This window comes from Juglans regia, chromosome 4 (assembly GCF_001411555.2).
Source record: "Juglans regia cultivar Chandler chromosome 4, Walnut 2.0, whole genome shotgun sequence".
Classification (NCBI taxonomy): domain Eukaryota; kingdom Viridiplantae; phylum Streptophyta; class Magnoliopsida; order Fagales; family Juglandaceae; genus Juglans; species Juglans regia.
The window spans coordinates 4855622-4927710 of NC_049904.1; the positions used below are offsets into that span (position 1 = coordinate 4855622).

General features: G+C 36.3%; 5 protein-coding genes across 5 annotated transcripts; 1 reads left to right on the forward strand and 4 right to left on the reverse strand.

Annotated features, from left to right (window-relative positions):
• Positions 1–12515: 12515 nt before the first annotated feature.
• On the reverse strand, positions 12516–14111 carry LOC108988434 (spermidine hydroxycinnamoyl transferase-like). Its single transcript, XM_018961698.2, has one exon. It carries the CDS (start codon positions 14085–14087, stop codon positions 12780–12782), a length of 1308 nt encoding a protein of 435 aa, XP_018817243.1. The 5' UTR covers positions 14088–14111; the 3' UTR covers positions 12516–12779.
• A 7160-nt stretch (positions 14112–21271) lies between these two features.
• LOC108988425 (protein FAR1-RELATED SEQUENCE 5-like) lies at positions 21272–21946 on the reverse strand. Its single transcript, XM_018961688.1, has one exon. It carries the CDS (start codon positions 21944–21946, stop codon positions 21272–21274), a length of 675 nt encoding a protein of 224 aa, XP_018817233.1.
• A 69-nt stretch (positions 21947–22015) lies between these two features.
• LOC108988424 (leucine-rich repeat extensin-like protein 2) lies at positions 22016–23553 on the reverse strand. The gene is made up of 7 exons (XM_035689129.1): positions 23494–23553; positions 23324–23416; positions 22823–22912; positions 22651–22740; positions 22481–22570; positions 22312–22401; positions 22016–22225 (listed from the first exon to the last, which is right to left on the reverse strand). Exons 1-7 carry the CDS (start codon positions 23551–23553, stop codon positions 22016–22018), a joined length of 723 nt encoding a protein of 240 aa, XP_035545022.1.
• A 26466-nt stretch (positions 23554–50019) lies between these two features.
• LOC108999386 lies at positions 50020–50727 on the reverse strand. Its single transcript, XM_018976274.1, has one exon. It carries the CDS (start codon positions 50725–50727, stop codon positions 50020–50022), a length of 708 nt encoding a protein of 235 aa, XP_018831819.1.
• A 1729-nt stretch (positions 50728–52456) lies between these two features.
• Positions 52457–53919, forward strand: LOC108998703. Its single transcript, XM_018975359.1, has 3 exons — positions 52457–52951; positions 53039–53555; positions 53882–53919. Exons 1-3 carry the CDS (start codon positions 52457–52459, stop codon positions 53917–53919), a joined length of 1050 nt encoding a protein of 349 aa, XP_018830904.1.
• Positions 53920–72089: the final 18170 nt, after the last annotated feature.

A 72089-nucleotide genomic window follows, 5' to 3' on the forward strand; every position in this document is an offset into this window, starting at 1 on the left:
ATTTCTTATTTTAATTTATTTATTTTCATTTAATTGGTATTCATTAATTTGATTTCAAATTTAATACTTATAGTGATACATGAGACGGCGTCTATAGCTACCTCCGATGCATTATGACTTTGTATTGGACCCACCATTGCCATGGTTTGCATAATTTCTCCCCTAATTGTTTTTTGCATTTAAAATTTCTTTTTAATTCTAATTTTTTTATTTTTAACTTATTAATATTTCAGGTTTTATAACTTATTAACTTTTATGATCTTGATTTTCAGTCTTACAGCAATCGACACAACTCAGTGAACTCACTGTTACGGCTCCACCCCAAAATCAATTTTGTTAATTTACAATTAATTGTAATGTTGCTACAATAGTTAATTGTACAATTTGTAATATTTATTTTTTTTAGAGGAGTTTGTAATAGTGTAATAGTTTATTAGTTCTCTTAATTTGTATAATTGTAAACTATTTATTTTAGCCTAGTGCCTTACTGCCTTAGTGGTGATTATTACTTAATTAGTTAATAGTTGAAACTTAATATCTACTTAATAGTTCAATCTATGATTATATATATATATATATTTATTATTTGTTTTCTACTTATAAAAAAAAATATTTGTTTTCTGTTTTTAAATTTATATATTTTTAATCTAAATAATGGGCTCAAAGTGGCCCAAAAACGAATTTTGGGCCCAAAGTGGCCCAAAAACTGATTCTAGGCCATTTAGGGCCCAGAAAAATATAAGAGTTAAGAGTTTACTTCAACCTAAAGCTCAGACCTTGAGTGTGTGTGTGATATAGCCAATTTAACTCCAAACCACCTGCAAACTCAAATAAAAGTAGAACAACTAATATCAGAAGAATTCTCTCAAAACTTAACCCCATAAGTCCAATTTTCAAAAATCATCTCCACTAATGTAGTCAAACACCAAAATCAGGGATCAAAAAATGTTTAATCAAGGTTGTAATGACAAACCACAGGGTGAGGGCTACGAAAGAAATGAATATGGAAAATAAAAACAAACTAGAAAAATACTTGGTGGAAAGAATAATGAAAGAGATATCCACATGATTCAAACCATAACTCTTTTTCGACTATATACTCATACTTGTGATATTATTGTTGTTGTAATCGATGAAATAGTACCAACCAAGTACACCTTTAACAAAATCTGAAGTGATCCGCACTCCACTTATTGAATTTTCTCTTCTTTTCTTTTTCTGCCATAATGGATAAATCACCTTTGAATAAAAGACAAACCCAGTAATAATACTTTTCTTTTTCTTTTTCGACCTCCCACCTTTTTCGTTCAACCACCTCAATTCTTGTAGCCTTTTCAAATCTTCAACCACTTCAACCCTTTTTTTTTTCACACTTGGATCGTATAGAGCATAATTTCCTTTGAACTAACTTTCTCTTTAAATGTAAATTTCCACCAAAGTATTTTTTCAAATTGTAAAAGGTAAATTATGATTTTTTAGGCTTAGAGCGAGAATGATTTATGTAGTTAAAAGAACAAATAAAGGCTTATGTAAAATAACGCTCAAGGGGGTTGACTATAGAAATACACCATGCAATAATGGCATGATAAACAGGACGGCTGTGAAAGCTTTTTGGTTATACAAAAAAATTGTCTAGATCAATTCTCTAATATTTTGTATCAACTAGGATTTTGCCTCAAGGATCCATCAACGGATTCTAGAGCAAAGTAAGATTAAATCTTGATATAAAAGAAATTTTTGAAAATTTTTCTCAATTCTATCCTCAATCACAAATTTCAGAGTCAGAGAGAATTCAATCATACTCAAATACATGCTTGGTAAGAGAATCCAACAACTGAAGACTTATAAAATACAAAAAATTTAAAAAATAAATAGCAAACAAGAAGACCAAATGACTATAGGAGTTTACACCCCCCCAAACTTAAACAAAACAATGTCATCATTGTAATGCAAAAGTGAAAAAGATTGAAGAAATGAAAGGAACTTCCCTGGTTTCATGGTGAATCAGCCGTAGTTTATAATTTTCAGCTCTTTATTCATGCTAAATAAACCTGCATCAAAATCCAAATTATTAAAAAAATAAAAAATAATAAAAATAATAAAAATAAAAGAATAAAAAAAGTTATATGGGCTGCCTCCCATAAGCGCTTGTTTTAAAGTCTATAGCCAGACTTTTCAATCTTCATCAACAGGGATCTCCAAGAGGAATAAGTGCACAGTTCCTCTCCACTTCATTGGTAAGTGATGTATCCTGCTGCAAAACTCGTTCTAGGTGATCAGCTGGTGCATCTTCTTGAAAGGCTTCTTCTACACATTGCTTAATGACACCTATCCTAAAACAAGTGCTTGGCTCTTCTGGAATTCTCATAGCTTAGTAGATGTTGAACATAACATCTTCTTTGTTCACTCTTAATGTTAATTCACCCTTTTGGACATCAATTAAAGCCCTTCCGGTAGCCAAGAATGGTTGGCCAAGAATTAGTGAGACTTCTTCATCTTCCTCCATATCTAACACTACAAAATCTGCAAGAAAAATAAATTTATCCACCTTTACCAATACATCTTCTATGATTCCATGTGGATACTTGATGGATCGACCTGCTAGTTGCAAAGAAATAGTTGTTTTTTTTATCTCTCAAAGTCCCAATTTCCAGCAAAACATTTGAACAATTGTGGTATTTGAATTACAATTTTTGTAATATTAGTATTTTGTTTTTAATTAAATTATGTATTGTATGATTAATACCATTTGAACATCAATTATCTTTATTAAATCCATTCAAACTAAAACACACCCATTCGAATACAAAATAAAGAGTTTGAACCACGACTATAATATACAGTCCATACGTCTGTTCAAACAATAAAATAATTGTTCGAACGAACGAGTTTCAAAAATAAATATTCAGTTCGAACGTAAATTATGTATGTTCAAACGAAAGTCATTTTTATAAATTTATTGATTCGAACGTATAAAATTCATTCGAATACTACAACCATTCGAACGGAATCAAATATGGTCATCTGTTCGAATGAATATATTTTAAATTCGAACAGTCCTTGTCGGTTCAAACATATATTTATCCATTCGAATGTATTTCTGAAACGAAAAATTATCATCTTAAAAAAAAATACCCGTTCGAACCTGGTTCTACCCAATTTTATTTTTTGAGACTAAATTCTTTTTTCATCTCCAAAAATCTTTTGAGACGGTCTTTTAGAGACAAAATAGAGATGAAAATTTTTCGTCTCCAAAAATATTTTAGGACGAAATTGGGGTTTTCTGAGACAATTTTTTGTTTCAAAAAACAAGATCTCTTGTAGTGTAAGGAAAAGATTGGGCTAGCTTGTTTTCACATCTTATTTCATCTTATTTTATCTAATCATTACAGTTTTCTCAGATTTCAACATAAAATAAAATAAAAATTTAATTTTTTCAAATTTTAAAATAATAATAATATTTAAAAAATATATTCTAAAAAAAGGATTGCATTAGATGAAAATTAAATAAAATATTGTTAGAATATTTTTTTAATATTATTATTATTTTAAGATTTGAAAAAATTGATTTTTTTTTTTATATTTGGTGTGGAAATTTAAAATATTTATAATAATGAGATGAGATGGATTGAGAGTCTCAATCCAAACGACTCCTTATTCTAAGGAAATTATGTTGGCATCTACTGGTGGATGTCTTTGGCATGTGCTCGTCGATGTTGTCTTCATGCGGAGATTGTAAGGCGATAATTGACGAACACAGCTGGCTAGCATTTTTTATTTAATCAAGCATGCTTAGTATTATAAAATAAAGCTTGAAATACAGAATAAAAGATTCAAAAAAAATATTCTCTCTCTTGTAGGGAGTTTTTCTCTCCTTTAGAGTAAGGTCCTTAGGCTGGTGAGGCTGGTCTGGAGAGGAGATTATGGAGGAGGAGCTATCCAGGCAATGGGAAAGAATGTCTCTTACTGAAAAGGAAAGGGAGGGGGTAGTCTTAACAGCTCCTGTGGGTGCAAGGGGAATGCAGAAGGAACATTTTTGCTTATTAGCTTTGATCGTAGCTGATAAAATGATTAACAAGGAAGCTTTCAAGAGTACAATTTCAAAAGTTTGGAGGTGTGAGAGCTGGATCCAATTTTTAGAAGTTGGATTCAATAAGTTCCTTGTTGAGTTCAATAAAGAGCATGACTTGTTGAGGGTGATCAATGGCAGACCATGGTCCTTTGATAGATGGCTTCTGTGTCTCCATTCTTTTGATGAATCTATGTCAATCACTAAGGTGGCATTCACCAGGGAGGAGTTTTGGATTCAAGCTTATGGGCTGCCTTTTGGTTGCATGACTCAAGAATTTGGATTTCAGATTGGTAGTATTGTTGGAAAGGTGATCAAAGTCCAGACTGATGAGAGAGGTATTGGCTGGGGGAAATACCTGAGGATAAGAGTTGAGGTTGACATAACTAAGGCTCTCCTACGAGGTATGTTCTTCACTGTTGAGGGTAAAAATTCCTGGGTGTATTTTAAGTATGAGAGACTACCTTCATTTTGTTTCAAATGTGGAGTCATTAAATACCATTAGAACTCATGCCCCTAGCCTCAAAAGGGAATAGCCAGCAGCAGTATGGGGCTTGGCTGAGAGCCCCTACAGTGAGAGATAATGAATTTCAGTATAAAAAATATGGAGATGGGGATGACCAAGCTGCTAAACCTGAGTCTCAACAATGGAGGGGAGGAGGCAAGGACAGGGATGAAGACAAAAGAAGTAACTCAGAAAATCAGGAATGGAAACAGTCTGCTACTAAGGTTTCTAACATGGAAAAGGCAACTGTCTTGGCTCAGAGGCAAGAACCCAATGAGGTGACAGAGTCAAAGGTTGAGCTTAATTTGGAAAGGGCTGAAAAGGAACCAAAATGTGATAAAGTATTTACCACGTCTAAAAGGACCTCGACTGCTATGCAAGGAGTGGTGGAGAATGGCCTGTTACAGAAAGATATCCCTGTTGTCCAGAAAGTGCAGGACCATGATCCTAATCTCAGGTCAGTAAAGGAGCAAAATTCAAATGACCTATTGGCTCAGGCCCATTCTCTGGATCAGTTCTTAACTGACCAGGTTATTGCATTAGAACAGGCCAAAACAAGGGCCAACTGGAAAAGAAGGGCCAGTATCAAGAGTTTTAATACTCTCTCTTTGGGCCAAGGGGAGAATAGGAGTACTGCAGGCTTGTCAAACAAAAGTAAAAGGGCTGCAAGTCCTTTACCCATCAATGGTGACTGGCCTTCAGTTAAAAAAGTAAAACAGTTCTCTGGTCCAAAGCAGATAAGGTGGTGGCTGTGTCACAGCCCCACCAAGCCCAATGAGCTGCCTAAGCTGGAACTGTCGGGGGCTTGGGAACCCCAAGATAGTTCATGATCTGCATCAAATGGTGCAAACAAAGCTCCCATCCATTGTTTTCTTAATGGAAACAAAGTGTAAAAGAGACAAAATTGAAGCTGTCAAACACAGGCTGAGGTTCGAAAACAGTTTTTCAATTGATTGTAAAGGATTGAGTGGAGGAATTGCTTTCCTTTGGAGGGATGATAATGAGGCAGTAGTAGCCTCTTATACTCAAAACCACATTTCACTACTGGTCAAGGGGTTCAAGGAGGGTGTGGAATGGCACCTAACTAGGTTCTATGGCAATCCTGTAACCGCAAAGAGGAAGGACAGTCGGCAGTTACTTAAAGCAATCAAACCAGAATCTTCAGTGGGATGGATGTGTGTAGGGGACTTCAAAGAGATCCTTAGCTTTGGAGAAAAATGGGGTGGAGCCCTGAGGCCCTACAACTAAATTGAGGCCTTTAATGCAACTGTTGAGGCATGTGGACTAGCTGATATGGGTTATATTGGAAATAAATACACATGGTCTAACGGTAGGTATGGAGGGGCTTTCACTAAAGAAAGACTTGATAGAGCTTTATGCAATGCTTTATGGGCTGATTCTTTTCCTAACTCGAGAGTGTTGACCCTACCAGCCTTGAGTTCAGATCACTGCCCTCTTCTAGTTTCTTTTGATATCAAGGACTTTCACATGTTCAAGAATTCTAAACCTTTTAGGTTTGAAGCAAGTTGGTCCTTAAGAGAGGAGTGCTACAAACAAGTAGAAGAAGCTTGGAAACAACCTAGTATGTCAGATAACAAATTGAGCTATGTAACTGAGGGACTCCTTAATTGCAAACACAAGTTACTGCAATGGAGCAAGGTTTTTACTGGTACTTCTAAGCAATCACTGCAGACTCAGTTATCTCAGTTATCTAAGCTCCAACAAAGCAACAAAGGACACCTTAATGACTCTATCAAGCAAGTACAAAAGTCAGTTAACTGTTTACTAGAAGAAGACAACCTCAGATAGAATCAAAGAGCAAAACAAAGGTGGCTAAATGAGGGTACAAAATTTTTTCACCAATGTGCTACACAAAGAAGAAAGACAAACTGCATTAAAAGATTGCTAGATGGAAATGGATAGGAGGTGTCTACTCTAGAGGGCATTAGTGTTATGTTCCAAGATTATTTTAAAGACTTATTCACTTCATCAGAGCCTGGGAACATTACTAAATGTTTAGAGTCATTGGCCTCTCGAGTCACAGCTGCTCAAAATGATTTGCTATCCAGACCATTCACTAAGCAGGAGGTAGAAGATGCCCTTTTTGAAATGAATGCCCTGAGCTCCCAGGACCAGATGGCTTCCCTGCTGCTTTTTATCAAAAATACTGGCCTATCATTGGCCCACAGGTGAGTGATGCAGCCTTATTTATTTTAAATTCAAAAGGCAACCTTGTTTCCATCAACAACACCTTCTTAACCTTAGTTCCTAAGAAAAAGAATCCCCCTCATGTGACTGAGTTTAGACCCATCTCTCTTTGTAATGTTTTGTATAAGATTATTTCCAAAGCAGTAGCCAACAGGCTAAAGAGAATTCTGCCAACACCTTCTTACTCAGTCTGCCTTTGTTCCAAATCGACTTATCACTGACAATATAATAGTGGCATTCGAGGCTTTGCATACTATGTCTTGTAAAATGATAGGAAAGGAGGGCTATATAGCACTAAAACATGACATGAGCAAGGCCTACGATAGAATTGAATGGAGCTTCCTCAGAGCAGTAATGTACAAGTTGGGATTCTATAAACAGTGGGTTGAGTTGGTTATGAAGTGTATTGAGTCAGTCTCTTACTCAATTTTAGGGAATGGCTCCCCTCAAGAAGCTTTTCATCCATCTAGAGGGATAAGAAAAGGTGATCCTCTCTCACCTTTTCTTTTCATTTTATGTGCTGAAGCTCTTAGTAACCTGGTTAGTCAGGCTGAAGAGAAGAATATGATCCATGGTGTTCCAGTTGCTAAAGGCCAGATGAGGATTTCTCACCTATTTTTTGTTGATGATAGCCTTCCTTTCTGTGAGGCTAATGCTATGGAGTGGTGTAGATTGGTTGACTTGTTAAGGCTGTATGAAACAGCCTCTGGCTAAAGGTTAAACCTTGAGAAAACTTCCATCATTTTCAGTAAGAACACGACTAAGGTAACTTAGCAATATATCCTTTCCATTGCTAGGATGAGGATTGCTAACTTTGAGGCTCCAAATTTGTTTCCAGGCTTCTCTGAAGGAACCACTGCTCAAGGCTTGATCCTTTGTTGCCAGCTCCCTTGACATTGCCATGTGGTATGAACTTCTAACTGAGAAGCTGCCATCTTTGGAGCCTTGCCAAAGGATTTTGTCCCTGCTGTTTAGGAAACTAGTGGGGGTTTACAGAATAATTTCAGCTTCTCTTGGATCAAAAACCCGCTGCACTAGAGTTGAATTCCATTGCTTGGAGAGGGGGTCTATAAGTTCTGAGACTCTGGCATTTTGGTCTAGAATTTTGACACTGCTGAGGACCTTGCTAGGAGTTGGATAAGCCAACTATTTATCCTTCCAAATAAAGGTGTCACTTCCAATGCCTATTCTCCAGTATGCTCCTGCTTCCACAAGGGATCTAGTTGCAAGGAAACTTCTCCAGATAAAAGAGGGTTTAGGTCCCATTTTTGCCTATTGAAATGTTGAGTTTTTTAAGTACTTTGCTTTCAAGACCTGTGCTGCAAGGGACTCAAGATGTTGGATTAGCCTCCAGCATTGCTTTGAGAGCATTGCTAAGTTGAAGAACTCAAGATCCCTGAACCCTATTCCCCCTTCAGATTTAGACCTCCCCATCCATTTCCAAGGGACCCAATGAATTTTATGTTCTTCGTCTTGTTGCCCCCACCAAAACTTTTGAATAACACTGTTGATATCTTTAAGGAGGGAGAGTGGCAGTTTAAATACACTCATAGTGTAAATAGGGAGGGCTTGGAGAATAGTTTTGATAAAAACTTCCTTCCCTGCTTGAGAGCCTGCCTTGAGGCCCTTCCCACCCAATCCAACCTTTTCAAAAAAAGAGTGGTAAAGAGCCCTCTCTACCCAATCTGTAGCAGGGATGCAGAAAGTGTCAGTCATGCTATTTGGAACTGTGAGGCTGCAAGAGATGTGTGGAGCCAGTGCTCTAAATGCCTACAGAAATGCTCAACCACCAATCTCCACATGTTACAACTTTTTGAAGCATTAACCAAGTCTATGGAGAGCCAGGTTCTGCAAGAATTTGCTGTGGTAGCCAGGAAAATATGGTGGAGAAGAAACCAGTTTATCTTTAATGAAAAACTCACACATCCTAACGAGTTGGTTAAGGAAGCTAGAGGATTACTCAACATGCTAGCCGAGGAGGTTGATCACAGAGTTTTTAGTCCCAACAAAGGTTGCATATCAGCTGAAGTATGGCAGGCCCCTCCCTCAAACTGGGTTAAGATAAACTAGGATAGTGCTGTTGACAATGTCCAGGGCCTAGTTGGAGTTGGAGTGGTAGCAAGGGACAATGCAGGCCAAGTCTTAGCCACTATGAGATCCAGAAAACCTCTATTTCCTGACCCTCTTCTTGCTGAAGCTCTTGGTGCACTAGAAGCAGTTCAATTTGGTTTGGACATAGGTCTATCTCAAGTGATTATCGAAGGGGACTCTTTGCAAGTTGTAACTGCACTCAAAAGTGATAAGGAAAGCTGGAATTCTGCTAGTATGTTTGTTAATGAGGCTAAACAGTTGACTAAGTATTTTGCTAAGTGGGATATTTCTCATGTAATGAGAAATGGTAATTCAATAGCTCACTTGTTAGCAAAAGATGCTCTCTCCATTTCTGATTTTATTGTAACAATGGAGGAAACTCCCTCATCTATTTCTCCTTTGATTTAAATGAAATGGTTTTGAGTTCTAAAAAAAAAGCCTAAAATACAATATAGATTCAAGGTGTATCCTTTCTATTATCGATAAAAAAAAAAAAATGTACCTAGAAGTATATAAGGCCATGCAACCAAAAACTAGATTGAGCATCGATTTTAAGATTGATGAATTTTAACTATTTTCCACTCCTTGTGATATTGAAGGATTTGCAGGATATCTTCAATGATAGGAGTGATTTGCCAATTTGGAGAGGAATTTGTGCTTTTAATGGCTGTTATGACTGTTTGATCATTGCCCTCTAGCACTGCTAGATTTTGTTGGAGTTGACATGACATTTTGGAAGAGAAGAGGGCTGCTGAAGCTTTGGCTATCATGGAATTTTTGATGCTTTGAACTCCAAGATTTTCCCGTTGTGGTCCCTACATATCGTTGAGATTGTTGAGAAAGAATCTCTTACTGATGCGTCAAAGGAGAAACTTCTTTGATTTTGAGGTGTGATGGTTTCCAAACTTCCATTTGTAGGTTGACCCTTTTTCTTTTGTTACCGTTTCATCCATCACAAAAGCTACGATTTTAGTGCATGAAATATGTCCTCACATAATAACGTCTTATAAGAATCCATGTAGTCTGTTTGCAAGCTGAGTGCAATGATGAGAGATCCATAGATGACATGATGAATAGTTTTCTATCATCATTTAACATTTCAAAACCAATGCATATTGACTTTCCCCACCCATAATCTCCACTATAAAATGTTAAATTGATTCAGCTTCCAGATAAACATTGGAACTCCCTAAGAAATTTGGAGTTTATTATATGTATCAAGATTCAAGAGGTTATTATTAACACCCTAGCGAAAAAGCACCACTCAATATCATGCAACATATATAACTTTTTTTTTCATTGAAAACATAACATACTAGCTATAACATGTCTTTGTTGGAGACGAGAAGGAGTCTCATCGAGATGACAAGAAACAATGCTGTGAAGAGGGTCCATAGAATTAGCGATCTACTTAAATGAAAGTGAAGTCTAAGAAGATAAGTAAAAATGAAATTTCAATCATATTGTTGCTTGTTGTCTTGTAGAAAACTTTCTTATTTCAATAACAAAAATTTGCTAAAATAATTATATAGAGTTTTACTACACAACTTCCACCACACTTCACACTTCACATCTTTATAAATTTTTTAATATTTTTTTTGAGTTTATTTTTTTAAAATTATTTCAAATTTTATATTTATTATTCATATAATAAATATTTAATAAAATAAAAAAATATAAAAAAAATATAAAATATAAAATATGAAGAAGTTGTAAAGATTTATTTAATTATATAATCGTTTAAATTTTAATCACTAAAAATATGTTAATTAATAATTAATTTGATTCTTACATTATTATTACAAGACGGTTGGAGATTAAACGTGAATAAAAAGACCATTAGAGATTAAAAGTGAATAAAAAATATATTTGATGAATGAACAGTACTCATTTAAATTTGAAAAAATATGTATTTATTGTAACTTAAAGTTTCACACTTATCTTTTTAGCTAATCCAACGCAACTCTCTATTTTATATTTGATTACCAATGCTCCAAGTGGATAAATGACTGTTTACCTCAACTCTGCACAGATTCTCGTTCAATAAATATTTCACAATCTTCATTTTGGAATTCCAAATTGCACAGATTTTCTGGGTTGACTTCTCAGAATCTTATGTGCTGTTGCCTTGGACTTTGTTTTTGATGTTAAATTAAGCTCACACATTTATGGCTGTGTTATCATGCACGGGTTTGATGCAAGGTCGTTCGGGAATTACAGCAATCGAGAAACGGCGTGAAGGTATTAACGGAGGATGGTTGCGTCTACGAAGCCAATTACGTGGTTTTGTCCGCCAGCATTGGTGTTCTCCAATTATTTTTCGCTAGTCCCAAGAATGATTGACTATACCCTGTATTTTAAAAAGAAAGAAAAAGAACGAGAAATGACCTCTAGAACGTGCATATATTATTTTGAAAAATGATTTGCCTATACAAATTTTTATAAAAAAATGAATCTCACTTTAAAAAAAAATATAAAAAAAATTATTTTTTATTAATAAAACTCATTATTTTATAAAAGGTTTATATGAATCTTATCTATTTGAAGATTGTATCTAGCATTACATCAAACTTAGAAACATTGGACTCAATAAGAAATTTGGTATTTCATTATATCCACCAATGTGGAAGCTGTCTCTCCAAAGACTCACATTCTCCTTACTAGCTATAAAATCAGGAATAGACCCTATATGTTTATCCGTCATATGCTCGATGGCTTCCCTTAGATTCCCTGCACCAAAGTTTAATGGCTTGGCCAAAAGGTCGTCATGGACACGTTTCAATGTCACAGTATGAAGAACTATGATCCCCAACTATCTTCAAGGGAGAGGTGGCTTCGAGTGGCTGTGAAACTCAAGCACTATGTCAACTCTTGTTAGTTGAGAGTTATCGTCTGCTCACACCTAATTGCCTATAAATCTCCATAAATGGCTGGCAATTGCTTCGTATTGTGAATATAGACAGGTTGACACCATTTCCACGTCCTGATAAGGAATCTCGTTCGCTTTTTTAGTTGCTCGGCTTGTTTTCAAGTGATTTTCAATCGCTTAAATTTAAGCATATTATTTATTGATCGTGTATATATATAATATATACATACGTATTTGAATTTAAAATATGTAAAGTGTGTAGTGTAGAATGTCGTTCATTTTTTTAGTTGCTCGACTCCTTATTTTTAAAAAGAGGATTGCTATTCATCATCCCACACCACACACTTTATATATTTTAAAATAATTTTTATTATTTATTATTTATTATTTTTAATTTTATTTTATTCTTGTTAAACTAATTGAGTTGTTCTACTTATTATCTATACACCACATATTTGTTATAAAAAAAAAAATATGTATGATGTGTGGTGTGTGAGAATAATAAATACAAATATTATTTTAAACAAAAAATCTTTGATTTTTTTGGCATATAATATACTTTGTGGCCGTGATGTTTACGAAATTATTGGGTCATGGTAGGTGGAGGCAGACTGCTGGGTGTACTTCAAATTTGCAAGGCTTTTTTTTATAATTATTTTCTAAATATTTTATTCTTATTATGATTATTCAACATTAATGGCAAATTTTGCAATAGTTTCCAAATAAATCAACTACTATGGCCAAGTCCTAAAAGTACAATGAGACTCCAACAATGATAATACCCCAAATGTTATTTATATCCATCACTTTCTCAACTGATCACAAGCTCAAGGAAATAAATTAAACAAGGAACCAAAGATCAACATAATAGCAAGCAACGTACAGCTTCCCTTGCACATTTTCTACAGATAAACGATGCTATTATTTAACTGAGTGCTTGTAATTAAGTTTCTGGATTTTTACAGCCCATTACCACGGCATGTCCTCATAGAAGAGCTTCTTAAGAGAATCCATGTATTCTGTTTGCAAACGAAGTGCTATGAGGAGAGATCCATCAGCAGTTGGACTTGACATGATGAACGACACTTGCCATCATCATTTAATAATCCTGGACCGACGTATATTGGCTTTCCCCATCCATAATCCATACCATAAAATGGCAAATTAATCCAACTTCCGACAGAAACGTTGGGATTTCCTAAGAAATTAGGTGTTTTCGTGTATGCACGAATATGGAAGTTACTCCTCATAGCACTCACATCCTCTTTGCTAGTTATAAAATCAAGAGCTGACCTTATATACTCATCTGTCATACGCTCGATGGCTTCCCTTATATTTCCAGCAGCATAACTATGTGGCTTGGACAATAGGTCGCCATGGACACATTTCGATGTGACGGTCGTAAGAACTGCGTTTCCAAAGTATCCTAGGGGGAGAGACGGCTTCAAGCGGCTACGATAATCAAGCCCTAAGTAAAGTCTTGTAGGTTGAGAGTTATCACTTGCTCGTGCCTTGCATATACACCTCCATAAGTGGCTAGCGACTGCTTCATATCGAGAATAAGGTCGTGTCACCACCATTTCCATGTCTTGATGTGGGATCTCGTTGGCTTTTTTTCTTAGTCCCTCGACTTGCTCTTTGCTGACTTTCAATATGGTGGCACAAGTTTCTTTCATCTTCTCCTCTTTGGCATCAGTGTGTCCTAATAGGAGTGGTGGTTTTGTGAACTCTATATGCTCAAAGCGTAGAGGCAGAAGTGGTTCGGATGATCGTAATATGGTGCGATCATGGAAAGGCATCTCATTCTCCTCCAATTCATCCCCTCGTGCCAACTTGGTCCATGCATTGAAGAATTTAGCAGCAGACCATCCATCAACCATTGTGTGGGACATGGCTGTTCCAACACAGAGACCACCGCAGCTAAACCTTGTGACTTGCACCAGCATCAAGGGCCAATCCTCAATCGGACTACCATAATCAACCTTAGGGACCAAATCTTCGACTGCCTTTGTTGGTGCAAAGTCGCCAAGTTCATCAAGTTTTGCTTCTGAATAAGCTTCCGATAGCTGCGCTCCCTTGGCATTACAATGGAGTTCCAGTCGGCCACCATGAATCCAGCTTAGTCGACCAGCTAGTGGGTAGTAGGGAACCAATGCACGGCTCAGGGAGTCTTTCAGAGTCTCGAGTGTTGTTGGTTTTTCATTGTTGTCGCCGGTGGTTTTGTAGATACAGATGAGAGGTGCATGAGTCCATTGCATTATTTGGTCGTTCTCTGATAACTGTAATACGCCTCCCGGTGTAGGCTTGCTCGGAAAGATGGTGGAAGTAGACTTGAGGGTCACCATTATTTTGTGAAAATATTCGGTGTATGTTTTTCTGCGATTTTCTTACTACAAGTAGGCTACAAATTGGTGATATGATATATATAGGCTAATCAATGCTTTGGATAATGAACACTCATTAGAGAGATGGAGGAGAGAAATATATTCACAGTTAGTTTTAAGAGAAATGATACTTGCAGTCGTGAGTATGCAAGCACCGTGCAGTCGTTTTGAAAAGAGTGAATAAATATGGGACCCACATGAAAAGAAATTAATTTTTTAATAGTGGACCCCACTCTTTTTCAAAGCGATTGTACGGCGTTTGCACATTTCACGACTGTATGTAGCATTACTCTAGTTTTAATTAGTTTTTTTTTTTACCCTTTTTCTTACATGTATTTTTTAATATATTTAAATATCTTTTTTTAAAAAAATACTTTCTTAATACCACAAGATTGAGGCTTCAACCACTCAGGCCAATCTCTTGGGGCTACACCCCCTGGCGAAGTCAATGACTTACCTAATTTCGTGTATGAGAAATTACTACGGGTACGAGATTAGAGTTTATTATGTAAAGATGAGTTTGAAGGGTCCTGCCTTGGAAAGGTTTTCCATAAAAAATTTTAAAATAAAAAATTTAAGCAGTAACACTTAACGGCGCGTTTGATCGGTGAGAACAGTAGCATTTTTCTATTGAAATTTGGTTGAAATATTGTCTCAATATTAGACAGAGAGGTGTTGTTTTTTATTTTAAATTTTTTTATTTTAATAAGTATAATTGATATATATTTTTTTAATATCCAAACCTAAAACTTTAAACTAATCCTCTTTACATGTACTTTGGGTTATTTAAGCTATTTCTTATATAATCATTACAATTTTTTTTAAATTTTCACACAAAATATAGTAAGCAATTCATCTTTTTCAAATTTAAAAAAAAATTATATTAAAAAATTATATTTTAAAAATATTTCATTCAACTTTTAACTTTTATCTCATGATCTCATCTGTGTAACCAAACGAGACCTAAGGTCTGGTTTGGGTAATGAGTTAATCTCAACTCATCTTACATCTCCTCATATAATTATTACAACTTTCTTAAATTTTCAAATAAAATGTAATACATAATTCAATTTTTTCAAATTTCAAAATAAAAATAATATTAAAAAATAATATTTTAATAATATTTTATTCAAATTTCAACTTTAATCTAATCTCAACGGATTATCCAAACCATTCCTAAATAATACAAGGTCGTGAGTTTTAAGGCCTCTTTAGATACTTTAGGATCATTTGTATTAAGATGTTTCAACAGTTGTATAAAAGTGTTTGAATCTCATTATGAAATATGTTTGCATTTAGAATTGAGATGAAATTATTTTAATTTTTTATGGAATTTGAAAAAACATTGGTGGATCCTATCAATTATTAAACTGTGTTTTTAATAATTGATTAATATTTATAAATATATTTTCTAGTAAAAATTATTAATTATTAATCGAAAAAAATCCCCAAACTTATTAAAATGGAAAAGTTTAAGTTTTTATTTTAAAACTTTTAATTAAATTTTTAAAAATGACTAATCATTAATATAAAATATACAATTCGTATTAGCAATTGTAGATTTGATAAATTGAGTACTTTAAAATTTATTTAATTAAAAATTTTAAATTATAAAAATAGTGAATAAAAAATATAACATTTCAATTTGTTTTAATTTAAAAAGCTCAATCAATACGCAGGAGATGGGAAAAGTGGTTCGAAAATATCTAATAAAATTGTCAATTAATCTACTCTAAGGTCGGTCTATCTCCCACTCCACACACCTGGTGATATGGCAGACCCGGTCTGTTATAAACCGGTCCAAAGAGACCTAAATCTACTCGACTCGAAAGGTCTAGGTCTCCCCCCCCCTCAAATAGAATCCCCAGCCTTAGTCCCCGGCTCCCCTAGTCTCAGAATCCCTCAATATCCCCCCATCTTTGTGCCCTAACTCTCCAAAATCTCTCTCCCCATCGTCCCATCTCTCCCTCGAAATCTCCGTGCGCTAACTCCCGAAATTGTGAGAAATCATGATTCGTATTCACTTTTCCGTTCACGTGCGGATCAACAACAACTGCACCAGGTAAGTTTCCATTATTCATTTCTTGGCTAGCTGTTACCTTCTTCAAATTTCTTGCATGAAGGAAAAGCACCTCAGTAGCCGAAGCGCATAAATATACTTTTCTCAAAACCAAAGGGTTAAAATCAAGCATTTAGGAAAAACTCCGAACTATTTGTTTTCTAGCATATAGCATCCATCCTATTCGATCATGACCTATACGGAACATCCAGATGTCTGGTGGTTCTTCTTCGACTAGCTACTGTTTTGAGAGGATCCGCGTGGGAGGCATTACTTTTCATGTAGCTTGGTATGATTTTGTTTTTTTCCAAGTAAATAACAGTTCTGTTTGTCAAGACCCAACAATAATACGAATACATAACGAAAATAATCACAAAGGATCCCAGGAAAATACAATCACTACTAGAACAGAGTCAATTCACAAACATGTACAGAGTCGGCTGGGTCTTTATACATAACAACTACTGCTTAGTTAAGACATGCTCTAGCAAAAGTTTGGCATGAAAATTCAGAAAGACAACAGAGATTAAAGATGTTCCATAATAGACTACTTTCATGACAGAAAAACCTCAAATCTCTCGTCATTACTATGACTTTCATTGCTCTATCTTACCACAAAACAGAGAAACTGCTTCTTTAAATTATAGGATAAACATTTGTTCTGGTCAACGATGGACCAAGTCGAGCTAGGATTTTGATCTAACTAATTAGGTAAGGCCAAGCATCTTCTTGGGAAAAAATTTATTCCGGGTAGGTAAACTTAGTTTTTCACCTTAGGGATAGGCTATAGCAGCAATTTTAAGTGTATGGCACTGTAGCCCATTTTGTGTTATGCTCAAAGAGTAAACTGGGATTAATGGAAAACTGATTTCATCTGGTCCTCCTTGACCACAAACCAATTCCATCCATTTGGATTTGGATGCTCTTGCTAAGTTTTCAACTGAAGGTGCTAAAACTTCTCCTTTTCCCATTGAAAATCCAAATCATGATTTTTTTCTAACTCCTAATATTGGTCTTCAATCCCATCCAAGTCCTTCTCTTTCTGCCACGACAAGCAATGGGTTCCATCCAAATCTTCATTTTCAATCCCATTTTGTTTTCTTAATGCCTGGTATTAGTATATGATAATTATAATGCTTCCGACACGGCAGGCTCCTTTGAGATGACTTTTGACATTTTCTAGTTGCTAGTATTTTTTTTCTGTTCTCCAGCATTGTTAAATCGTAATTAAGCGTGAGAGGTTAATTTCAGCAAGAATATAGAAGAATTGGACGGTTTACAATTGCATATCATATTCATATATAGCTAGCTATTAATTGAATTGACTGATCCAAAAATGGGTGAGAAGAAGATCAGAGTTTCTGAGGGTATGCATGCACGTTACAAGCTATTTACTTCAAATTAAAGCACAATACCTGCTTATTGCTAGCCATAGTATATAATCATATTGTTACTTAGTACTACTGAGTTTCTGAGGGTATGCATGCACGTTACAAGCTGTTTACTTCAAATTAAAGCACAATACCTGCTTATTGCTAGCCATAGTATATAATCATATTGGACTTCTTTGTACTGCTGAGTTTCTGAGGGTATGCATGCACGTTACAAGCTGTTCATTTCAAATTAAACAACAATACCTGCTTATTGCTAGCCATGGTATATAATCATATACTACTTCTTTGTACTGCTGAGTTGATGAGGGTATGCATGCACGTTACAAGCTGTTTACTTCAAATTAAAGCACAATACCTGCTTATTGCTAGCCATAGTATATAATCATATTGGACTGAGTTGATGAGAGTATTACATTATGATTATTATTGATCCTCGAATACCTAGTTATATTATTATAATCAGTTCATGAAACAATGGACATGGACTAAAAGTGATTAATACCAGTGATTTGAAGAAGACAACTATAGAGGTTGCACCTAGTGACTTCCACCTAGTGATCCAATGTTACTGCATTCATGCACCACTTGCATTTAAACGATGTTTTAGTAGTTGCTCAAATGCATCATGTGTGTTTAATTAATGTTTCAATAATTCTTGCTCAATGTTTCATTTAGATCACCTATGGCCTCGAGTCAATCATCATGTGTTGTTGATGAGTTGCAAATCGAAGCACCAACTTGTTGGTGTGGGTTGAAAGCCCCATTGAAGACCTCCCATACTAAGAAAAATCTTGGAAGGAAATTTTACGCCTTCCCGAAGTATAACACGGTAAAACATATTTTTTTTATCATAATTTTGTAGTACTTTTTAATTTGGCATATTTAACAATCTTGGAATTAACAATTTGTATGCAGGGAGAAGAAATGTGTCAATTCTTTATATGGGAAGATATACTTCAATTGGTAGAGGAAAAAATACGCATAAGAGAGAATGCAGCTCGAAAAAGGGAGGACGATTTACTGTTGCGCGAGTATGAAGTTCAGAAAATGAAAGATAAACTTGTTGAGAGAGAGAATGTTCTTTACAAGCAAGAGAAGAAAATTGGAAAGCAGCTCGTAGAGAATAGATGTGCACAAATATTATTATGTATTTATTGGGTGTTATCAATTGTAATAATATTTGGTTGCCTTGGACTATAAATGTACTTTTGAAGAAGTAAATTGTAGATAGATGGTATGGATTAATGTATATTAATTGTACTAATTGTATTAATGTTAATGCCTGTGTTGGAAACATGTTGTTCATTGTACTGTTTTACTATATTGCTTTGAGATTACACATATATTGTTTGTTAATCAGAGCTAAACTCACGTTAATGAACACCGAATATAGGTGGCGATATATCACATTTCTTCCCAAAATCCACAAAAATACGAAACATACCCAAACTACATCATATTCTTCTAAAAATCCATAGAAATACCTAACAGTCTTCCAAAAATTCATAAAAATACATAACTGTCTTCCAAAAATCCATAAAAATACATAACTGTCTTCCAAAAATCAAAAATCCATAAAAATACCTAACAGTCTTCCAAAAATCCATAAAAATACATAATTGTCTTCCAAAAATTCATAAAAATACCTAACAGTCTTCCAAAAATCCATAAAAATACATAACTGTCTTCCAAAAATTCATAAAAATACCTAACAATCTTCCAAAAATCCATAAAAATACATAACTGTCTTCCAAAAATCCATAAAAATACCTAACAGTCTTCCAAGATCCATAACAATACATAACAGTCTTCCAAAAATCCATAAAAATACATAACAGTTTTCCAAGATCCATAAAAATACATAACACTTCCAAAAATCCATAAAAATACATAAGTCTTCCAAGATCCATAGAAATACATAACACACTTCGAAAATGCATATAAATACATCAAAGTCTTCTAAAAATTCATAAAAATACAGAAAAATGCTCCAACTACATAAAAATACATCACTTCAGCTACTCATTGCCCAATGGCCTTGGTTGTGTGACAGTACTGCACTGAGTTAGAACCACAAAATTATCCTTCGCTACACTAGGTATTTGCTCCTACATTAAAGTAAAAAAAAAAATTAAATCGCCATGCGTAAGTAGTCATGACTGCAGTGGGAAGCAATATAGAATTAATAGACAACAAAAGTCAAGTTTACCTCAACATTTGCAGGAGCTTCCGACACCTCAAAATCTTGGTTCGTATCATCAAATATTTTCCTGCGTGCCTAAATAAGTTTCAAGTACATAAAATATACATCCGTTAGAAAGAAATATGCACGTGGTGGAAAGCAATGCAAGTAATAAATACTTGGAGAAAAGGAATTACCTATTTCTTCTTTCGCTTGGACGCAGCCTTCTCAACAGGCGGAACCTTCCTTTTTGTTGGCGGCCTCCCTTTCCCTCTGACAACGTGTGGGCTTAATATTTTCTTACCCTTGTCCGTGACCATAGTTTCTGTTACCTTTGTTGAACTGGACTCAAGTGTTAATCCTTTAAATTGATTCTCAAACTCATCCAAGTGGCGCATGAATGCAGTAACATGGGCATCATTCGACGATACACGGGTAGCTAATTTCACACATCGTTTCACCACAAACTCATACCTCCGTGAATCCGCATTTTGCCGCAAGTCATCACAGCTACTTTTTACTACTGTGTATCTCCTCTTTAAGTCCTTTCTCCATTGATCCAACAAGTACTTTTCTGGTAGCGTATGAATCTTATTCATCTGACAAACGTTCAATGCATGTCTACAGACAATTCCTCTCATCCCAAACAACGCACAGGTGCATTTCACATCAACCTCCTCATCGTTAAAGTAAACTATGTACTTGATGCTCTTGACATGGTCATCATCAGTGGTGATTTCATCTAAAACATCGTAGGTGGAAATGCAACATTCCTTGCTGATAAGTATGCAATTACATAAAATCATTCCCCACACCTCTTTTTGGACTTCTTTAAATTTGGCATTCGTATATACGGATGAAACTGCTTTTCAATGTGGAATGCGGAATGCGGAATGCGGATGAACATGGGATGGTTTGGTTAGAGGAATTGAAATCAGCTGTCGTCTCGAGCTCTACCTTCTTCCTTAATGCATTGTCAAATTGATCGACGAATTCTTTCAACGTTGTACCAGAATGCACAAAACCATCGAAAAAGGCATTCATGCTGTCAGAACGCTGTGTCGTGCTCATGCCAGCCCAAAAAACTCCCTTAAGATAAACCAATACCCAAACAACCTCTCACTGTACAACCCTTGCAACCATGCATTTTCACCTAGGTCATACTTGTGAATAAATTGCCCCCACTTCTCCTCAAATTCACCACATGTCTGTGAATCATATAAGGCATTCTAGATTGCAATTTTCAACCCAGAATTGAAGGTTATATGCCATAGACAATATCTATGGCGAGTACGTGGGAATACCAACGCAATAGCAGCCTTCATAGCTCGGTCTTGGTCTGTTATGATCGCTTTTGGAGCCCGACCATCCATGCACTCCAACCATGCTTGAAACAACCACACAAAAGTACTTGTGTCCTCGCTTGAAAGCAAGCCAGCCCCTAACAATATAGACTGCCCATGATGATTTACACCAACAAATGGAGCAAACGACATACCATATCTATTTGTTAGGCATGTCGTATCGAATGTAATAACATCTCTGAAAACTCATACGCAGCTCTACTACGTGCGTCAGCCCAGAACACATTTCTAAGTCTCAACTCCTCATCCACGTCAATCACATAAACAAAACCATCATTCTGCATTCTCATCCTCTTGAAGTAATCAGTCAGTGCTTCACCACCACCTTTACCCAGTCTTAATTGTCGGGCTTTGTCAATAAAATTTCGACAGTCTTTTTCTTGAAACTGCAGATTCTCAAACCCCTCTGCCTCAACAACAAGTGCCCCGAAATTCTTGTTCATTCGAATACCTGCTCTGTCGTTCAAATCAAGCATCCTCTGACTATATTCGTCTAAATACTTGTGCGATCTAAAGAATCTAGACTTTTGTGGGCTGACAGTACTATGATTATAGGCAATCTCAACAGTGGTCACCACCCAAGTACCATCCACCAAGTGAGTATTTATCCTTGCCTTACAATCCATTTTAATAGTTGGACGTGGCTTCGAGATATTACTATGACTAGGATGGTACTTTCCCCCACGCGCACACCCAATCGTTAAATACTTCACCCTCCCATTAGTATCTCTCTTCGTTCTTTGTGTTATAACACCAAAACCTTGTTGCTTGGCATATCGCATGTAATACGCCATAAGCTCATGATCAGTGGCAAACTTCATAGCAGGTTTGGGCTACTCCTCAACTTGGTCATGATTAGAATTTTCTTCATTAATCTCATCAACTTCTGTCTATACGTCTAATAAAGTACCTCCAACATTATTTTCACTTCCGGATATAAATGCCAATGTCTCCGCAGTCTCTGGATTACTTGCGGTCTTTTCAAAGCTTGTCGAGTCCTCTCTAGTACTAGACGGAGTGCATGACATTTGTTGAACATGGTCCGAACAATCCACATTAGTCGACATGAACGTTGATGGAAAATGTGGCGTTGGTGGGGGCTGCAATCAGCCACACTGTTAGAATGGGTAACAACGCACGCATAAAAAAATAAAAAAAATAAAAAATTATTTAGGAATCTATCTACCTGGTTCGTTTTTTGAACACGACCTGACTCTTCCGCATTAGTCGACGGCGGGTATATATCCCTTGTTGGAAAAGGTGGCGTTGGTGGGGGCTACAATCAAGCACGGTGTTAGAACAGGTAAAAATGCACACATTCAAAAAAAAAAAAGATTATTTAGAAATCTATCTACCTGGTTCGTTTGTTGAACACGACCCGACTCCTCCGCATTAGTCGACAGCGGGTAGATGAACATTGTTGGAAAATGTGGCATTGGTGGGGGCTAAAACAGGCACAGTGTTAGAACGGGTAAAAATGCACATATTCCAAAAGGAAAAAAAAATTATTCAGGAATCTATCTACTTGGTTCGTTTGTTGAACACGACCCGAGTCATCCGCATTAGTCGACGGCGAGTAGATGAACATTGTTGGAAAATGTGGCATTGGTGGGGGCTGAAACAGGCACGGTGTTAGAACGGATAAAAATGCACACATAAAAAAAAAAAAAAGAAAAAAAGATTATTCAGGAATCTACCTGGTTCGTTTGTTTAACACGACCTGACTCCTCCGCATTAGTCGACGGTGGGTAGATGAACATTGATGAAAAATGTGGCATTGGTGGGGGCTGAAACAGGCATGGTGTTAGCACAAATAAAAATGCACGCATAAAAAAAAATAAAAGATTAGAAAGGAATCTATGTGGTTCGTGGGTCGAACACGACCTGACTCTTCCCCATTAGTCGACGACGGGTATATGAACGTTGTTGGAAAATGTGGTGTTGGTGGGGGCTGCAATCAGGCATGATGTTAGAACGAATAAAAATGCACGCATAAAAAAATAAAAGAAAAAAAGATTAGAAAGGAATCTACCTAGTTCGTTTGTTGAACACGACCTGACTCATTTGCATTAGTCGACGGCGGGCAGATGAACGTTGATGGAAAATGTGGCATTGGTGGGGGCTGCAATTAGGCACATTGTTAGAACGGGTAACAATGAACTTAAGGAAAAAAATTGAAAGTTTAAAAGGGAATGTACCTGGCTACCCCATGCGTATGTATATGAATTCGGATATGCATTTGGATGAATCATAAATGGCGGGTAGTAAGCATTTTCTGGACAAAGAGAAACCTACAATACACAAATAAAAATGCATTAATTATTAGAATCGAGACACCTTCTTTTTATGAATGACCAATGTATCATACCTGAGTCGGTGGAACTGGTGTAGAAGGCCTGGGTGGCCTTCTATCTTCCTCTTTGTCCATCAAGATATTTCAACTGAGTTTTTAGATCGACATTACAAAAATAAAACCATTAGTCCATTATCATAATATTAAATCGACATTACTAGAAAAAACACTTTTGGTTACTGCTATATTTGTGACTTTTCTATGCTCTGCAACTCAGCTTATTGTTATCTTACTCGACGGTATGTTTTAGTTGGTCTTCTTAGTGTTGAGGTTGACTAGTGCATTTTATATTGAACATTATTAGTTTTAATTATTTTGGGAGTTTTAAGGTTGGAAAGTTGTCTTTACAACAGCCTCTAGTTTACTTTGAACTTTACAACGGCCTCTGATTTTATGAGAGTAACATATGGTTTAGATCTGCCCAAAATCTCAAAATCAGTAATTTTATGATTTTATCCTTGCATCACATACATCTAACTGAGGACATTTTAAGTAAATGAGAATGGTATGCAATGCTCCTAAATCTTTTTAAACAAGTAAATGAGGACATACATCTACGGGATATTAAAGAGTTTTCCATGTAACTTTCACTTTACATTTAGGTAATTTAGCAAGTGGAAATGGTATGCAATGCTCAAAAGAAAATCAAATACATACCTTGTTAATTAGTGGGGCATTCAAAGAAGCTATGCACCTTAACTGAGTGTCAAGGAAAGCAAGCACTTCATATATAAAGTGTTCCTGAAACAGAAATCAAAGGGAAATTCAAAGGCTATAAATGGTCGCACAACCAAAGAAGCAACATTTACAACATGAGCTCCATACAGCAGATCCAACATACTTCTATAGTTATTACAGATCCTTTACATGAAGAGAATCAAATGAACAACATGATACTGACTATTGAATAATATGGACATGAACAAATGGCGGCACAAGCAAAAATCAGAGAGTGTTGCATTACAAGTTGCAATGATAGATCTTCAATTTCTAAATGGTTATTTCTTAGGCTTAATCTGAGAATAGTGTACACAAGAAATTAACTCAAAAGAATAGATCTTCAATTTCTGATCGGTCCCAACCCTATACATACCTTGTTAATTATCGGTAGAGGATCGGGAGGAACCGAGCTGGAGAGAGAGAGATTCGAAGGCTAGGTTTTGAGCAGACGGCACGGCAGAAGCAGACGGCACCCAGACGACGGCACCCAGATGACGACAGATGGCAAGCAGACGACGGCAGGAACCGAGAAGGAGGGACGGGAATGCAGGAACCGAGTGGGAGAGATGATATTCGAATGCACTGTTTCGAAAGGGAATTTCAGTTTTGAGTAAAACGTCTTCGTTTTACTGTAGCAATTAAAAAAAATAAAATAAAATAAAAGCCACATAGGCAGTGTGTGGTGTTTGTTACTGTATAGGCTTAATTATAGAAGAACTCTAAAATTGTGCAACAAATGTCAGATCGTTACTGTATCAAATGTATCGTTATTGTTGTAGACAAAATGTTCTTTATGAAAGCGAGAGGATGGGACTCACGGGATGAGTTTCGGGAGCAGATTTGCGGACAAGTGTCCTTCAAGGGCAGTGAAGGGTCCTGACTCCTTTGAATAAAATTATTATAAAATTATAAAATTTTTATTTTTATTTTAAAATTTGATAAAATTGTCTTATTTTTTATATTTTATTTAAAAATTGAATTATCCTGCTACAGTCACGGCTTTTAAGAGCACACCCAATGACTTCTTCATTCTATTCTTTAAAATATATCATCAAAATTTATGTTTTTTTTTATTTTACATATTCACTTATATAATATACCATATATCAGCTTATCTATTTTTTCTTCATATCATTTAAATATTATATTTTTTAACTATTTTTATTCATTTCAAATATTTTGCTCTAATTATCAATAATATCTTCATATCTTTTGATATTTACAATATCTCCTCACATACAATATCATATAATTATATTTTATTTTAAATTAATCTAAATTTATAAGCTAAATTAAAATATAAATTGATTCAAAAATAAAACAAAGAGATTATATAATGAAAATATTCTTATTTTATTTTGTTTTGTAATCAAATCCAATTGAATAATTATAGCTACGTATACCACAAATGAGAACTTTGGGTCTCTTCCAAACGCAAGGCTGGACATGCTAATATAAAAATGCTAATATATTAGGAGAAGGAGGAGTGAGAAATTAATTAAATATGTTTACATAGATGAATAGAATCCTCTACATCTAGCAATGTCTCGTAGCAAAATGTTAAAAATGTCTTCAAAATAGAAAATTCAATGGAGGGTGTTTTGAGAGCATTTCTTTATATTTTTAGAGAAAAATGTATTATACAACATTTATTGGGAGTGCTTAGCTACCGTTAGTTATAGAATTTTATTTTATTTTATTTACTTTTTTATACATGTATTTTTTTATCACTTTTAAAAAAATAAAAATATTATAATATTATTAAAAAATATTTTCTTAATCAATAAATAAATAAAAAATAAAAACTCAAATCGGTATAGTGGAACCATAGAATTGAGCGGAAAGAATAGTATTATCTTGAAGATCGTGTTTTAATAACAATTAATTAATAATTAGATGAAAATATTAAATATTTTAAAATAAAAATTATTATTTTTGAGTGATGTTTAAAAAAATAATAATTTTATTTAAAAACATTCACACCATATATAATTTACGTGCCATATTTTGACTTGAAATATAAGTTTTAAATTTGAGACTTTAAAAATAAAATTATATGTATTGTAAAAGCATGTAAAAGGCACTGCTCAAGGAAAAAAATATGTGAGAATACTTTCTTACACAAATAAAATCTTATGACTATGTTATGCAGTGTTTTTTCAATTGTTGTAGAAGTTGTAATTATTTAAAAATTTTATAGGTATTTTTATTTATTTATAGTCTTTTTAAGATTCTAATTACATTTTGAATTATCTAGAAAAGAAATTTTTAAGAGCACTCTTATTAGATTAGTCAAAGTTAAAGGATAATTTTGATGAATGTAAGAGAAATTTAACTTTTGACTATTCCATTCACATAAATCTCCACATTGAAATAGTTATTTTTTCATTATATAATAATAAAATAATATAAGATGAATTTTGTTTTGGTTATTTACATTAAATCTCCACATTAGATTATACATTTATTCATTATATGATAATGAATAACTAATAATTTTAAAAATATTTAATTTTTTTAATTGTTAATTTATTTAATTTTATCGTATTTTACTATCCTACTTATTATGTGTTAATTAATAATCATGTTCTTATTAAATTAATATATCACTAAGTCAAATTAATATATTAATTGTGATAAAATATGTGATAGAAAGAATGAGAGAGAGAAATAATTAATAAAATATATATTTGATGTATGTACAGTAACCTTCAAATTTAGAAAAACTTTTGAAAGTCACTGTAGTTAAATTCTAAATATTTAGAATTTGACTAATCTAATGTGAATATATTTTAATCTTTAATAACTAAATATTCATTAAATTAAATTTTTAATTAGTTCAATGAGAATGTTTTAAATAATTTAATTTTTCGTTTAAATTTGTTTTTAAAATTATATAATTACTTTTTAAAACTTTTGACCCAACAATCAACATCAATCAACATCTTAAAACCGGCTAGAGAGAAGTCAGAGCTTCTCGGTCTAGGAGGTGGTATCACATTTCTGCACTTATTGTTGCTCCTTTTCACGCAAACAATTTATACACAAGAGAACTTTTTACAACAACCATCAGAATACAGCTACTTCATTTTCTTTAGCAACTATCAGAATATTTGTTGCTGCTCCATCTTCTTAATCAAATGGATATTGACTCGCTGATCCTCCAGACCAAAGCTCTGTCATGGCATGATCTCAAGCTACAACCTGCTCCAGAAACAGCACAAGCTACATCAGATAAAATCCTGATAGGAAGGTTAGTAGCCGATAGACCATTGAATAAATATGCAATATCATCTGGTATTAAAGCCTCTTGGAATTTCATCCAACATTTCCTAATCGAAGAGATGGATATAAACAAGTTTATATTCACCTTTAGAACTTCCCATGATAAACTAAGAGTGCTTAATCAAGCCCCATGGAATATTAAAGGGCATTTGTTAATTCTCAAACCATGGTCTCCGAGTGCAACACTCAATGAAATCAGTCTAAACCATGCCATTTTCAATGTGCAAATTCATGGTTTACCACTTGATCATATCACTCTCAACAATGCCATGGAAATAGGAAATGCTCTCGGTAATCTTATCAAAGTGGAGGAAGATCCTCTTTATGGTCTAGCCTTCAGAAAGTATATTAGGATTAAAGTTGAACTAGATATCACCAAGCCACTTCAGCAAGGATTCACGATGCCGAGGACTGATAATGGTGAAATATGGATTGCTATAAAATATGAGAAACTATCAGACTTTTGTTATGCATGTGGGAGGCTCAGTCACTCACAAATTTTCTGTGGATTTATAAGTTCGCCCCCAACAAGACTTCTGTATGGTCCATGGATAAGAGCAGAATTTCAAGCTACTCTTGACAACACACAAGCATTTCGTCAAACGGGTGATGGGCAAGTTGAAGAAGCAGAGGAATTACACAAACTCTCTACATCGGCCAAGCTTAACAAAGGAAAAAAAACACTCAATGCAAGCCAACAAAAGGGGATTATTCTCAAAGAACAAGATGGACTTACCAGAGATCAAGTCCACGAAATTCCATCCAATAGCTTGAGTCTGCAACCATTGTTTTGTCCTTCGCAATTTCTTCAACTGGGCGGAAAACCTACGGAAAAACATGCAATTCATCCTTACAGCTACAGTGATCAACACTCATTAATTTCCTCACCAAGAACCATTAACTTCTTCACTGTTCAGTCATCTGCCGAATCTAGTAACCTCACCTCAAATCAAAGCAAAATATCTCTTTTGTCTTCAAGCTTGAAGGAGCAGGTGGCAGAGGAAAATAACTCTCGGGAACTAAAATCAAACTCGGCAGCTTCGGCTCCATCAATCGCAGCCATAGGATCATCTCATTCTCAACCGACATGGAGAGCACACTAGCAGCAGACATACACGACTCTACAGCCCTATACTAAACCGAAAGATTATATGGGTCTTGGTATTGGGCTTGGTCTGGGTAAAGGGCCCGATAATATTTCTGATCCACCAATTGAGTCAAGGCCTTTATTCATGGGCCCACAGGATTTAATCCTCAATCGGCCTCAGCAATTCTTTTTCGCCAGCAAGCCCGAGATTATTTACAACTCTTCTTCAGACGTTTCTCTGCTCAGCACTTCCATTCCAACAGCTCCATATAGTTTCTCTGCTCATCTTCCTTCTGGTCTTGAGTCTGAAAAGGCTATGGAATTATTTACAAATCAAGAGAATCCCCAACTGTTAGAAGATTTAAGTATTCACTGTGAAAAGAATCCTATGCAGATTGAAAAATCAGTAAGATTATCTGACGATCCCAACTATAAGGAAAATGACCTCAGTCAGAACTTAGCTATATGTATCACAAATGCTCAACGTCACTCTCAAGTCAATACTTCTTCCAAAAGACAGCAACAAGTTGAATTTTCTGAAGCTCCAAAAAGAAAGTCACAGCTTCTCCTCAAAGTGGAACAAACAGATCCAAAACCACACTCTGATGACACTTCAATGGCACTTGCTCTTTTGGAATTACAATCCAGTTCTCTAGGCAAAGAAAAAAAATCTAAAGGAAAAGCAAAAGTCAGTCCTTATCTAAAGGAAAATCCAAGACAGCTAGCGAGGCAAGCTTAAAAATGCCTCCACAGACCAAGTGAGGACAATGGCATGGAATTGCAGGGGATTAGCCTGACCCAAAGCAATCAGGAACTTAAGGGCTAATATTAGGAAATATAACCCGGATGTAATCTTTTTGTCGGAAACCTTGGTGTCGGATGACCGCACCATTTCTATTGTACATAGCTTAGGTTTCCATCTTTTTGTTCACTATCCAGCAGTATGTAAAAAAGGTGGACTGCTTCTTTTGTGGCGACCGGGTGTAGAAATAGAACTTGTAAATATAAATATTAATGCAATTTCTGTTTTAGTTTACTCTGATCCTACACATCAACCTTGGATGATTACATATGTGTATGCGCTGGCCCAATGGAACAATAAAGCTGGCTTTTGGAGCCATTTGGATTCATTATATCAAGCTTTTCCAGGGCCTTGGATTTGCATGGGAGATTTTAACGATCTCATTGATCAAAATGAAAAATCTGGAGGAAGACCTATCTATTATAATCCTAATAAGGGTCTAAAAGCTCTTATGGACAGGAATGGTCTTATAGACATTGGCTATATGGGACCAAAATTTACATGGACAAATAATAGACAAGGTCAAGCGCTCATACGAGAGAGATTAGACAGAGCCATTGCAAATCAAGAATGGAGATTACTGTTTTCAGATGCTACTTTGCAACATCTTGCATCCTCAGCCTCAGATCACCATCCAATCCTGTTATACACTACAGCTAATACTCGTCAAGCTCCTTCTTTCAAATTTGAAGAATTCTGGACTCGAGAACCTTTAAGCCATCAAATAATTAGTGAAGCATGGAGTAAACATCAATTTGGCAATTTGTCTTATATTCTATGCAAGAAAATCAAGTCAACCAAGGAAGCTCTCAAAGTCTGGAATAAAGATCACTTCGGGAGGATCAACCACAATATACATCAACTTGAAAGTGAACTTCTTGAAGTACAGGAAGCCGATATGACTCCTTCAAATCAAGAGAAAGAAAGATTTTTGCAACATAGAATTCACAAGCAAAGAGAATACGAAGAAATCTTATGGAAGCAAAAGTCTAGACTCACATGGCTTACATCGACGGATCTAAATACCAAATTTTATCATCTAACAACCACCATCCGGCGAAGAAGGAATGCTATCGACTCAATCAAATTGGCGCCAGGTAATTGGTCAATGGACTCTACTGTTATAGAGACTTCTTTTATTAATCATTTTAAATCTATATATTCCTCTTCAAACCCAAATGTTCCGGAACAACTAGATAATCTCTTTGAAAAGCAAGTTTCGGATATAGAGAATGAATCTCTAAGTGCAATACTAGTTGAAGAGGAAATATTAGAAGCTCTAAAACAAATTCCCAGCAATAAAACTCCCGGACCAGATGGAATGACAGCTTTATTCTACAAGCACTATTGGAATATTGTGAAACAAGATGTTATATTGGCAGTTCAGAATTTCTTTATCAGTGGGAAGCTCTTAAAACAGATCAATCATACCAACATTGCTCTCATCCCAAAGACAAACTGTCCAAATAATCCAAGCCAATATCGCCCAATAAGTCTTACAAATGTCAGCTACAAGATCATAACCAAAATCATGGCCAATCGTCTTAAAATTCTTCTCACAAAAATCATCTCTCCACTTCAAACTGCTTTCGTCCCAGGTAGAAACATTAAGGAAAATACCATTATCGCTCATGAACTATTCCATCACCTCAAAAAAAAAACAGGCAAATCCGGTTTGATGGCTATTAAACTTGATATGGAAAAGGCTTTCGATCAGGTGGAGTGGGATTTTCTCTTTACAGTTATGCTAAATCTGGGCTTCAACCACAAATGGATAAATCTGATAAAGGAGTGTATAACAACAGTGTCATTCTCTATTCTCATCAACGGATCACCAAGAGGTTTCTTCAAATCTCAGAGAGGCATTAGACAAGGAGACCCAATCTCGCCATTTCTCTTTATACTGGTTACAGAAGTACTTTCTAGGATCTTATTAAAGGCTGAAGCGCAACATAAGCTGGAAGGTATTCGAATCAGTAGAAACAGTCCTATGGTATCACACTTATTATTTGCATATGACACAATCATTTTTGCTAAGGCTACAGAAAAAAATGCTCGAAACATCTCAGAATGTCTTACAAAATATCAAAGCTGGTCGTGGCAGAAAGTAAATTTGAAGAAGTCTTCAATGTTTGTCACCAGAAATACCAATCAGGCAACAAAAACTTCTATCTCTTTGTGGCTGTGTGGCTGCCTTTCAAAGCATCATCAGCCATAATGAAATATTTAGGATTACCCACTTCTTTTAGCCGGAAAAAAAAAAAAAAGAAAACTATAGTGAAATGCTGGGCAAAGTGGGTAAAAAATTGGAAGGATGGAAGTCAAAATTACTAGCTCAGGCAGGCAGAACCATGTTAATCAAATCTGTAGTAAGTACGATACCAACTTACCATATGAATACTTTCCTGCTACCCAAGTCAGTCTGTAAATCTCTTGATGCAGCTTTCAAAAATTTTTGGTGGGGTTTCTCGAAAGACAAAATGCATAATTTGACACTGAAGTCCTGGAAATCTATTTGTCAACCGAAAAAAGAAGGTGGTCTTGGAATCAGATTAATGGAAAAGATGAATCAAGCTATGCTTGCAAAAATAGGCTGGGAACTTAACAAACAGATAAATAGTTTGTGGAAGTCTATGCTAACTACAAAATATCTGAAGAACACAACATTTTGGGAAGCTACGCAGAAAGCAACAGACTCACCTATGTGGAAGGGAATACTCAAATCTAAAGAATTACTTATGAAAGGCAGATGCTTCCAAATCTATAATGGAGAATCAGTAAATATTTGGTTGGATCCATGGATACCTACACTGATCAATTTCAAACCAAAGCCATTACAAAGTATGGATTTAGAACTTCCAAATCTTACAGTTTCTGATCTTATCATACATAATTCTAGGATTTGGGATGTTCCAAAAATGCAAGCTCTCTTTGATCATCAAAGCATCTTAGAAATTCAAAAAATACCACTATCATTACGAGCATATGAGCAGGATAAAGTGATTTGGGTGTTAAATCACAATGGGCAATATTCAGTCAAAACAGCCTATCAAGCTATAATACAAGATCAAGTTCCACTTCAGCAACATTCTTCAATGATACTTTTCAAGCCTATGTGGAGTCTAAAAATCCATGATCGTCATAAGTTACTAATATGGAAACTTCTATCAAATATTCTTCCTACCAGAACAAGAATTGGTGAAGTCATAGCAAACCAAGAAACTGAAGAATGTGTATTCTGTAGCTATGAGAAAGAAACACTAGTGCATCTTTTTGTTGAATGTCCATTCAATAGAATCCTATGGCAACAAAGCAGCTGGCCTCTAAATTTTGCAAACTTGCCTATAGATTCTATATCAGACTGGATCAAAATGATCATCTATCCGAACAGAGAATTGAGACTTAAAAAAGAGGAATGACATCACTTCCAGTTATTTGCAGTCATAATGTTAGATTTCATTTGGAGAAAAAGAAATGATATCGTTCATAATCACACTTCTCTATCAATTGAAGAAGCAAACATTCAGATCAAAGGCACCTATGAAGACTATAAAGCAGCATGGAAGGAAAAAGTTGATCAACAAAGCAAAGACGAAAATTGGCATCCTCCTCCTCTAAACTATCAAAGCTATTCTTTTGATGCAGCAGTACGAGATCAATTTTTAGTGGTCTCAGCAATTCAAAGAAACCATTGTGGAGAGATTCTGGGAATATTAACAGAAAAGGTACAAACTACAATCCCTTTAATTGCTGAAGCAAAAGCAGTGCTGTTAGCTGCTAATATGGCATCAACTCAAGGATTAGCAATCATTGAAGGGGATTCTCAATCAATAATCTCTTCCATCAAAAGTCCAAACATCTCTACATTTTGGAACATATCAACTATTATTAAGGACATCCAGCACTTATCAAATCTTCATCAAAACTGGAAATTTGTCAAGATTCATCGATCCCAAAATCGATGTGCGCACTCTGTTGCGCAGTGGGCAGCTATCAATCTTGTTTTTGGCAGCATACCTATAGCTAATATTCCTAGTTGGTTTTTGTATATTGATAGTGGAAAGGACCCTCCTCAAACTCTGTAATTTTCTTTTATATATCATATGCTTGATTAGAAAAAAAAAAAAAATCAACATCAATCAACACCTGCGAAGAAAACTCACTATGTGCCAAAGTCTGTAACAATACGGAGATTCCAACGTGATGATTTCCAAAGGTAGTTGATATCCACCTGTTGATAACAATGGCCCACATGAATGCTAGCCAGCTGTGTTCGTCAATTACAGCCTTACCACGTGTAGACAACATCCACCAGCACTTGCCAAAGACACTAGCACACACCAGCGTAAATGCTACTGCTGTAGCTCTGGTACTATAGGTCTAATTTATTTTTATAATTCTCTTACATTTATCTTATTTTATTTTATTTAATTATTATAATTTGTTTAAATATAAAAAAATAAAAAATTTAATATTTTAAAATTTTTAAATAAAAATAATATTAAAAAAATATATTCTAATAATATTTTATTTAATTTTAATTTTTATCTTAACTTATAAAAATAAACAAGACATGTTTTCAAGAATCTCAATCTCACACACAACGAGCACATAAGAGAACATCTTTCTTTTATAATAAAATAGTAGTGCTACAGAGCAGTCATTATAGTGTGTGCACACATTGCACACACTACATGGCTACTTCTGATATTTTGTTTTGTTTTTTTTCCTCACTCACACACTCTCTCTCTCTCCTATGGCCCAATTCTCCCCCATGCCCAATTCACCTTCAGCCCAACCCGACGCCGCCGTGCGCCATCCAGCCTCACCGCCACCACTAGCGACTCCCCCTCACGCCGGCGACCAAGCTAGCTACCACCAATCTCTCTCACGTGCAGCTCTCTCTCTCCCCCTTATAGTAACCCAATCGAAATGGGTTTCACCCATTTCTCTCCACTTACACCATCGTAATCGGCCACCCATGCCACCGCACCTCCACCACCTCACACTAGCGATCACCTCTCGTAAACCCAGCCACCATAAACCTCCATCTCCTTCTTCGTCGCACACACGTAAACTACCCATAAAATGGGTTTCACACGACCTCGAGGCCACCGACAGCCCTATCACCGCCGTGTGTCGGTTCGAGCCCCACTGAGCAGCTCCCCTAACCACTGCGACTCCTCCCCAAGCACCTCCGAGCCAGCCAAGCCCTCGACCTCTCTCTCGGTCTCTCTGTCCCGCCCTCCACCTCTTTCTCGCTTTCCACCTCTCATCCATCAGCTCTCTCTCTCTCAGTCGGATTGGGATGATTTATGGGAGAAGTGTGGTTTGGATAATGCCACGTCATGTATGCAATGGATGCAGCCAAACAGTAGCTTCTCAAGATTATTTCATAACAAAATGTACAAATTGAGTTTACAAGTAGCAGAAGCTGTAGGAACACCGTCTCAAACCCAAATCACCCAAAACAATCTCGTTGCTCTCTCAGAGCACCTCCTTACATTTCTTCATTGGAAACCATTTCCCCAGGCAATGGATCAGAGGACCATATCTCCAGCCAGCAAAACCATTTCTCCAACCCCTCTCTTTCTCTCTGGCATTGAAGAAGGCAAGGGATCAGAGGACCCCTTTACCGCTTCTTTATTTGAAATGTTAAAGAACTCGGGATGATGTTAAAAGCCTCCTCTCAGCCCATGCCTATTTCTCAGAACATACTCTCTAGAGTCCTTTTGTTTTGTTTTCGATTAGTCACATACCCCTTTCACTATCTGTCCTCCAGAATTTGTGACTTTTCGGGCTTATTTTTTAATTAGGATACTTCTTTTCACAACTATTCAGACTGTTTCCGAACTTAGATGCTTGATGTTGAAGCTCAGATTTTCGACTGTTCTATTTCTTTCTTTCTATTCTCAACGCGAGGGGGCTTCTGGAGAGAGAGAGAGACAGGTATAGAAGAGAGAGAGTTCGTCGGCGAAAGTGACCATCTCGTTTCATTGCCATTTACGTTAGCTTATGGGCTCGGAGGAAAGAGCTCGGACGCGGAGGCAAATGGATTTCAGTTTTGTGATTTTGAATCTCAGTACTAGAAGTAAGAATAAAGAACAAATAAAATAGAAGCCACGTGGGCTGCATAGTAAATAAAACATAAACAAACCGTTTACGTTTAAAATATTTTATTTTTTTTTAGAAAATATCATTACAATTTTCTAAAATTTTTACATAAAATTAAATTAAAATTCAACTTTTCCAAATTTTAAAATAAAAATAATATTTAAAATATATATTTTAATAATATTTTATTTAATTTTTAATTTCTATCTCATCTTATCTCATATCATCTAAAAAGAATAAATAGATCTAAAGCTGACTAGAGTTGTACATGTCAAAAAAGCAAGGATTGCATTAGATTGTAAGACTGTAATTCTAGCATTTAAAAGTTGTTTGGATATTGAGATAGTTTTAGGTGAAAATTAAATAAATTATTAATAAAATTTTATTTTTAATATTATTATTATTTTAGAATTTAAAAAATTGAATTGTTTATTATATTTTGTATGGAAATTTAAAAACTTATAATAATGAGATGAGATGAGATGATTTGAGAGTCTCAATCCAAACGACTCTTATTCTCCAGAAATTACATTGGTGTCTGCTGGTGGATGTCTTTGGCATGTGCTGGTGGATGTCTTCATGTGGAGATTGTAAAGCTGTAATTGACGAACACAGCTGGCTAGCATTTCTTTTTTGAAAAATGATTCTTGCAACCGACTGTGCAACCGGTGGGGAATCTCCACATCATTAATGAAACGCAATGTTTCATTTTTACATTGCAATTGGTAGGAAGAAGAAAATCTAGCTAACACTTGCGGAATTTCATCTTCTTCTCCACGAAGCCACAGACGGCCACTCCCCCCTTCTTCTCCTCCATGAACCCACGAAGCCACAACCACTTCCCAAGAGGCACTTCCATTGGTTGATTAAAGTTGGCAGCGAAGACGATGATGAAGTTCCACTTTTCTCTGATCGGCTCCACAGCCTTCAAGACCTACAACGTCTTAAATCTGCACTTCTTCCCATTGCAATCAGTCCTCCATACCGCCAGACTTCTCCAATGGATTGCAGACGACATCAATGGCTGCCTTTCCTTTAACCTAAAGCAATAAATAAATAGGCAGAGTGACAGTCGGGCTCAAAGATGAACCTCAGCAAAATTGATGTTGAAATAAAGTGCTATGGCTAGTAATCAAATATTGAAAGTAAAAGGATATATATGTATGCATTATCAGAGTTTTGTAAAGAAATTTCTTAAGTTTGAATCTCTTCAATTTTAGGCCATAAAGATTCCCGGAGTTTTTCCCTTTTCTTATTCATAGATGTATGTTATTAGGACAAATTTAACTTCCAGATTAAATTTTTTAGCATTGATGAAACCAGTCTCGGTCAATAATAAGAACCATGAACAGTAGGAAAAGTGTTTTAACTTTGGTTTCCTTATTCAATGGAAAACCACTGTTCAATGGGTGCTGGTGTTTTCTTGAAAATGAAGCTGATGCTGGGTCCGATGGAGAGCTATTGTAGATGAAGGCCTACCTAAGACTTGTCTCATGGCGTTGTATGAATACAAAAAGATAAAGAGATGGGAAGCAGTGGTGGATCCCCTCCTTTTTTTTAATCCAAGAATGAAATAAATAATAGCCAATTGCACTGCAGTTTCGCAAGCCAGCTGTATGTAGCAGAGCTGTTTTTTTTTTTAATCTTAGTATTATAAAATAAATTCTCAAATACAATATAGATTCAAGGTGTATCCTTTCTATTATCAATAAAAAAAATGCACCAAGGAAAATTATATAAGGGCATGCAACCAAAAACAAGATTGAGCATCGATTTTGAGATTAATGAATTTTTGCTATTTTCCACTCCTTGTGTTGTCGAAGGATTTGCAGGATATCTTCAATGATAGGAGTGATTTGCCAATTTGGAGAGGAATTTGTGCTTTTAATGGCTGTTATGACTGTTTGATCATCGCCCTCTAGCACTACTAGATTTTGTTGGAGTTGAGATGCCATTTGGGAAGCAAAGAGGGCTGCTGAAGCTTTGGCTATCATGGAATTTGTGGTTTGAATTTTGATGCTCTGAACTCCAAGATTTTCCCATTGTGGTCCCTACCTATCGTTGAGATTGCTGAGAAAGAATCTCTGATTGATGCGTCAAAGGAAAAACTTCTTTGATTTGAGGTGCGGTGGTTTCCAAACTTCCATCTATAGGTTGACCTTTTTTTTTTGTGACGGTTTCATCTATCACAAAAGCTACGATTTTAGTGCATGAAATATGTCCTCACATAAGAAAGTCTTATAAGAGTCCATGTAGTCTGTTTGCAAGCCGAGTGCAATGATGAGAGATCCATAGATAACATGATGAAATGTTTTCTATCATCATTTAACATTTCCGGACCTATGCATATTGACTTTCCCTACGCATAATCTCCACTATAAAATGTTAAATTTGATTCAGCTTCCTAGATAAACATTGGAACTCCCTAAGAAATTTGGTGTTTATTATATGTATCAAGATTCAAGAGGTTATTATTAACACCCTAGCGAAAAAGCACCACTCAATATCATGCAACATATATAACTTTTTTTTTCATTGAAAACATAACATACTAGCTATAACATGTCTTTCTGGGAGACGGGAAGGAGTCTCATCGAGATGAAAAGAAACAATGCTGTGAAGAGGGTCCATAGAATTAGCGATCTACTTAAATGAAAGTGAAGTCTAAGAAGATAAGTAAAAACGAAATTTCAATCATATTGTTGCTTGTTGTCTTGTAGAAAACTTTCTTATTTCAATAACGAAAACTCGTTAAAATAATTATATAATCGTTTGAATTTTAATCACTAAAAATATGGAGTTTACAAATAATAAATATTTTGCTTTAAAAATAAAGTAATTTAAAATATGTGTTGTGTGTAATGTGTGAGGATAATAAGTAGAATTATTATTTTTTACAAAAAATCTTTGATTTGTTTTTGGCATATATACTTTGTGGTCGCACTGTCACAGTCTGAAGAACTATGTTCCCCAACTATCCTCAAGGGAGAGGTGGCTTCAAGTGGCTGCGAAACTGAAACACTGTGTAAACTCTTTTTGGTTGAGCGTTATCACCCCCTCACGCCTAATTGCCTATAAATCTCCATAAATGACTGGTAATTGCTTCGTACTGCGAATATAGACACGTCGACACCATTTCCACGTCTTGATATGGAATCTCGTTTGCTTTTTTAGTTGCTCGACTTGTTTTCATGTGATATTCAATGGCTTAAATTTAAGCATATTATTTATTGATCGTGTATATATATATATACACAAGTTTGAATTTAAAATATGTAAAGTGTGTAGTGTGAAATCTCGTTTGCATTTTTAGTTGCTCGACCCCTTATTTTTTAAAAGAGAGATGCTATTTCATCATCCTGTATCACACACTTTAAATATTTGAAAATTATTTTTTATTTTTATTATATTCTTGTTAAACTAATTGAGTTGTTCTACTTATCATCCATATACTACATACTTGAGTTAAACATGTTATTTTTATCATTTGAGGGCAAGTAAAATGAGAAAAATGAGGTGTACCGAGAATACCCTTAGGTGATTTTTTGTCTGCTAGGGTTTTTTACGTGTGTATTGCATGGCTGCCGCGGGGGGCACTGCTGGCTCTATGGCGGTGGCCACCCGTCGATCATTCGTAGAGCTCCTCTTTGCAGCCCCTCAACCGATCCCAGATGTGCTTCTGCCATTAAGGGCTCCAAAAACAATGGAGGCAGAAGTTTATTTCTTGTTTTCGAAGGAGAAAATCTTGAAGTTGGCTGAACCTTTTAGGTTTTCCTTGGTCCTGAAGTTTCTTAGACAGCGACCACCCTTGGATGCGATCAGATTATTTATCAAAAACAGATGGGGTTTGTCTGGAGTTGTCATTGTTTCATCTTTGAGAAAGCCATGTAACGTGTTCGTTCAATTGACGTCGAAGGAGGATTCCAATAAGGCTCTTTCGAGGGAAGTTTGCAATATCGACGAAGTGGCGTATTGTCCCTTTCACTGGTCTCCTGAGTTTTTTGAAGAGGAAGAGCCGTCGGTTGTTCCAGTCTGGATTTTCCTTCTAGGTTTAGCTCCAAATTTTTACCATCCATCAATCCTGAAATGTCTCACGGCACCAATTGGGAATTATATACGGTGTGATAATTCTATACGGTGTGCAACTAGAATTGACGGGGCGAGGGTGTGTTTAGAGCTAGATGCTGCAAAGTCTCCGCTCTCATCATTCTAGATTGGGGCTCCATCTTGTCCTGCAAGTCGTAGGCAGGAGGTGGTGTACGAAACGTTACCTGCATTTTGCACCAATTGTAAATTACAGGGGCATAACTTGAAGACATGCAAAAAAGGGAAGATAGGGAAGGAGAAAGAGAAGAAACTTGTTCGTCTAGAATATAGAGAAGTGCCGAACCAACTGAACTCTTCAGATCCATTGGGTTCGAACCCAGAGTCACAAGAAGCGGCGGATTTAGGCATGGAAAGTAAGGTTTCAGATGCTTTGGTACTAGTTAGTGAAGTTTAGCCTATTTATAGGGAAGAGGAGGAAGTGGCTATTTTTCAGTTCGAGGAATCGCATGGAATGGTTTCTAGGGAGAAGGCAAAGGAGGTGGAGACACAAGGCTCTACAGAAGGGGTGTCCGCTGTTCTGGAGGAGATGGTTCCAGTGGTTTCTGAGGTGGCGGTAGTGCAGAGTTCTGGCGAGGTGATAGTGGCTCAGAATGAAGTGGAAATTAATGTGCTCAATAATTCGAAGACGGTTCCAATTGTCCTTACGGAGGTGGTGTCGCCTGTTAATGAAGTGGTTTACTCTGTTCCTGAGGAGTTTAATATGCAGGTCTTGGATAGTAATATGCGCTTGAGTCTTGTGGAAGTGGCTCAGGAGGATTTATTATCTATAGTGGTGATTCATTCTGAAGTATTACAAGGTGGAACGTTAGTTGGGCAGGGCATAGAGAGTGGGTTGATTGAGGATGGCAGTGTTATGGCTGATCCGTTGGCTCGTTTCTCTGATACAGAAATAATGGTCGATAAAGGTTTGTCTAGTAAAGATGTTTGTTCTGATTCTGATACGCAGGATCATGGGAAGAAAAAGGGTGAGGATATTGGCATGAAAGTTCGCAGCAACAAACAGGTGATTACCTGTTCCTCTAAATTGAATTTATGATAAGTCAAATATTGTATTGGAACATTAGAGGGGTAAGATCTTCTAAGAGTAGGTTGAAAAAGATTGTGAGTATGTATAAACTGAAAGTTGTTGCGATAGCGAAGCCTTTTCTACGGGATGAATTATTGGATGATGTTAAAAGGGTGTTGGGTTTTGATTATGGGTTATCAAATGGTGCTTGGGACGGTAAATTGTGGATTTTTTGGATGAGTGATGTCAATGTTAGTATGGTTAGCTGCGAAACTCAACAGATTACTGTTCTCGTGTCTGATGGTATGATGAAATGTAAAGCTTCATTTGTGTATGCTAAATGTACGTATGATGAACGACGGGAGTTGTGGGTAGATCTCGCAAAGGAGAGCAATGGAACTGAGCCATGGTTAATAACAGGGGATTTTAACATTATTGTCTCTAATGAGGAACGACGAGGTGGTCGTCCATGTCTTTTGGTGGCTATGGAGGAGTTCAATTCTTGGATTCACTCCTACGGATTACTGGAGTTAAAATACTTGGGTAAGAGTTTCTCTTGGTGTAATGGGCATGCTGGGAGTTCTCGTAGTTGGGCTCGTTTGGATCGTTCTTTGGCCGCTCAAAATTTTGTTCAAGCATTTCCAGATTCTTTCAAGAGATATTTGCCTCGCACCTTGTCAGACCATGCGCCTATGGTCATTTCTCTGGTGAAAAATGTTGCAGTGTATGGGCCATCTCCTTTCCGTTTTCAACAAATGTGGGTGGATCATGTGGACTTTCCTAGATGCGTCCGAGAGGTTTGGGATCAACCTGAGGTCTGTAATGGTCTCATGAAACTTGCGGTAAAACTAAAAAAATTGAAAGTAGCTCATAAAGGATGGAACAAAGCAGTTTTTGGATGGATGAGTGGGAATATTAAGGAGTTGGAGGATTGTATTGAGCGGTTGGAGAGTCAGTTGCAGTTGAGCTATGATGAAGAGTTGGAACTTGATCTGTTGGCTTTAAAAATGGAGTTGGATACCTAGAATAATCGTGAAGAAGTGCGGTTAGCTCAGTGTGCTAAAGTCAGTTGGTGGCGTCATGGAGATCAAAACTCGCGTTGCTTTCATGCTATCCTTAATAAACGGAGGCAATCGAAGATCATGGAGATGCGTCTTCCCAATGGCTTAACATTAAAGTCCCCACAAAAAGTTCATGATGGGCCTGTGCACTATTTCAGGGAGTTCTTGGGGCAGTCTACTCGTGTAGTGCTTCCGAATCTGGCTGATTTATGTGTCTAATGTGATCTTGGATGATGATAATTTGAGACTTTGTTCGGCACCCACAGAAGAGGAGGTGAAATAAGCAGTATTCAGTATACCCATTGTAACACTTGGGCCCAATCTTAGCCTAGGCCCATAGAGAAGTTCTGTTGCTAAGGAAAACCGCTCCATTTTTTAGTAGTGTGTACACTTTTATTTTATTTTATTTATTTTATTATTATTATTACTATTATTTTTATCTTCTTCATTATTATTTTTTATTATTTAATTTTTCTTCCTCTCTTCTCTCCCCAATCAGACGGTTTTCCTCGAAAGTTTTCCTTCCCCGTTACGCACGTCCAAATTGCTGTCAACAACCGCTCTCCCTCATCCCTTTTATCTTTTTTCCTCTCCCGTGCGCCTTTGATGCCATTTTGTTTTCTCTTATAAACTTTACCTTGTAAATTCTCTCTATCTCGCTGATCTTCACCGTCAGTTTATTTTTCTTTATCACTACTCACATCCCGTTTCAAATGTGCACCCACCTCGCACCCAATGTTCTCCCTCTCCCTCTCTTTTCTTCTCTGTGAATCTCCTCCGCAAACCACCTTCCACCTCCAAACCATGCAAGACGCACGACGAAATCAACCAGCTGTGCCTTGTTGCAGCACCGTGGGACTGCCCCCACGGCCTAGCCTCTCCGTGCATCAAATGGGAACCAGCTCCACTCACACGGCAATGACACCACAAGCCGCCAAACCCGCCCGTTGACCCATACAACTAAGCCATTCAACACATAAATGCCACCATCACCTCGTCCGTCGAAAGCAAAACCGGAGTTGCTCTGTTTTGGAACCATGGAAACAGAGCATCGTCACCCAAACTGAGAAGCATGCCTTGCCACAGTTGGGCAATGATGCCACCGTCAACTGCAACAGACGACGTCGAAAATCAAGCATCCACCGCCCAGAGATGTCCAGCGCCACTACTTGAAGCCCCCATGCACACCGCATGATACGTAAACTCCTCTCTCATCACTCACACACACACTCTCTCTCTCATCACTCACTCTCTCCCTCTCTCAGTGCCATGCTGTCGCGCCGACCAACATCGACCTTCGCCCACCACACTGCCCGTTGCGCCTCTCTTTCTCTCTCGATGAGTAGAGACTCTCCTCTGTAGTCTGTCACACGGTTTTGGTCTGGAAGTGTTGAAATCTCATATTTCATTTTGTTTCATTGTTTTGTTTATGGTTTTTCCCAAAACGCCCTTCTCATTTAGAAGATTTCATGATATTTATAAATAAATTGTTTTAAGTATATTTATATTATTGCATCTAGTTTATAAGTCAGTGTGCTTTCTTGTCATTTGATGTTTATTTTGATATTGAGTTTGATTTATTCGAGATGTTTCTTGTAAGTCATGTTTAGGGTGAAATTATAATTTTATGTATATAGTATTTAAAGATCTAAAATTTTAGTTATATAGTCATAATGGTTATAACTATTTTCAATAGTGAATTAATAATAAGATTTCATTTTATTCTAAATGTTTCAAAATCTATTTGAGTATATATTACTAAATGAGTTTTTTCCGCTTTTTACATTATTTGAATTTGACATAAATATTTTAATAAGTTGTAACTTGCAAGTGTAAATTGGCTTTTATATTTTAGAAACTGTTGAAATTTGTTTAAATGAGCTAACTTCTGATGAGTTTGATGTTTAAAATAGATTTGTTGTATTTTACATTAATGATTTTTTAATGAACTTTATTTTATGTATTACTACTGCTTAAGAAACTTATGATGTCCTAATACTTTGTTTGTTGGCAGTATTAAATTATCGTTTTAATAATAATTTATAGAAATATGAGTTTTAAATATAATTAAGTTAATTTTCTAAATGAATTTAAGTTTGTTTTGCCATATTTGATAAAACTATATTATAATAAGTTTAGAATACACTTTGAACGACGATAGTATTTTGTTAGACTTCTGATAGCTAATAATTATTTTTTTAAAAACTATTTCTGTAGTATGAATTTAAGTAAACGGAGAGTTTTAGCAAGTCCTTTTAGAAGTTTAGTAATGCTAAATGCGTTGTATAGGTGATGATTGATATTCATTCAATATGATTGTGGAAAAATTCAGAATAGTACTTAAGAAGTTCAGGTAAGCGGGGTTCATATACTAGTTTTGCATAAAAGAAATGAAATGAGGTTGAATTTGAAAATAAGCATGTTTGTTTTTGAAAATAAATTTGAAAACGACCTCAGATGTTTATTTTGCATATGCATAAATTCTATATAAGAGAAAGTATTTTCTGTCATGATTGATGTAGACATGAGTTAATTTTGTGCATTCTATTTCTGAACTATGTAAAAAGAGCGAATATGAAAATCTGAGGTCCAGGTTTGTTTTTGTTGTTTCTGGTTTTTTTGTTTTTTTTTTTTTTTAGGCTTGTTTAGATGTTTTATTGTTTTGTTATAGGCCTGTTTAGTTTTATTTTCGTGTTTCTTGTTTTTAGGCTTTTTTCTAGGCCTGTTAGTTTCTGTTTTATTTGTTATTGTTTTTCTTGCTATTTTGGTTCTTAGGTTGGTTTGTATTTGTGAGGTTTTTGTTTTCTCTTTTCTTTAAACTCCCTCATACTTGGCTTGTAACCACGGTATTCCTCCGCCATAAGTGAGGGCTTATTAATAAACTTGGGACGGGGCCACTTCCATATGGCTACCGACTCTTTTTTGTTTTTTTAAAAAAAAAAAAATTATGAAAATCTAAAAGTTTTTGCTATGAATAAATGAAGATGTTTTGGATTTTTTTTTATTTCGAACATGTGAAACAATCTGAAGCTATTCAGTATTTTGTTTTGATATGATGTGTCATCTGAAAAACCTTGGCATGAAGTTCTGATTTTGTATCTGAATGTGATCTGATTCCGATGATGTTCCGTTTTGTTTCTGTTACGGCCCAACCACGGATATAATGGTTGTTTATAACCCTACCACGGGAGTGAAACATGGAATATAACCCAGCCCCGGGTATAATGGTGGTTTATAACTCTACCACGGGGGGAAACATGGTATACGGCCCAACCACGGGTATAATGGTGGTTTATGACCCTACCACGGGGGTTAAACATGGTATTTGTCCCGGGGTGATGCTATGAGATGATATGAATATAATGTTTTAGTTTGGACATGCCAAAAGATTTTCTTTTTGGGAACAAGTTTGTTTTTCTGAAAATTTCGCTCTGATGTTTTGTACCAAATTTGTTTATGCATTCTGAAAGTAAATATGTTGTTTCTGTATTCTAAAAGCAAATGTTTTGTTCTGCATATCGAACTTTATAAATGCTCATGTTTACATGCTAGTATATGCTTTCTGCTTACTGAGTTGTTGATAACTTACCCCTTATCTCCATAATATTTTTTCAGATATTTTGATGGTTCTGCTAAGGATCAAGATTATGAGGCATTGGGTGAGACGATTTAAGTATAGTGAATTAAGCATAGAAAGTTTTTATAAGTATTGGCGATTTTTATTAAGAAATGTTATTGTGTTATGATGACCAGGCATTTTGAAAAATTGGTTATATTGAAGAAATTAGTTTGAATCGAGCTTTCCGTATGATATTAGCAATTTGGAGTCTATTTTTTTATATTCTTGAAATGTGAGTTTAAGTGATAGGAAGTAACTCTCCGACTCGTGCGGGACCGGGGCGTTACACCCATCGAAAGTAGCCCAGGGCTTGATGGCTTTGGGTCGGGTTTTTGCCATGCGTGTTGAGATATTGTTAGTTCAAAGGTGGTGGAGGCGGTAACGGAATTTTTTCGGGGGGTTCCTCTTCCAAGATTCTATATTGCTTCTTTTGTAGTACTTATTCCTAAAATGGCTCAGCCGACGGGATTTGACAAGTTTCAGCTTATCATCTTATGTTCCATTTTTTACAAAATTTGCACTAAGGTTTTGGTGGCGAGGCTTGAGCCTTTATTGTGCTCTTTGTTCTCCTCTGAGTAATGTGCGTTTATTCCAGGTAGGAGTATCTTTGATAATATTAGCCTTACGCAAGAGATGGTGCAATCACTTAATAAGAAGACGATGGGTGGTAATGTTATTTTGAAACTGGATATGGCTAAGGCTTATGATAGGGTGGAGTGAGATTTTCTTTTGCATGTTTTGGCAGCCTTTGGGTAATCTCCTTTGTACTTGTAGGCTATAAATTGGTGATATGATATATATAGGCTAATCAATGCTTTGGATAAGGAACATTCATTAGCGATCAGATAAGGAGAGAAATGACATTGAAATTTCCTCGAAATATTGTCTCGATCAATAGTAGAAAGAGAGATGTTATTTTTTTTTTATTTTAAAATATTTTATTTTAATAAGTATAATTGTTTTTTTTTTTTTATTATTATATCCAAATTACCTAAAACTTAAAACTAATCCTTTTCACATGTACTATGGGTTATATGATAATTTTTTTAGACAAGTAATGTTACACAAAACATGCATGCTTTCGAGAATGAAGTGTGATAATTTGAGATTTTCTCACACAACTTATTGGTTTTCATGAAGATTTAGGCTAATCGTTTGGTTACACAAACTAAACTATCTCATATCATCTCTTCTTATGTAATCATTTCAATTTTCTCAAACTTCCACACAAAATATAATAAGCAATTCATCTTTTTCAAATCTCAAAACAAAAATTATATTTTAACAATATTTCATTTAACTTTTAACTTTCAACTCATCTCATTTCATCTGATCTGTGTAACCAAACGAAGCCTAAGGTTTTGTTTGGATAATAAGTTAATCTCAACTTATCTTATCTCATCTCATATAGTTATTGCAACTTTATCAAATTTTCAAATAAAATACAATAAACAATTCAACTTTTTCAAATTCTAAAATAAAAATAATATTAAAAAATAATATTCTAACAATATTTTATTCAACTTGCAACTTTCATCTTATCTCAACTTACTATTCAAACTATCCCTAAATAATACAAGGTCGTGAGTTTTTAGGGCCTCTTTAGATACTTTAGGATTATTTGCAAAATGAGATTAGATGAGAAATTTACGAATATTAACGAGATCATTTGTGTTAAGATGTTTCAACAATTTTATAAAAGGGTTTGAATCTCATTATGAAATATGTTCGCATGTAGAATTGAGATGGGACGGTTTTAATTTTTGGTGGGATTTGAAAAAGTATTTGTGGATCCCGTCAATTATTAAAATGTGTTTTTAATAATTTATTAATATTTATGAATATATTTTCTAGTAACAATTATTAATTATTAATCGAAAAAATTCCCAAACTTATTAAAATGGAAAAGTTTAAGTTTAGTTTTCTAAACTTATTTAATTCAAAATTTTAAAAAATGACTAATCATCAAGGCGCGGAAACATCCTTTGCTCAAAGCATATAAGTAGTGGACAACAGTTCACTCACATATTTGTGCTGTGATAGAAAAATTCTAGCACCAGTTGGAATGACTTCCACTCCTAAAAAGAAATGAAGATTTCCCACGTTTTTGATTGAAAAACGGTCACCCAATTTCTGAATGATAGAGTCCACAATCTTAGAATCGCTATCTGTAATCACAAGATCATCCACATAGACCAAAAATAGCAATTGATGGAACCACGATTATAAAGAAACAGGGAGGAATCAACTTTGGAGTTCTAAAAGCCAAGTGCCAAAAGTGGATTTTTAAAGTTTGTATATCATGCTCAATGAGCTTGTTTTAGCCCATAAATAGCTTTTATTAATCTACACACATGATGGGGCTTGGACATGTCTTTAAACCCAGGTGGTTGCATCATATATACTGTCTCAGTGAGATTCTCATGCAAAAATGCATTGTTTACGTCTATTTGCCTTAAATTCCACTCATTCATAACAACTATACACAAAACAGACCGAATGGTGGCTGGTTTAACCATAAGACTAAAAGTCTCTTTGTAATCTAGGCCACGTCCTTGATTATAGCCTTTTGCAACAAGGCAAACTTTGAATCGTTCCACAAAACCCTCAGCTTTTCCTTTTACTCTAAACATCCATTTGTAGCCCATTGGTTGGCAATTTGGAGGAGATGGAACCAAATCCCAAGTTCCATGCCACATGAGAGTAGTAAGCTCATCAGACATGGTATTAGGCCATTAAGGTTAGGTCACAGCTTGGCTCACACAAGTGGGTTCTATAGTCTATGGGAGTGGGTGTTTGGAAACTGTATGAAGCTGTTTTGGTTTAAAAATTGTGTTCATTGACCAAGTGGTCATTTTGTGGGTTCGATGATTCTTAGTTTCATCATTGGATTAGAGTGGATTTTCAATCTGACCTAGAGTAGAGGGAGGATTTTCATGCAATAGAGATACATGGGAAGAATGCAAAGTGGAGTTAATGGGAGATGCATCTAAGGTGTTGTGTAAACATAAAGGTGCAAAGGAGGAAGGAGGAGCAGAACAGGGATTACTTGAAGGTGATGCAGCAGCAGCAGAAACATCTACCAGAATCGTGGTGGTCGGCGATGGCAGCACTGGTTGTGGCGATGAAGGCAGCGGCAGGGGCACACACATGGATAGAGAGGAGAATAAAATCAAGGGGTTAGGGCATGGATGCGAGGATTTACAAGAGGCCGTGTGTGGAGATGGGCTTTGGGCTTCCAGAAAATTGGGTTGGGCCTCGTTGAAAAGGACATGCCGAGAAGTGTAGGACTTGTGTGTTTTTGGGTCCATGCAAATGCACGCATTTTGGGTTTGTGAGTACCCAAGAAAAATACACAGAATGGATTTGGGCTACATTTTGTTGGTGTTGTAAGGCCTTGTGAGAGGATAACAAAGGCACCAAAGTTTTTCAATTTGAGATAATTTGGTTGTTTAGCAACAAGTGTCTCATATGGGGATTTTCTGTTAAGAAGGGGAGTGGGTTGACGATTTATGAGGTATGTAGATGTCTGAAATGCATGTGACCAGTATGAGAGTGGTAGAGAAGCATCGTGGAGCAATGTGAGTCAAGCCTGAACAAGATGACGATGATGTCATTCGGAAAACCCGTTTTTTGGGGAGTGTGCAGAGTGGTGGTGTGGTGGCAAATGTCATGACAGGACAAAAAAGGTTTAAGGGTAATGAACTCACCATCATTGTCAGAGTAAAGAGTTTTGATGTTGACTTGGAAATGTTTTTTCACCAAGTTTTTGAATTGTGGGAAAATACTTGACACACTCGATTTAGTAGCCATACGGTAAAACCACATGTATTTAGTATAATGATCCACAAAACTAAGATAGTAACGAGAACCATCAAGACCAGTATAGTGAGTGGGGCCCCAAACATCAGTGTAAATAATTTCAAGTGGAGCATTACTTTGAAGACTAGTGGGACGAAACGGTTGTTGGTGTGCTTTATTAATGGAACATGAACTACATAACGATGACATTTTATTTGTTTAGACAGGTAGAGAGAAATTTGAAACAAGATTTTGAACAATTTTTGAGGATGGATGTCCGAGACGCTTGTGTCATCCATCATGCGAGGTCTGTTCATGCACATAAGCAACCAGTTTTGAAGGAGTTCCCACCATTGATTTTGGGAAAATATAAACGCTGTTTTCACATGCACCTTTGAGTAGAATCGCTCTCTTTTTCTGTTGATTCTGGGATGTGAAATGATGTGCATAAATTAAATTTTTGTTGATGGTTGGAACACAAAGAGTATCTTTCAACATAAAAGTGCATTTAGGCATATTGAGGACTAAAAAACCAATGTGTGAGACAATCAGACCTGAACCATCACCAAGAACAACTTCATCAGTTCCATCATATTTAGAGTGAATAGACAAGTTTTGAAGATCACCAGTAATATTTTGAGATGCAACAGAATCAATAAGCCATTTTTGGTCATTTGCCTTGGAAGTGGTGGCACAATTTACAATGACTTCATTTTGAGATAATTGACAACATGTTTTGGTCGTGTGACCGATCTGATCACATATCTGACATTTGGGCTTAAAGGGCCTCTGGTTGTTATTAGACCAAGAGAAGCCATGTTGCGAGCAACGGCCTTGCCCATTATTTCGATTAGGCCCATTTGATTTAGGGAAGTTCTTTGCGGGACCTTCAGCAGAACCAGGTTTCCTGGTTGTATAGTTTACGGCAATCACCAGTTGCTAGGTAGCAGCATCCAACCTTCTCAGGTAGTTGTGATGGCCAACAAGGAGATCATGAAGTTCCTCAAAAGCAAGTGGGTTCTCCCTTGCTCGAATTGGCACTGCGATTTCAAGAAAATCAAAACCTAAACCATGCAAAACATACAAAGTTAGTTCATCAATAATGGCAATCTCATCTGCCAAGGCCTTGACAGTATGCAAATACTCGGTAATGGATTGATTTCCACGCTGAATTAAGGCAATCTCCCCTTTGAGTTGCATAGCCCTTGTCCGTGACCTACTAGCATACAAAGAGGTTAGTTTCTTCCATGCTTCATGTGAAGTTTGAGCGGTAGCAATAAGAGGGGTTATAATAGGAGAGGTAGAGGTGAGAATGGCTCTTAAAATAACCTTGTCTTGTTGAACCCAATGGGTCTTTTGTAAGGCTGAGACTAAATTATTATCCAAATTGGGACATTGAGAAATGTCAGTGACATAATCAAGTAGGTCATAGCGTTTGAGGAGAGCTTCAAATTGGGCTCTCCATGGGGAAAAAGTGGAGGGAGTGAGTTTCTGATTAATTTGAGTAGTGATATTGAGAGTAATGAGAGGGATTTCTGTGGAGGAAGCAAGATGGGTATTGAGATTTTGGGCATTTTGGGCTGAGGAAGATGACATAGTGAATAGAGGAATTGAAGACTCGTTAGAGACTGGCTCTTCTGATACCATATAGAATATTTCACTACAAGTTTGAATAGAAATTTCCTCACACTTCATTCAGTAGTTGGTACGAGTTATATACAAACATCTCACAAAAAATAATTTTGGAAATACACAAGAATCATGGCTGCGAATATACAACAGTTACAACAATGTACAATAAATTCAAATCGATAAAATAGATAAAATCGAGGTTGAAGGCTTAAATTTTGGTTTTGACTTTTACTTGATTTTAGCAATCATCCTTTATACGGTCGGCAGGCGGCATAAAATAGATAAAATCGAGGTTGGCCAATTTGATTCTGATTTGAACCTGGTTCGAACTACCGAACCGACCGATTAAATAATTTTTTTTTATATATATACTATAGTTAAAACGATGCCGTTCCACTTAAGTTTAAGTGAAATGGCGTCGTTTTATACCTAAAGTGTACAACAAAAACACAAGTGAAACGACGTCGGCGTCGTTTTATACATAACATATTAAAAAGAAATATGTGTGAAATGATGCCATTGGATTTTAAATCAAACGGTGTTGTTTCGATTTGATATCGTCTTCTTCCCATCCTCTCTTCTTCTCCGATTCTCAATTTCTCTCATTCTATCTCTCTCCTTTGCAACACTCTCTCTCTCTGTACTCTTTCAGATGAACCTCGCCGCTAGGGGGACCGCGAGAATCGCGTCAGAGAATTTTCGAAGTCAATACGACTGGTATTTCTCCTCCCCCATCGACCGGTACGATCGGTTGTTCCATGCAATTCCCCTCCATTGGTCGGCATCGATTTTGGTCAAAAACTGCACCGATAGCATCATTCTTATTCTATAAATAAAACGATTTACTTAAAAAATATAAAGTTCTAGAGCCAACCCTTATAACCACTTATACATAGCTTATCATGTGAATCATAAAAAGGTCATATTCATTTGACAAAATGTACAGATTGATAAAAAAATAATTAGAAAAATAATTAATTCAATTCAAACGTATATATACGATCAATAAATAATATGCTTAAATTTCATTTTCCTACTTAATCTATAAGCACTCCTTATTTTTGAAAAATATGTTTCAAAAAATCTTTGAATTTTTTGTACTTTAAATTTGCAAGGTTTTTTTTTTTATAATTATTTTTTATTATTATGATTATTCAGCATTAATGGAAATTTTGCAATAGTTTCCAAACAAATCAACTACTATGGCCAAGTCCTAAAAATACAATGAGATTCCAACAATGATATTAATACCCCAAATGTAGTTTACATCCATCACTTTCTCAACTGATCACAACCTCAAGGAAATTATACACAAGGAACCTAAGATCAACATAATAGCAAGCAACGCACAACTTCCCTTTGTTGGAGTATAGCCTCACAAATTGAGCAAATGGAATTAAAGTCTAAAGAAACACGTGTCAAAGTAGAAAAAGATGTAGAAAGTTAGTTAATTTTCTGTTATTGCATTTTATCTCTATAAATACGTTCTGTACTTGTATTAAACAATTTAATTCAATTACATGAAAGTCTTTCTTTTCATCTACTCTGCCTCTGTTTTGTGTTCATCGAATCTTGTTTTCAAGTGTTCATCAGAAAATTGACATGGTATCAGATTGAAAACCATACTTGCTTCCGCATATTTTCTTTCCTAAATCTTGCAATCTACATTGCAAATTCTGCTCTGGATTTTTCTTGAGATATTCTCTTCCAATATTCTCTACATTTCTTGCATTTTCTTGGTAAAATGACAGAAGTAAATCCTCTCAATTCTTCAGAATCTTCTCGTCCCACTAATCCTTCAGATGACTCTTCTAGCCCATATTATCTTCATCCAAGTGATAATCCGGGTTCTCTCTTGGATTCAGAAATTTTTGTAGGAGATAACTACATCACTTGGAGTCGATCGATCACTATGGCTCTCACTATCAAGAACAAGGTAGCTTTCATTAATGGTTCGATTACTGCTCCTCCTACTAATCAGCATGTTCATCATACTGCTTGGCTTCGTGCCAATAATTTGGTGCTTTCTTGGCTCATGAATTCTATTTCTAAAGATATTAGAAATAGTTTGCTTTATGTAGCATCTGCTGTAGATCTTTGGAATGAGTTAAAAACAAGATATTTGAGAAGCGATGGCCCAAGGGTTTTTCTCCTTGAAAAATCTCTCAGTTCTATAACTCAGGGCTCTTCATCAATCACTGAATACTTCAGTGTTTTCAAAACCTTATGGGATGAGTATGTTAGCTACAGGCCATTTCCAACTTGCACTTGTGGAAAGATGGCATCATGCACATGCAATCTCTTTTATTTCTTACTACTTTGACAGCAATCTGAATATGTGTTAAAGTTCTTGGTTGGGTTAAATGATTCCTATGCTTCAGTCAGAAGTCAATTACTTCTTATTTTCCCATTGCCAAGCATGGCTAAAGTCTTTTCTTTACTGCTTCAAGAGGAAAGCCAAAGACAATTAACCAATTCTGTATGCCATGAAACCCATGCCTTGTTAGTCAAACAGAATACTCAACCATTTGTTCAGTCAAAGTTCTCCAAAGACAAGCAGAAGAAGTCTTCTTTGTACTGCACTCACTGTGGATATAATGGACATACAATGGAAAATTGCTTCCAAGTTCATGGTTATCCTCCTGGTTGGATTGGACTTAAAGGAAAGCGAAATCTTCCTACTGCCCATGCTGCCATTTCAACTGGAGAGGTTTACATTCAAAACAGTAATGAGAATCAAAAGTTTTCTTTAACTTTTGAGGAATTTACTAAACTACTAGCACTTGCAAATTCTAATCCATCCCCTACACCAGCTGTGAACCTTGTTACTTCTCAATTCTCTGGTAAACTACCACATTCTTGTTATTCAGTTTCTTCAACTTCACAACATAATTTTTCTTGGATTTTGGATACTGGTGCAACAGATCACATGATCTGTTCACCCCTGTTATATTCTTCTACACCCAAGAAAATTAATACTTCCATTAATTTGCCTAATGGCAATTCTGTCCCAGCAACTCATATTGGTACTGTCTCCCTCTCAAACAAATTATATCTGCATAATGTGTTGTGTGTTCCAAGTTTTTCATTCAATTCGTTATCTGTTTCCAAACTAACAAAAGAATCTAATCTCTCTATATCTTTCTTTGATTCCTACTGTCTTTTACAGGACCAATCAGCAAAGAAGATGATTGGGATTGCATTTGAGAAACATGGACTTTATCACTTATCTCAAACAACCTTGAAAGAGGCTACCTGTAATCAACCCCAGTTTAATTCTTCATCTTTTGTTTCAGCCATTACTCCAACTCAATTAGATCTTTGGCACTACAGATTAGGACATGTTTCTAACTCAAGATTACCTTCTCGTAGACAATTAGAACCATCCATATCTCTTGATTCCACAAATGTTTGTGATATATGTCATTTTGCAAAGCAAAGAAAGCTTTCTTTCCCTATATCTCAAACTGCTTCTAATAAAATGTTTGATTTGATCCATTGTGACATATGGGGTCCCTTTGGTATTATTTCATATTTTGGATACAGATTCTTTCACACCATAGTTGATGACTTCACACAATGCACTTGGGTTTATATGCTCAAAGCAAAGTCTTAAGTCCCTTCTATACTTAAAAGTTTCTATAAAATGGTAGAAACACAATTTAGTGTTCCTGTCAAAACACTAAGGTCTGACAATGGACCAGAATTTCTTCTAACCCAATTTTATAATGATCATGGCATTATACATCAAAGAAGTTGTGTGGAAACTCCACAACAAAATGGAGTTGTGGAGAGGAAGCATCAACACTTGTTAAACACTGCCAGAGCATTAATGTTTCAAGCAAATATACCTCTAACCTTTTGGAGTGATTGTGTGTTGACTGCTGCACACATCATAAACAGAATTCCCACCCCCTTCTCAAAAATAAGACACCATTTGAAATGCTTTTCAACAAAGCACGTAATCTCTCCCATCTCAAAGTTTTTGGTTGTCTTTGCTTTGCCTCAACACTTACAAATCACAGACATAAATTTGATCCAAGAGCCACAAAATGTCTTTTCTTAAGTTACCCCTCTGATATAAAAGGCTATAAGCTGATGGACCTCAATACAAATAAGATATTCATCTCGAGAAATGTAGTTTTCTGTGAAAACAATTTTCCTTTTAAAGCTCTTCCACCCATTTCATATTCCAAGACACACTCTTTTCTATTCTCTCCAACCAACTCTACTTCAGATTTCTTTCATGATCAGATCCAAAAAGATCAAAATTCTCCTTCTCTCATTCAGACTGATCAGAATCTACCTTCCAATGAACCACTTTTACATACTGGTTCATCTTTTTTACTCATGCTCAGGATTTTTCTAATAATAATCAGTCCTACCAATCTGCCTCAAACACACATCAACTAAGAAAATCTTCAAGAATTAAACAACCACCAGTTTTCTTGCAGGACTATTATTGTGGTAATGTTTCTACTGTTTCAAGTGCAACTCAATCATCTGCTTTTACTGGTTGTTCTGTTAAGTCAGGTAATATCTATCCTATTTCTGATTTTCTCTCTGTCAATCGACTATCCACATCTCATAAAGCCTTTCTAGCATCCATTTCTGCCTCCCAAGAACCCAAAACCTACAAACAAGCTGCCAAAATACTTGAATGGCAAGTTGCTATGCAAAATGAAATAAATGCCTTAGAGTTAAACAAAACTTGGGAACTTGTTACTTTTCCTTAAAACAAATAGACCATAGGTTGCAAATGGGTATTTCGAATTAAGTACAAGTCATATGGCACTATAGAAAGGCACAAAGCTAGATTAGTTGCTAAAGGCTACACTCAACAAGAAGGCTTAGACTTCTTTGACACATTTTCTCCAGTAGCCAAGATCACATCTACAAGGTTGATTCTTGCTATAGCAGCAATTAAAAATTGGCATATTCACCAACTAGATGTGAATAATACTTTTTTGCATGGTGACTTACATGAAGAGGTTTATATGGAATTGCCCTCTGGATTGGCTATCAAAGGAGAAAACATAGTTTGTAAACTTCTCAAGAGCCTTTATGGTTTAAAACAGGCCTCTAGACAATGGTTTGCAAAACTGTCCACTGCTCTACTTGATTATGGCTTCACTCATGGAAATTCAGATTGTTCTTTGTTCATTAAGAAATCTGAATCCTCTTTTATAGCACTCCTAGTCTATGTAGATGATGTTCTACTGGCTAGTGACAGTTTACAAGGGATTGAATTGCTAAAAAATTTCTTACATGACAAGTTCACAATTAAAGATTTGGGGGAACTCAAATACTTCCTTGGCTTGGAAGTGGTGAGGTCTAAAAATGGCATATCAATCTGTCAAAGAAAGTATGCCTTGGACATACTTCAAGACACTGTAATTCTTGGTGCCAAGCCTGGTGCCTTCCCTTTTCTGTTATTGCATTTTATCTCTATAAATACGTGTCAAAGTAGAAAAAGATGTAGAAAGTTAGTTAATTTTCTGTTATTGCATTTTATCTCTATAAATACGTTCTGTACTTTAAACAATTTAATTCAATTACATGAAAGTCTTTCTTTTCATCTACTCTGCCTATGTTTTGTGTTCATCGAGTTTTATTTTCAAGTGTTCATCAGAAAATTGACACCCTTGGTGACAATGGATAGCCCGCCACCTTTACCCACATATTCTATAGATAAACGATGCTATTATTTAACTGAGTGCTTGTAATTAAGTTTCTAGATTTTTACAACTTCGCTTGGTGACAATGGATGCCCTCATAGAAGAGCTTCTTAAAAGAATCCATGTATTCTGTTTGCAAATGAAGTGCTATGAGGAGAGATCCATCAGCAATTGGCCTTGACATGATGAACGACTTGGCATCGTCATTTAATAATCCTGGACCGACGTATATTGGCTTTCCCCATCCATAATCCATACCATAAAATGGCAAATTAATTCAACTTCCAATATAAACGTTGGGATTTCCTAAGAAATTAGGTGTTTTTGTGTACGCACGAATATGGAAGTTACTCCTCAAAGCACTCACATCCTCCTGGCTAGTTATAAAATCAAGAGCAGACCTTATACACTCATCTGTCATATGCTCGATGGCTTCCCTTATTTTTCCAGCTGCATAACTAAGTGATTTGTGTTAAATATTTTAACATGAATATTAATAATTGGATCTTTGATTTTCTATGATCCACAATAATAAAACAATGATAATTAAACACGTAGCTTTCTCTATCTGCAATTTGATGAAGAATTTGATCTGACTATGAAAGAAGGATCACCCTAGTAACTTAACCTCACAAGTGTCTCCTGATGGTTAGAGGCACTCTAATGTTGTAGGTGAGAACCCTGTAACCCCTCAGTACTATTTATAGACTTCTGACCATCAAGAAATCTAAGACTTTGTGTTTGACTGTGATTAGAGATATAAAATTAATCTTATCTCTTAGGAGTTTTCTTATCCCATTGTAACTCATTTATTAACTGATAAATTTTGAACTATTCCAAACTCTATCAAGATGAGGGTGTGGGACACAAAGTTTAAATAAAACTCTTACATTCTCCCACTTGGCCCATACGCCCATAAAATAGTATTTTCCGTTCATCATTTTATCATAGGAAATTAACCATACTGCACAAATTGATTTCCTGAAACATTCATAGCTCAAAATACATTTCATGAGTTATGTAATATCAATATCAAACGAGCTACCAATACGAGTCATGGCGGTCCTCTGTTATATGATCAACAAATTCTCTTCCATATACCACAACACCAGTAACTTAATTTAACACGATCTCTAATTGGGACAATTAAGGTTAATATTGTTATACCTTGGGTTACAATTCATGTCTATCGTAGACATTATCTTGTCGTTATTCATCCACACCGTTCTATGTACATATAAAGTGGAAAGACAAGAAAACATAAACAAGCATAATAGATATCTTTCAATTTCCAGTAACAAAATACTCAGCATATCAATGATCTCTTTAGCATGTTCACAACATGCGCATAAGCATATGACTCATCTTTTCAACATGTCCCTTAAAGTATAATCTTTAACACACTATTGTATGGATATATTTGCTTCTGTACTTTCTCCTTAACACTGATATATTTAAATTTTTATTAAATACTTATCGTTCGGAGAAAAATATTCTAAGAAATTCTTACAATACTTTCTTAGCGGCTTGGCTATAAGTCGACAATTCCAAGTCCTAAGATGAATTTTGCACAGTCAGATACCATATATTGTGGCCTTAAAGCATACCACAAACTCAGTCCCTATTGCACAAGAAGTAGTAAGAGATTTGCCTCATACTTTTCCATGAAATAACTCTACTATATAGCAAATTACATAACCATAACTGTATTTTTCATCATTAGAGTAATTCCACAAAATAGGGTCTGAATATACAGTTACTTTAAGAGTATCAGTTCTTCTTAAAACAACAATATAGTCTTTAATTTCTTGCAAATAACTTTGGACTCTTTTCATTGCTTTTGGGTCAAACATCCTTGGGTTACTTTGGCAACAACCAAGAATATCAACTGAAAAACCGACATTCAACCTTATACAGGTTTGTACAATCATCAGATTTATTATAACAATCATATACAAAATTTTCTTAACAACCTAATCATTTCAAGGATACTGTAAAATACTGAACATGTAACATTTTATTTTTAAAATTCCTTAGAGACATAACTTTAATGCCATACTACAGACCATAATTCATACTTACTAGAAGTCATATACATGCATGACCATAAATACAAATATACTCTCACTGACTTACGGGTATATACATTAACAACATTTTTCTTAATTCCAAAACAATATTGGTATTTTCAAATTTCAGATACCAATTTTTCAAAAAATCGGTTACCTCTTTGAAGTAAACATTTTATTCGTTTCTTGTAGACTCCAACCTTTCACTCTACAATTGTTTTCACATCTCTTTCATGTAACTCTAGACCATAATGAGCTACTCATGCCATACTGATTCTTAATGAGTTCTTTGAAGTTTATTAGAAATCTCTTTCTAATCAATGCTCATTTCTGAGTGAAATCCTGAATTACAAGTCTGACTATATCGTTCAACAATGCCTTTAAAGTCAGGGTTTTGTCTCCAACACCCATTTACATTCGACTTTTATACATTTCAGACAATTTAGACGAAATTGTAGACTTTACATTGATTCATGGATTTCAATCACTCTTTTATGCATCGGTCTTTTATAAAATTATTTATTTCTATAACTTGTGAAAAAATATACGAACCTTCATTTATTTCTATATCAAATTCAAATTTTGAAAATACACCACGCAACCTAAGCAAAAATCAAATCAAGAAGATCATATGAGGTTACCTATTCTGATGTCTCCATGGCCAATTTTTTAGTGGTGTTTCTCTAATGAGGTAGATGATCATTTGCTTGTTATTCCATATTATCATTAAGATAATCATAAAATGAACTATAAGCATTTTCGAAGTACAAGAATGCACTTCACAACAATCACATCTCTAGTTTTTATACTCCCACTGATTTTGCCAACCATAAAGAATCTGACATTTCAATTTTCTCAAAATTCAAACTATGAATAGAGACAATACAACCATTAACTATTATACGATCTAACTTTCTTTCATTTGGATTGTAAAACCTTACGTTAAATTGACTATTCATACATTTATAAGCCTTAAATCAAGTTCCACAACTCAAAAGTCTTTGAGACTACTTACTGAGAACACAGTTTAAGATATATACCATTGTCTTTAATAATTTTACTACACATCTTTTCAAGAACTTACCAAAATAGGTCAATGTTATAACCTGACTTATAATATTTTTTTTGGCACTCACTACTTCAATCCAATTCGATAATTTTTACCTTTCTACCTAACTGCATTTCCTCCCCATTGCCTCAAGAATTATTAATGACTTGAGATTTCTCATGTAGCAGATAGATACATTCATACATGAAAATATCTATGAAAGTAATGAAATACTTATATCTATCAAACATTTTAGAGAAAAGATTTACATATGTCTATATGCATTATCTCAATAAACTTTCTATTCCTTGTACCATTTTTCTTGATATGTTTGATTTGTTTTCATTTTATACAAATCAATACATAAACTAAAATTAGAAAAATCTAAATTCAGAAAATATTTTATTTACTAATCTTTACAACTTTTCTTGGAGATATTCTCCAAACTTTTATGTCACAATTTATGTTTCAAGTTCTATGCCATAAATTGTTAAAAATTTTCATAAATCATTTTTCATTTGGTTCCAATACATGCCTCACGAGTGAAAATGAAAAACGTTTAACAAAAATACTAAAACGAAGTTCAACCACTAATGGCATTTTGAAACAATTTTAAAATTTGACCATTTGTGCTCAAGTTCAACCACTAAAATAAGTATCAACATTTATAGAGTTTGATTTGAAACTTATACAGACAAAATAGATCTGAACATTTGCACTCAAGTTCAATAAAAAAAAATGTATAAACATGTATAAGATCTGATTCGAAACTTATACCGAAAAAAAGGCTTACCCTTCCCTTCAAATCATGTCTCATGTTTATGGCACATAATCATGTGTCATTGTTTCTTTTAATTTACACAATTCTTTATATTTTCATCACCATCATTTCCTTCATTTCCCAAAGGATACAAATGATTTTTCATACAAATTAGCAAAATAAATTTGTATCTAGCTAACAATTATGCTACCAACTTTTTTCATATCTCATTACTTTAATTAAATAATAATGCCTTTGAAGTAAACTATTATGTAAAAAACTAAGAAATTCTTATAGTTTAATATGTAGTAATTAATTCAATATTCTAAAACATTGTACTTTTCTGTCCCTTATCACTATTCTCAATAATAATTGATGTTAAGACTTAAAACGGATAAACCAAGGTCTTCAAATCTTAGTGTAAATTTGACATGCTCATGTTTATCTATACTAGAGTCAATTCCGTACAAAAAACCTTGTAAAAATATTCATATATTTACTACAAGAAAAACATTTTAATTACATTAATGCTTTGAGTTCGACACTCAGAAACAATAATCAGAATTTAATCAATTATGGATGAACTAGTAGTATCATCAAGACCCTCCATTGGGAGTAGATCTTGATACACAAAGTGTTCTCACCAGTATTAAATTCTGTAGATGAACTAGTTGTATTATCATAATTCTCTTTTGGGAGTAAACTCTGACATACAAAGTGTTCCCTCCAACTTTAAATTATATGAATGAACTAGCTGTATTACCAGAATTCTCTTTTGGGAGTAAACTCTGACATACAAAATGTTCATCCAACTTTAAATTATGTGGATGAACTAGCTGTATCACCAGAATTCTCCTTTGGGAGTAAACTTAGGCATACAAAGTGTTGACTCCAACCTTAAATTATGTGGATGAACTAGCTGTATCACCAGAATTCTCCTTTGGGAGTAAACTCTAGCATATAAATTGTTCACCCCAACTTTTACTTTAATGGATGAGCTAGTAGTGTCATCAAGACCCTCCTTTGAGAGTAGATATTGACACACAAATTGTTCACTCCAACTTTATCCACCTTACTATGGAGTTTAATGATTTTTCACCAAAATTATAAAAGTAAAAAAAAATAAAATCTTGTACCTTTGAGCAACCAATCTTTTCTTTAAATTTGATGTAAATTACTTGCCCCATATTAGATAAACAAATATACATAGCATGATAATGAGAGCCAAAATAAACAATTCATACATGTATTTAATAATAGCATGTACATAAGATTTAATACATGTATTTAACAATAATAACATGCATATAAAAGAAAAATAAAATTATAGATTTTGTTTTTCTTTAATAAATAAATAATATTAAAATAATAATATTATAATCTGACCGGTCCGAGTCTAGACCCGACCGGTCCAGTAACCCAGGCCAAAACTCGGTTTGTTAGTGAGGCCTTTGGTCAACAAAGATCCTAGTTCGGGCCTTCTGTACAGGGCCTCTGGCCCGATTTCAAATTTGTTTGGTTTTTTTTTTAAATTCTTTACGGGCTGGGCCACAACAGTGGCCAGTTGCTTTTCTCTTGGACTGGGCCAAGGCCCACGGCCCAGGCCCTTTAGAATTAATCAGAAGAAACCCTTAGGTTTTCTTCTCTTCTAACCTCAATCACACAGTGCCGCACTGTTCTTCTTCCCTCAACAATCAATATGCAGCACCACAACTCATGTAAAACCACCTTCGGTTTGGCGCAACGGCTGTCTCTTATACACATCTAGATGTGTATAAGAGACAGGCCGAACGCACCATACGTAGCCGACGAGAACCATGAATAGGCAGGGGCGGCACCTATTCGCGATTTCACGGCCCTTGTGCCGCCAGCCACCTCCTTTACAGCACAGCGTGTTAAGCTACCGTGGTAGGACCCCATGTTTTGTGGCCCATGGCCAAGCCACTAGCCTATGTCAGCCACATGCCAGCAGCCTTGCCAACAATGTCAGCCATGCCCATGGCCCATGCCATGGGCCAGCCTAGCCCATGCATGGGCTCATGCATGGCATGGGTCAACTTGGCCCATGCCAACTATGTTACTGCTTTTTTTTCTTTTTTTTAAAAGAGCCGTAGCCATATGGAAGTGGCCCCGTCCCAAGTTTATTAATAAGCCCTCACTTATGGCGGAGGAATACTGTGGTTACAAGCCAAGTAAGAGGGAGTTTACAGAAAAGAGAAAACAAAAAACCTCCCAAATACAAACCAACCTAAGAACCAAAACAGCAAGACAGATAAACAAAAAAAAAAAACAGAAACTAACAAGCCTAACAAAAAATACGAAAATAAAACTAAACAGGCCTATAACAAAACAAAAAAGCATCTAAACAAGCCTAACAAATAAAAACTAAATAACCAGAAACAACAAAACCAAACCTGGACCTCAGACTAACAACGCAAATACGGAATGCCAAGAAAATCCAGCCGCACAATACCTTTTAAATACCTGGGAAAATCTTGATTGCCGTTATACGTGACATTCAAACCCATTTCACCTTCTCTAGCAAGAAAATCCGCTGCACTGTTACCTTCCCGCAATTGATGAACCACAACAAAATTAAGCCCCTCGAGTTCCTTGCGCAAAGCCTCCCAAAAATCCCAAAGATACCACACAGAGCAGTTACCCTTACAAAGCCAATCAACAACAATATGAGAATCACTTTCAATAATCACATTAATCAAATGGAACCGTTTACACAATCTAATACCATCCAGAATAGCTTTCATTTCAGCGCCATTATTCGTTCCCACCCCATAATGGGCAGAAAAAGCCCCTTTAACCAGACCATTCCAATCTCTAATAATGCCACCCCCTCCCGAATTACCCGGATTACCTCTACAACTCCTGTCACAATTAAGCTTCACCCAGCCCGAAGGGGGCCTGGACCATTTAACAATTTTACTAGGACGCATAGAAATGTGAGGCCTCTCTAAATTAAAATCTTCCAAAATCTTCAAATCGTGCATGGATAAATGACTAACAGAATTAATATTATTCGCCAAAGATTTAATCCACACCCGAACACTTCTCCAAACAATCACCACCGAGTCATATTTGCCATCCATTCTAGCCTTACAACATCTCTTCCAAAGGCACCAAGTGATGATACAAGGAATTAAGCCAACAAGAGTACCTTTAAAAGAGGATTTTTTAGCATAAGAAAACCAGCCAGGTACTCTATTTTTCCAAGGAAGATTGCAACTACAAGGGATACCCAGAACAGTACTGGCTTTCAACCAGACCTCAAAAGCCACTGCCCCCATAGAAAAAATATGGTCAATATCTTCCATACACCTCCTATCACAACAGTCACACGCAGAGGCAAGAGACACACCTTTACTTTGAACCTGAACGTCCACAGGCAAACAATTGAACCAAATTTTCCACAAACATATAGAAATACGCTTAGGAAGAAGCTGGTGCCAAAACCAATCATGCCAAGGTAATTCCTGTCCTCTCTTTCTCACCACCTCCCAAGCTGAACGAGTAGAAAACCTGCCATCAGTAGAAGGCTTCCACACAAATAAATCCGGACCAGGAGTAACATTAATAGGCATCTGAATAATTTCCTCAACAACCTCCTCACTAACTAGCTCCCTAAGTAAGTCCTCATCCCAGGAATTATTGGACCAACAATCTTGAAGACGCAGCCTGTTATTAGTAATCTCTTCCACCCGTATGGAAAGGGGGCCCGAAGCCAACCATCTATCAAACCAAAAAGAAGCATTACCACCACGCACAAGGACCTTCACATTGTCCATAACTTCCGGAAGCACCCGTATGGAAAGGGGGCCTGCAACGTCTGGTGCATGCTCTGCTAGGGTTTAGTGCGCAGCGCTTGTCTTCATGGGCAATGATCAACGGCCCTCCGGTGGCCTCTGGGACCGGTGGGCTAGACAAGATTCCGGTAGGGCCCCCTCTGGTGGGGTTGGAGTTTACAGTCGGTAATGAGAACGGCGAGAGGCGTACGTTTGCGGAGGCGTTGCAGCGGCCTATTCCTCCCCCAAAATTCAAACTTCCAGTCCGGCGTCCTGAGGTAAGTAATGGTGAGCTTGGTTTCATCTTCTCAGATCTTGAGATGGAAAAGGCAGCCGAAGATTTAAAATTTGCTTTGGTCCTTAAGTTTTTATCCACCAGACCTTCCATTGATGTTTTACGGAAGAATATTATCAAAACTTGGGGGTTTAGTGAGGTGCCGATGATCAGTTTTATGGATGATTTCCATGTTCTCTTACACCTTGCTAATGAAAAAGACTATTTACATGCATGGGCACGTGAAGGCAGGGTGGTGGCAGGCGTTCCATTCCGTTTGTTCAACTGGTCCGTGGGTTTTGATTTGAAACGAGAACCAACCATTGCTCCTCAATGGATTTTTTTGCCTGGTTTACCTTTGCATTTATATAGGTTGGATTGTCTTCAAAGCTTTGCCACACGTTTTGGGAAGTTTTTGGGAACGGACAATGCTACGGTTTATAGAACCCGAGCCACCGGGGCACGGTTGTGTGTTTCTGTTGATCTCAGAGACGAGCAGATTAAAGGTTTTCCTGTGATGTTTGGTTCGCAACAGATTTGGCAGTCGGTGGTCTATGAGAAACAGGGTTTTATTGTAATAAATGTTATAGGCAAGGCCATACGGAGGTGGCTTGTAGAACGGGACAGCGTGCAAGCCGTGTGCATGTCGGGAAACAGACCAGAAATGGGGAAGGGAACAAGGATGATGGAAAAATATGGAAGGAAGTGGGTCGGAAGATTTCTGCCGTGGTGATATCCAAAGAAGATGACCATGCAAAAATGAATCTTGAGCAAAAACCTGAGCAACCCGAATCAAGTAATGCAGGGGAAAAAATAGAGGAGGGTGCAGAGTTTTCAGTTAAGCTTATCAACCCTCTTGTGACGGGCAGCAAAGAAGGGCGTGTATTAGTAGGCTGGGGGCATCATCTCCTCTTTGCTTTGATGAGAATATCCACCCATCGGATTTGTTGGAAAATACTCTTGCCGTGTGCGTCGCCCAGCAGGAACCTGGTATCAACCGTGCCGTGTGCGTCGTCCAGCCGGAACCTGGTATTACTCTTTCGTTGGAGGACGTTGCGGCTGTGAAGTTATGCGAGCATGCTACTGCTGTTATTAATTTGGATGCTGGCCAGCAATTGAATGATATTAGCGCCCAAGATAGTGAAGATGATTGTGAGGAAGTTTGGTGTGATAGTGTTCCGCAGGTGCAGGCTGATGGTGAAAAGGTGCAGGAAATCTTGCCGAGTTCGCGTAAGCTGGTTTTCCATGGGGAGAGGGCGCGGTTTTATGATTCTGAAAACGAGGAGGGTGCTCTACCTGCTGTGATGGGCAAAGAAAAGTGTTATGCCTCGGATGCAGATCATATTACGGCCAATGAGAATTTAAATATGAATGAGGATAAGGCGTTGAGAAAATCACAACGGGTTCATACCTGCTCCCAAAAATTGAATTTATGACTGACAAGATTTTTTTCTGGAATATTAGAGGGCTGGGCAGTTCTAGAGGTATTTTGAAGAAGTTGCTTTTTAAATTCAAGGTTTCTTTATTTGCTATCTCGGAACCTTTTGTTGATGATTCTCGTATGGCTTCTCTTGGGTGTTATTTGGATTTTAATTATTATGCTTCTAATGCTAATCAGGGTGGTAAGTTGTGGGTGTTCTGGAATATTCCTAACATTTTTGAGATTGTGCTTTGTACGACCCAATCTGTGTCTGGTTGGTTCAAGTGGGATGCTCATCGTGTTTTTGTTACTTTTGTCTATGCTAAGTGTTCATATGTTGAGAGAAGAGAACTTTGGCATGATTTAGAGGAGTGGACTGATTTGGATCAGCCTTGGTTAGTTTTGGGTGATTTTAATGTTATTCGCAGGGACTCGGAAAGAGTTGGTGGGAATCCTCGGCCTTTTATCTCGATGCTTGAATTCAACAATTGTATTGATCGTTGTGGTCTGTTAGAGGTTTCCAGTTCTGGCCAGCGCATGTCGTGGTGCAATGGACATGGGGGAGTATCCAGAAGTTGGGCTAAATTAGACAGAGTGCTCATGAATAATTTTTTTGCCAATATCTTTCCTTCTGTTCATTTCAATTATTTGAGCCGAAAATCTTCTGATCATTGCCCGATGGTTGTTTGCTCGGATCATCCAGCTTTGTCCTATGGCCCCTCTCCTTTTCGTTTTTTGAATATGTGGTGCTCTCATGATGGTTTTCTTATGTGTGTGAAGGAAGCTTGGAACCAGCAAGATACGGCGTCTGGCCTTCTTAAGCTCGCTATTCGTCTGAAAAGAACCAAGATAGCGCTTCGTGCCTGGAATAAAAAGGTTTTTGGTAGGGTGGATGTGAATATTCGTGCGTTGGAAGAGAGGTTAGATTTTTTAGATACCCAACTTCAATCTGGTTTTTCTGAGGAGATTGAGGATGATTTTGTGGCTACTAAGACCGAAATTGAAATATGGGAGAAAAGGGAAGCTTCTCGTCTTGGCCAAATTGCTAAAAAGAAATGGTTGACTGAGGGAGATCAAAATTCGAAGTTTTTTCATTCTATTATTAACCAGAGGCATAACAAGGGGCATATTAGTAAAATGGTCCTTGCAGATGGGAGAGTTTTGTGTACTGCTGAAGAGGTTCATGAGGAGGCCGTGATTTATTTTCGTAACTTCCTTTCTGATGTCTCTACGGTGGATCACTGTGACTTGTCGAGGATTATTGAGAAGAAAATTTCAGATGAAGAAAATCTTTGGTTATGCGCGGTTCCCTCTGAGTTGGAAGTGAAACAAGCTGTTTTTTCTATTCCGAAGAATAGTAGCCCGGGGCCTGATGGTTTTGGTTCGGGCTTTTATATGTCTTGCTGGGATATTATCAAAGAGGATGTGGTAGCGGCTGCTGGAGATTTCTTCAGGGGTGTTCCCCTATCCAGGTTTTATTCTTCCTCTTTTATTGTTCTTATCCCTAAAGTGCCTGAGCCTTCTGGTTTTGATAAATTCCGTCCTATTAGTTTGTGCTCTGTGGCTTATAAAATTTTTTCTAAGATTCTTGTGAATCGTCTTAATTCTGTTCTTGATATTTTGGTCTCTCATGAACAAGGTGCGTTTATTCCCGGGCGTAGTATCTTTGAAAATATTACCCTTGCTCAGGAGATGGTTCAGTCGATTCATAAAAAATCTGTTGGTGGTAATGTTTTGATTAAACTTGATATGGCTAAGGCTTATGATAGGGTGAATTGGGATTTTTTATTGCATGTGATCCGTGCTTTTGGTTTTTCTGATTCTGTTTGTCAGATTATTGCTAACTGTGTGCAGTCTCAATGGTTTTCTGTCATGATGAATGGTACCTTAAAAGGTTTTTTCCAGTCTGCCAGGGGTCTTCGTCAAGGGGATCCTCTTTCTCCCTACCTTTTCATCCTCATGGAAGAAGTATTGTCTCGGTTGCTCAGGAGTAATTTTCAGGATGGTCGGATTGGCAAATTTAGCCACCCAATTGGTGCCCCTTTGGTTTCTCATTTACTTTATGCTGATGATATCCTTATTTTTACTAATGGGGGTAAGAGGTCTATTACTAATTTGCTGCATACGCTTGATACTTATGAGAGGTGGTCTGGTCAAAAAATCAACAGGGATAAATCTGCTCTTTTTCTTTCTAAGCTTATTTCTAATTTACGTAAGAGGAGTTTGTTGAGTCTTACGGGCTTTAAGGAAGGTAAGTTTCCTACTACTTATTTGGGTGTGCCGTTGGTTTCTGGTAGATTGACTACTCGGGTTTTTGAGCCGTTAATTGATAAAATCAGGAAAAAAGTTGCCGGTTGGAAGTTTAAATTGTTATCCTCGGGTGGGAGATTGATTTTAATTAAACATGTTTTAAATAGTATGCCTATCCATTTGTTATTTGTTATGTGTGTGCCTTCCATATCTTTGTCTCGTATTCATGCTTTGTTAGCTAATTTTTTTTGGGGTGAGAATGATGGTAAAAGGAAATATCATTGGAGGTCGTGGAGGCGTATTTGTTTGCCTACCAATGATGGTGGTTTGGGCATGAAAGATCTTAAAGAGGTTCAAAAATCTCTCCATATGAAGTTTGCTTTCCGTATTTTGTCTTCTAACAATCTTTGGTCTGATTTTTTTCGTGCTAAATATATTCTAATGGACCTATTCTATTGTTTATTTTAATTTAACTATTTATTTTCTAATGGACCTATTGGGGGTTTCCAAATTGTAATCCTTATAAATAGGACCCTTAGTCTTTGCATTGGGATTTTTTGGCAAATTCCCTAGAGGAGGATTATTTTTTTTAGGAGATCAATAATCGGTGCTAGGCACTTAGGCTTTTTGGGTGCAATTCGTGAATCCCAAAGAGATTATCACACCTTGCAATTCGTGAATAGGTGTGATTCATTTATCTTGTTCTTGCAACTTAGTACAATTCGTGAATCCAAGTTGTTGTTATCCTTTTTTTTATCAAGTTATCAATTCCTGATGTTTATTTCAACTATTGTGCAATCCGTGAATCATTAGTTGATTTGTTACCTTTTGTTCATTCAAATTCTTAATTATTTTACTTTGTTCTTGAGTGTTCATCATTTGTTTCTTAGTGTTCATTTTTTAATTGCTCATTTGATCCTTCCATACCCTCATTCTCGACCACTAAAGTGTTTGCCACTTTCCATAAATTGTTCCTATCATCCAACTTGCCCTAGCTGAAACACTTGCTTCCATATCCATAAAACCCTAGCCATAATTCCAACTTATCATTCTTGACCACTAGTGTTGCCCTACTTTCCATAAGTGAACTATTTCCATAATTGCCCTTCATCCTTCACAAACCTTGACTTAACCTAAACCCTAATTGCCTTCCATCTTTCCATTCCTTCACTTACCATATTCGGCCACCATAAGTCTATCATCCCTCAAAACCTAGCCGCCCACCTTAAGCCCTATAAGGTAACTGATTCCTTTTAGGAGTCTTGACTTCCTCACATTCAAATTCAAATCTCTTAATTTAAGGAATTGAGAATCACATTCAATCCCTTAAATCACTCTTCCTAAAGTCTCTCTAGTCAACTATTGACTTGTCATCCTAGTTCAAATTCGAATTCCCCTTTTCCCTCAAGATTCCCTCCATCTTGCAAACCTTCCATATCCATTTCCAAATCATCAAAATCGAGCCAACCTTCCAAAGACCAAATCAACCATAATCCTACCATACCCATTTCGGCAACCCTATTTGCCTTACACCCAAAACCCTAATTTCTCACTCTCCCACCTCATTCCCAAACCCTAGAATCATCCTAAACTCCAACCCTAAGCCAACTCTTCCCAATCTCGAAATCAACCCTAGCCACCCCAAAAAACCCTAGCTACACTTCACTATACCAACCCTAACTACCATCCAAGTGACCCAAACATCAAGGGCACCCTTCAAGCCGTCCACATTGCCTCAAACACTCATAATAATCATTTAGATTATCCAAAACCCTAACCTCACCTCACTCATCCAACCCTAGCCCATCATCTTGACGCCACACTCAAGGACAAGTCCCAAGCCGCCCACATTGATTTGCCCTCCGTAAACACTTAGCCTACCCAAGTTCATCATCATCTTCATCATTCCATCACCCAAATACCAAACCTTTGTGGAAGGCCAAGCAAGTTGGCAAGGTCACTCAGTCATCATCCTCACCAAGGCAAGCTCGTGGTCCTTAGTGTTAGGGACAAGACCGGGGTCCCTAACATACCAGCCACCATACGCGGTGCTCTGCCCCACACCTAGCAGCTACCTACGGCTCACTGTTACAAAGCTCTTTTCTCCAACACAGAATCTCTAAATTTCCATACAACACAGCACTCAACGACTCATGGTTTCTCAACACACAATAATTTAGACAATACACAGGAAAGTAAAATAAAACCCAAGAAAGGAGTTGCAATCATGAACAATTATGAGGGTTTTTATCTTTCTTCAGCATAGACACAATACGGCTAAAAGGAGAAATAACACAGAAATACATGTGCGTAATGTTATTGTGTGGGTCTTTCACAGAATAGATGTAAAAGGGAAACACCATCATAAATATTTTTGTCAGATTGAAAGGCACTGTTTTTAATCTTTCACAACATGATAAAATCAAAATACACAGAAACATTTATTTACTATATATTTCATTGAGATCATAAAAAATCTATAACTACGCTTCCATACCACATGTTAAATATTTTAACATGAATATTAATAATTGGATCTTTGATTTTCTATGATCCACAATAATAAAACAATGATAATTAAACACGTACATTTCTCCATATGTTTGATGAAGAATTTGATCTGACTATGAGAGAATGATCACCCTAGCAACTTAGCCTCACAAGTGTCTCCTGATGTCTAGAGGCACTCTGATGTTATAGGTGAGAACCCTGTAACCCCTAAATACTATTTATAGACTTCTGATCATCAAGAAATCTAAAACTTTGTATTTGACTGTGATTAGAGATATAGAGTTAATCTTATCTCTTAGGAGTTTTCTTATCCCATTATAACTCATTTATTAACTGATAAATTTTGAGCTATTCCAAACTCTATCAAGATGGGGGTGTGAGACACAGAGTTTAAATAAAACTCTTACAGTTTGGCGAAGAGGTTGACGTGGACACATTTCGATGTTACGATCTGAAGAACTGTGTTTTCAAAGTATCCTAAGGGGGAGAGACGGCTTCAAGCGGCTACGACAATCAAGCGTTAAGGAAAGTCTTGTTGGTTGAGAGTTATCACTTGCTAGTGCCTTGCATATACACCTCCGTAAGTGGCTAGCGACTGCTTCATATCGAGAATAAGGTCGTGTCACCACCATTTCCATGTCTTGAAGTGGGATCTCGTTGGCTTTTTTCCATAGTCCCTCGATTTTCTCTTTGCTCACTTTCAATATGGTGGCACAAGTTTCTTTCATCTGCTCCTCTCTGGCATCATTGTGTCCTAAATCGGACTACCATAATCAACTTTAGGGACCAAATCTTCGACCGCCTTTGTTGGTGCAAAGTCGCCAAGTTCATCAAGCTTTGGTTTTGAATAAGCTCCCAATAGCTATGCTCCCTTGGCATTACAATGGAGTTCCAGTCGGCCACCATGAATCCAACGTAGTCGACCAGCTAGTGGGTAATAAGGAACCAATGCACCGGTCAGGGAGTCTTTTAGAGTCTCGTGTGTTGTTATTTTTTCATTGTTGTCGCTGGTGGTTTCGTAGATATAGATTAGAGGTGCATGAGTCCATTGAAATTTTTGGATGTTCTCTGATAACTGTAATACGTCTCCCGGGGTAGACCTGCTCGGAAAGATGGTGGAAGTATACTTGAGGGTCACCATTATTTTGTGAAAATATTCAGTGTACGTATGTTGTTGTGCGATTTTCTTACTACATGTAGGCTATAAATTGGTGATAAACGTTAGAACGTTTAAGGTTTATGTCCGAACGTTATATTCTAAAATTATTCCCGCCCAGAACGTTCGGACGTTTACAATACACGTTCGAACGTACCCTTCTTATGATATAACATAAAATCTAGAGGGAAAGTTTCCGTACTTTTCTCATATATGTTCGAATGTATCACAATTTTCCATTCGAACGTTCGTAGATTTATAGATAAACGTTCGAACATTTAACTTAAACGTCCGAACGTACATTTCATGAAAGTGTTACCATATTTGAGCGGGAAATCTCCCGCACTAATTTAACTAACGTTCGAATGTTAACAGATTTGGTGTTCGAACGTATAGTATAAACGTCCGAACGTC

What these genes read in the sequence shown, in the direction of transcription:
- LOC108988434 (XM_018961698.2), bottom strand. Translation starts at nt 14,087, where the DNA reads ATGGTGACCCTCAAGTCTACTTCCACCATCTTTCCGAGCAAGCCTACA.
- LOC108988425 (XM_018961688.1), bottom strand. Translation starts at nt 21,946, where the DNA reads ATGAAGTTTGCCACTGATCATGAGCTTATGGCGTATTACATGCGATAT.
- LOC108988424 (XM_035689129.1), bottom strand. Translation starts at nt 23,553, where the DNA reads ATGGACAAAGAGGAAGATAGAAGGCCACCCAGGCCTTCTACACCAGTT. An exon ending in GTGTTAAACAAACGAACCAG is followed by an intron (nt 22,741 to 22,822) that starts GTAGATTCCTGA and finishes TGCCTGTTTCAG; the next exon opens with CCCCCACCAATGCCACATTT. An exon ending in GTGTTCAACAAACGAACCAG is followed by an intron (nt 22,402 to 22,480) that starts GTAGATAGATTT and finishes GCTTGATTGTAG; the next exon opens with CCCCCACCAACGCCACCTTT.
- LOC108999386 (XM_018976274.1), bottom strand. Translation starts at nt 50,727, where the DNA reads ATGGTATCAGAAGAGCCAGTCTCTAACGAGTCTTCAATTCCTCTATTC.
- LOC108998703 (XM_018975359.1), top strand. Translation starts at nt 52,457, where the DNA reads ATGACAGAAGTAAATCCTCTCAATTCTTCAGAATCTTCTCGTCCCACT. An exon ending in AAACCTTATGGGATGAGTAT is followed by an intron (nt 52,952 to 53,038) that starts GTTAGCTACAGG and finishes CTACTTTGACAG; the next exon opens with CAATCTGAATATGTGTTAAA. An exon ending in TGTTACTTCTCAATTCTCTG is followed by an intron (nt 53,556 to 53,881) that starts GTAAACTACCAC and finishes TGTCTTTTACAG; the next exon opens with GACCAATCAGCAAAGAAGAT.